Source organism: Oncorhynchus kisutch, linkage group LG26 (assembly GCF_002021735.2).
Source record: "Oncorhynchus kisutch isolate 150728-3 linkage group LG26, Okis_V2, whole genome shotgun sequence".
In the NCBI taxonomy this organism is placed as follows: domain Eukaryota; kingdom Metazoa; phylum Chordata; class Actinopteri; order Salmoniformes; family Salmonidae; genus Oncorhynchus; species Oncorhynchus kisutch.
In genome coordinates this window covers 33620800-33692888 of record NC_034199.2, presented here as the reverse complement: position 1 = coordinate 33692888, position 72089 = coordinate 33620800, and the positions used below count along the sequence as shown (strand labels likewise).

At 41.6% G+C, this 72089-nt stretch overlaps 1 protein-coding gene across 4 annotated transcripts; it reads left to right on the top strand.

Moving 5' to 3' along the window:
• The first annotated feature begins 24932 nt into the window (after positions 1-24932).
• Positions 24933-58652, top strand: LOC109875749 (zinc finger protein Helios). Of its 4 annotated transcripts, none has more exons than XM_020468170.2 (8): positions 24933-25111; positions 30342-30388; positions 39726-39833; positions 42302-42490; positions 44061-44228; positions 48591-48728; positions 51416-51547; positions 52829-58652. In XM_020468170.2, the coding sequence occupies exons 2-8, from the start codon at positions 30355-30357 to the stop codon at positions 53689-53691; spliced, it is 1632 nt and encodes a 543-aa protein (XP_020323759.1). In that variant the 5' UTR covers positions 24933-25111; positions 30342-30354; the 3' UTR covers positions 53692-58652. The 4 variants fall into 4 exon arrangements, with proteins under 4 accessions (XP_020323759.1, XP_020323758.1, XP_020323757.1 ...); XM_020468168.2 differs by lacking the exon at positions 24933-25111 and adding an exon at positions 25147-26270; XM_020468169.2 differs by lacking the exons at positions 24933-25111; positions 44061-44228 and adding an exon at positions 25144-26270.
• The last annotated feature ends 13437 nt before the right edge of the window (positions 58653-72089 follow it).

The following is a 72089-nucleotide window of genomic DNA, read 5'->3' as shown; positions in this document are numbered from 1 at the left end:
AGCTCACATTAAGCACTGGTTGGTTCCTCTTAGTACACCATCCACCAAGTGCTCAATTCATAGCATCTTCATTCAAAATAAGATCCAAGTCTAAAAAGATCCTTGCATTTCAGACTCTGACACAAATTCAAATGCAGAACAAAATATTTCTGCAACCATTGTGATGATATTTATCACATTTTTCTCAAACTAACTGCCAAAGCCAGCAGTTTCCTTCCAAAAGCTTCTGTTTTGCATATTTTGCTGATGTTGAAGTTTCACGTTGAATCAGAGCTTTTGGTTCTATGGAGGAAGACATAGGCAGGTAGGGTAGTTACAGTAAGAGGTGTGAGTACCACACGACACTGCTCAGCCTGGCTGAGATGGTCTGTGTGGAGCTGGTGCAAACTGCAGACCACATCAGAATGTACAGATGAGCGTGCCAACCTGACAATAAACATATCCGTTTCCTCTCTGCCTTTTCTACCTGTATGTATTGTGGCCTGTTACTGCATGGGTAATATCCTGCATTTCACATGAAACCTATTGTGTAGATTCAAGGAAAGTGAGAGACCTGAGTTGACCGATGCATCCTGCTTTTCTTAGCACTATAGTATTCCATTTGCTTATAGGAGCTACACCATACCTTCCTCTCTGGTGGTATCTGTGTCCTCCCTCACCTCAACAGTTTCCAGTGGAGAGATGGAGAGAGCCTCCCTCACACAGCTGATTGGAATCTGTTATACAGTAAGACGCTGTAAGACTTTGTTGTAGGAAGAAGTGTGGGCAGAAACCACTGCCCTGTACCTTTCCTAAAGGCTTTGCATGGTAACTTTCACACCTCGCTGCTGCTTACTGGCTCTAAAAGAAAATATGGATATAAGAAGAAAAAAACGTAAGCTGCAAATCATGACATTTACACTCCAAATCATCTCACAATGTAGCTCTTTGGAAAACAAAGACACGCACGTATAGAACATAAACATAACAAAGTCTGGCGTTAATAGAACACTGAGTGAAGGAAATAGAATATTCACATGCACGGCATAATTCTACAATAAGGCAAAATGTTTCCCATGTCTTTCTCAGTTAATAACTAATCACTGATGTGATCTAATGTAAGCTTCACTGGGGTCGGAAACAGGATATATAGGCCTGTGGTTAAACCAAACAATAGATACACAAATTCTGTGAAAATAGGGTCTTCAGACAGTAAACGCCCCCATGTGCTAACATTCACGAAATGCTATCTGTGGTTATCACATTGACAAGTGACAGTGTGGTTGGTGTTGAATTACTATGACGGTTTATCACGCTTTTTACATGATTTTGCATCAGGCAAGTGTGAGAAGTGCATTGATGACTCAAAGCAAGAAGATGATAGGTGTACACTGTACCTGGAAACCTCAAATAATACTTTCCATAAAACATTTTTTTTTATAACTGGTTTAAAAGATATTCCATTTAACTCCCTCTCAGACAATCATGACACTTTGAATTGTTTTATCTACCACAAATACATTGTGATTCTTAATGGACCCACTCAATCACACATTACTGGCTCTATTTGACAGATTATTGGTTATATACAGTTTCATTTTAATGCAATCCATGTTTATGTCAGTCTCAGCCATGTGCAGCTGTATGGATTGCAGGGAATGAAATTGAGCCAAACTCACTCAGAGATCATGTAGGAGGCAGATGACTCAATCCCAAACCACCAAGCAGTCTAAACCAAGCCCACAGCAGCCCTGTAGTCTACACGCTACTGTCGGTTTAGACCACCGGAGAGATGTTGTGGCTCACCCTTTAACAACCAAAGGTACCATCATTCTACTGGCTTCTCTGAAAGTACTCTCATTCATTGAACTTTGTCTGTCTTGGTTTGAGCGTTTCCAGTAAGCTGGCTACAAACTGTCCCTTCATATCCACCTCAACTTCACCCAGAGCTCAGTAAGGAAATAGTAAGTACAACACATTTTGTCATTTTATTTATTCATTTATTTTATTTTATACAGAAGAGTGACAAAGAATAACACAGAGTTACACATAGGATAAACAAACATACAGTCAATAACACAATAGCAAAAAAGTCTATATACAGTGTTTGCAAATGGCGTGAGGAGGTAAGGCAATAAATAGGCCATAGTATCGAAGTAATTACAATTTAGCAAATTAACACTGGAGTGATATATGTGCAGATGATGTGCAAGTAGAAATACTGGTGTGCAAAAGAGCAAAAAGTAAATAAGAACAATATTGGGATGAGGTAGGTAGATTGGGTGGGCTATTTACAGATGGGCTGTGCATAGCTGCAGCGATTTGGTTAGCTGCTCAGATAGCTGATGTTAAAAGTTGGTGAGGGAGATATACTGTAAGTCTCCAACTTCAGCAATTTTTGCAATTCGTTCCAGTCATTGACAGCAGAGAACTGGAAGGAAAGGCGGCCAAAGGAGATGTTGGCTTTGGGGATGACCAGTGAGATATACCTGCTGGAGCGTGTGCAACGGGTGGGTGTTGTTATCGTGACCAGTGAGCTGAAATAAGGCCGGAGCTTTACCTAGCAAAGACTTATAGATGACCTGGAGCCAGTGGGTCTGGCGATGAATATGTATGATGAGAGCATACAGAGCATACAGGTCGCAGTGGTGGAATCTACAGAAGTGCAAGTTTCACCATTGCACGTACATCGGCGAAACTTTGGCACAAGAGAACTATTAGAATATGGCAAATGTTAGTCAATTATTGCATTCTAACCCTGCTGGCTTTCGTGGGCTTCCTGAGACATAAAACAGCTCGGTGGGAGGGAATACAGGCTGTCTGCAATTTATTAATGCATTATTTGCCAAAATGGGTAATGGAAACAATTCAACTACTTATTTTTTTAAAGTATAACGTCAATAAGTCCAACTGTTTTGATCGACACAAGATAGTTCAATGGAAACTCACCCTAGCAGGAAATTGTCGCATTTTCTAAGCAAACTTTCATATGGACTCTGTATTATTACTTGAAACACTTGAAAGTCGGATCAACATAAAAAACAGAATATATAACACCTAGAAAGGCTGAGATCATTGTCATGATAGCATAATACCCCTTTGATAAAAACCTTCCTAGCATGTCCAATAGAGTGTTGCCAGCTAGTCTCTCTAAGGCCATAGAGGAGAATGGGATTGATTTCATAGTACCAGTAGAATCATGTAGAGAATGTTGAGGTTGCTTGGCAACACACAACCTGTGACCAATTTGGTTTGCCATTTTTTTAACCTTTATTTAACTAGGCAAGTCAGTTAAGAACACATTTTTATTTTCAATGGAAGCCTACTTGTAAAGCACCCCAGGACAAACCCTCCCCTGGATGACACTGGGCCAATTGTGCACCGCCCTATAGGACTCCTGATCACAGCTGGTTGTGATACCTCCTGAGATCAAACCCAGGTCTGTAGTGACACCTCAAGCACTGTGATGCAGTGCCTTAGACAGCTGCACCACTCGGGAGGCTTGCTGTTATTGTCAGCTTGGTGTGGCGAATGGGATTTAATTCAAAACTCAGGAAATGCAGTTTAGCTTTGTATTAAGCTAAATCTGATAATAGGCCAACATTGTAAAAGCAGAACTAAATCAAGACATGCTATCAGTAGCTATGTTTCCATTAACTTGTACCGTGATTTTTTTTTCGACATTTAGCTTGCTTAGAAAATGCGACAATTTCCTGCTAGGGTGAGTTTCCATTTGACTATCTTGTGTCGATCAAAACAGTTGGACTTAATGACATTATACATTTTTTTAAAGGAGTTGAAGTGTTTCCATTACCAATTTTGTCAAATAATGCATTAATAAATTGCCGACAGCCTGTATACCCTCCCACCAAGCTGTTTTATGTCTCAGGAAGCCCACGAAAGCCAGCAGGATTAGAATGCAATAATTGACTAACATTTGCCATATTCTAATAGATCTCATGTGCCAAAGTTTCGCCAATGAACGTAGATCTGAAATAATTGGTTGGTGAAACCTGCCAGCCAACCAGAAAAGCAAGGTGGAGCAATTCAGGCATTCTTCAAAGTCAGGAAAATACTTGTCCTGCAAATATAAGTTTTGTTCTATGTTTGGAGCAGTAAGCATTTAGAGTTGAAATCCAATGCCACTTCCATTACACATTACACAAAAAAATGTATATTTGTGCCTACCATCAGTCAGAATGTTGTACCAGTTTAAGTAGTTTTAGTGTTGAACAATGTTGAAACTATCTTTTGACTCTATCAGTTCTGCAAAGATCTTGTGATACACAAGAGCTGCACTGTGAAGAGGTCAATTTGCATTCTCCAGTAGCTTAATGATTAATTTTCAATAACTTACTGTCAACTAGCTACTGTACAGAGTGGGTTATTGTAACATTCACAGGACCTTACTGTAGCTAAATACATCACACTGACAGACATGAAGATCTGGTAAGGAATTGTTTTTAACAGTGACATATAGGCCAGATATACAGAGCGAGTCAAAAGTTTGGACACACCTACACATTCAAGGGTTTTTCTTTATTTGTACTACTTCTTGTAAAATAATAGCAAAAACCTCAACACTATGAAATAACACATATGGAATCAGGAAGTAACCAAAAAGGTGTTAAACCAATTCAATTTCAGGTATATATTTTATATTTGAGATTCTTCAAAGTAGCCACCCTTGATGAGAGCTTTGCACAGTCCTTATCTCAACCAGCTTCACTTGGAATGTTTTTCCAACAGTCTTGAAGGAGTTTATGTTGGGCACATGCTGCTTTTCCTTAACTCTGTGGTTCAACTCATCCCAAACCATCTCAATTGGGTTGAGGTTGGGTGATTGTGGAGGCCAGGTCATCTGATGCAGCACTCCATCCCTCTCAGTCATATAGCCCTTACACAGGCTGGAGGTGTGTTGGGTCATTGTCCTGTTGAAAAACAAATGATAGTCCTACTAAGTTCAAAACCAGATAGGATGGCATATTGCTGCAGAATGCTGTGGTATCCATGCTGGTTAAGTGTGCCTTGAATTCCAAATAAATCACAGACAGTGTCACCAGCAAAGCACCCCCACACCATCACACCTCCTCCTCCATGCTTCATGGTGGGTACCCACACATGTGGATATCATCCGTTCACCTACTCTGCAACTCACAAAGACATGGCGGTTGGAACCAAAAATCAGAAATTTGAAAGGACAAATTTCCACTGGTCTAATGTCCATTGCTCGTGTTTCTTGGCCCAAGCAAGTCTCTTCTTCTTATTGGTGTCCTTTAGTAGTGGTTTCTTTGTAGCAATTCGACCATGACGACCTGAATCATGCAGTCTCCTCTAAACAGTTGATGTTGAGATGTGTCTGTTACTTAAACTCTCTGAAGCCTTTATTTGGGCTGCAATCTGAGGTGCAGTTAATGCTAATGAACGTATCCTCCGCAGCAGAGGTAACTCTGGGTCTTCGTTTTCTGTGGCGGTCCTCATGCCAGTTTCTTCATAGAGATTGATGGATTTTGAGACTACACTTGAAGAAACTTTCAAAGGTCTTGACATTTTCCGGATTTACTGACCCTTATGTGTTAAAGTAATGATGTTCGGTCGTTTCTCTTTGCTTATTTGAGCTGTTCTTGCCATAATATGGTATTTTACCAAATAGGGCTATCTTCTGTTTGCCCCCCCCTACCTTATCACAAAACAACTGATTGGCTAAAACACATTAAGACTGAAAGAAATTCCACAACGTAACTTTTAACAAGGCACACCTGTTAATTTAAATACATTCCATGAAGCTGGTTGAGAGAATGCCAAGCGTGTGCAAAGCTGTCATCAAGGCAAAGGGTGGCTACTTCGAAGAATCACAAATATAAAATATAATATAATATAAAAGAGTACAAATAAAGAAAAACCCCTTGAATAAGTAGGTGTCCATACTTTTGAATGGTACTGTAAATTAAATATGCCTCCAATAAGCTACACCTGCAATAGGCTGCTGCTGCTACAGTATAGCTGCCAATCATCAAGTGATGTGCATGTTGTCAACAGAAATGTCAGTGACCAGTAGGTTACTGGCAATGATTGCTAGTTTCAGCAACTGTCCTCTAGGTTACTGGGAATATTTTGCCAGTAAGTTACTGTACATTTTACTATAGCTTACTAACTAGTAGTTTCCAGGTAAGAAATGACAAGTTCACAGCAACTTCTGGCAACAAGTTGCCATTAATTTACTGGAAAATGCACAATAACCTCTTTACAAGTGCAGCTCATTACTGACACATTTTCTTACAACGTTTTCAGAACAGACAGTGTCAAAAGAGGTACTTAAACTTGCATCAGCAGACCTTTAAACTGCTATAAAAAAAATCATGTACCCCACCAGTGCATTGCCCCCACCTATATTTCAAAGTGCTGTGATGATCATACCTTATATTCAAAATATTGTGTAGAACAATGTCCCGAACTGTACCCTGTAAGTTCATATGTGTACCTGTGATGAGTACCTTTGACCTTTTTGTACCCCAGGGAACAACACGGTAGTGTACCCTAACAATACCATTATTTTTAAGAGTGTTATTATATGTTCCAAGCAAGGAGTAGGAACCTGGTGGCACTGCAGAAAAATGTATGCACTCACACCCAAGTGGTTGCTAATACAAAGAATGAATGTATACTCTACGATGTCATGTGTCCTTGAGCACTGCTAGTTTAAATCAAATCAAATCAAAGTTTATTTGTCACATGCGCCGAATACAACCTTACAGTGCAATGCTTACTTACAGGCTCTAACCAATAGTGAGAAAAAAAGTGTGTGTGTGTGTGTGTGTGTGTGTGTGTGTGTGTGTAAGTAAAGGTAAAAAGACATTTGAAAATAAGATAAGTTTAAGTTATGGTGGTGGTGATAATTGCACAATTATTTATTGTAGTTGATTCCAGGCAGCTTTTAGCAAAGTGCAGACATGCATCCTTGCCAATTAGTCTGTGGCCCATATCTCTTTCGTTCTCTCAAATCTGGTGGTGTAGCTGCACTGTGGTGGGACATTTCAGGTTACCAAGGACTGAGATTTTATAATGTTCAAATCTCATAAAAGGATAACTCCCAATTGTGCTCACAGTACAGCTTTTTACAGTAATTGAAATCAGATATGTCAGCATACTCTCAATCTATAGAAATAACAATACGCTTTTCAATGTATTTTTACTGCAACTTTTGGCAAAGTGCAGCAGTGTATTCTTGGCAATACATATAGCCATTCTTCATTATTTTCATACATTCTTCATTATTTTGAACAGAAACTTCAGGTAGCTAGCAACCAAGATGTTGTGAGTCCAAATCCCAAGTGAGGTTGAGTCACAAGTATTCATCATCTTGTCCTTTCAAATGAACACCTGTATTTAGCTGTAAAGAAATGTGCCTCTCCATGATGTCACATTTATTTCACATGAGATTGTTTTCACATGTCACGTGTACTTTTATTTTATCATGTTCAGATTTTGCATCCCAATGTTGTCACATTTATTTCAAATTAATATCACGTGAAATCATTTTCTCACACGTGCTAACATGTTGTCATGTGTAGTTTTATGTTATCATATGTTGCTTCACATGTTGTCACATGTTGCTTCACATGTTATCACATTAACTTCACATTAAACCACGTGATTACATGAGGTTATATAAGATCACAAGTTTAATTGTCACATGCGCCGAATACAACAGGTGTACGCCATACAGTGAAATGATTACTTACAAGCCCTTAACCAAAAATGCAGTTTAAGAAAATCCCCCAAAAAGTAAGAGATAAGAATAACAAGTAATTAAAGAGCAACCATAAATAACAATAGCGGGCTATATACAGGGTGAACCAGGACAGAGTCTATGTGTGAATGTGTGGGGGGCACCGGTGTCGAGGTAATTATGTACATGTAATTATGTACATGTAGGTAGAGTCATTAAAGTGACTATGCATAGATAATAATAGAGAGTAGCAGCAGCGTGGGGGGGGGGGGTAGCCAGTCTGCAAGTAGCCATTTGATTAGCTGTTCAGGACTCTTATGGCTTAGGGTAGAAGCAAGACTTGGTGCTCCGGTACCACTTGCCATGTGGTAGCAGAGAGAACAGTCTATGATTAGGCTGGCTGGATTCTTTGACAATTTTTAGGGCCTTCCTCTGACACCGCCTGGTATAGAGGTCCTGGATGGCAGGAAGCTTGGCCCCGGTGATGTACTGAGCAGTTGCTATACCAGGCAGTGATGCAACCGCTGCAATGCAGCTGCAATGCAGCTGTAGAACCTTTTGAGGATCTTAGGACCCATGCCAAGTCTTTTCAGTCTTCTGAGAGGGAATAGGTTTAGTCATGCACACTTCCAGACTGTCTTGTGCTTGGACCATGTTAGTTTGTTGGTCATGTGGACGCCAAGGAACTTGAAGCTCTCAACCTGCTCTACTACAGCCCCGTCGATGAGAATGGGGGCGTGCTCGGTCGTCCTTTTCCTGTAGTCTACAATCATCTCCTTTGTCTTGATTACATTGAGAGACAGGTTGTTATCCTTGCACCACACAGTTAGGTCTCTGACCTCCTCCCTACATGCTGTCTCATCGTTGTCGGTGATCAGGCCTACCACTGTTGTGTCATCGGCAAACTTAATGATGGTGTTGGAGTCGTGCCTGGCCGTGCAGTCATGAGTGAACAGGGAATACAGGAGTGGTCTGAGCACACACCCCTGAAGGGTCTGAGCGCGCACCCCTGAGGGGCCCCCGTGTTGAGGATCAGCATTGCGATTGTGTTGCTATCTACCCTTACCACCTGACTTCCTGATGGTCCGTCAGTAAGTCAAGGATCCAGTTGCAGAGGGAGGTATTTAGTCTCAGGTCCAAAGCTGAGCTTTGGTGTTGAACACTGAGCTGTAGTCAATGAATAGCATTCTCACATAGGTGTTCCTTTTGTCCAAAAGGGCAATGTGGAGTGCAATAGAGATTGCATTGTTTGTGGATCTGTTGGTGTGATATGCAAATTGGAGTGTGTCTAGGGTTTCTGGGATAATGGTGTTGATGTGAGCCATGACCAGTCTTTCAAAGCATTTCATGGCTACAGACATGAGTGCTACGGGTCGTTAGTCATTTAGGCAGGTTTCCGTAGTGTTGTTGGGCACAGGGACTATGGTGGTCTGCTTGAAACATGTTGGTATTACAGACTCAGATAGGGAGAGGTTGAAAATGTCAGTGAAGACACTTGCCAGTTGGTCAGCACATGCTCAGAGTAAACATCCTGGTAATCCATCTGGCCCAGCTTCCTTGTGAATATTGACCTGTTTAAAGGTCTTACTCACAATTGCTGTGGAGAGTTTGATCACACAGTTGTCCAGAACAGCTGATGCTCTCATGCATGTTTCAGTGTAACTTACCTCGAAGCGAGCATAGATGTAATTCAGCTCGTCTGGTAGGCTTGTGTCACTGGGCATTTCTCGGCTGTGCTTCCCTTTGTAGTCTGTAATAGTTTGCCAGCCCTGCTACATACGACGAGCGTCGGAGCCGGTGTAGATTGATTCGATCTTAGTCCTGTATTGATGCTTTGCCAGTTTGATTCGTCGGAGGGCATAGCGGGATTTCTTATAAGCTTCCGGGTTAATGTCCTGCTCCTTGAAAGCGGAAGCTCTACCCTTTAGCTCAGTGCGAATGTTGCCTGTAATCCATGGCTTCTGGTTTTGGTATGTATGTACAGTAACTGTGGGTACGACGTCCTTGATGCACTTACTGATAAAGCCAGTGACTGATGTGTTGTACTTCTCAATGCCTTCGGAAGAATCCCAGAACATATTCCAGTCTGTGCTAGCGAAACAGTCCTGTAGATTAGCATCTGCTTTCATTTCTGATAGAAATTACGCAAAACTGATTTAAGTTTCCCTGCATTAAAGTCCCCGGCCACTAGGAGTGCTGCCTCTGGATGAGCATTTTCCTGTTTGCTTATGGCGGAATACAGCTCATTGAGTGCGGTTTTAGTTCCAGCTTTGGTCTGTGGTGGTATTTAGACGAATAATACAGATGAAAACTCTCTATGTAGATAGTGTGGTCTACAGCTTATCATGAGCTACTCTACCTCAGGTGAGAAAAACTCTGAGACATCCTTAGATATCGTGCACCAGCTATTTTTTACAAATATGCATAGGCCCCCTCCTGTGTCATGCCGATAACCCACCAGCTGTATGTTTTTAATGTCGTCGTACAGCCACAACTCAGTGAAACATAAGATATTACATTTTTTTATGTCCGTTGGTCGGATATATTGTACGTGCTTTCAGATCGTCCCATTTATTTTCCAGCGATTGAATGTTAGCTAGCAGAATGGAAGGTAAGGGCAGATTAGACACTCGTCGCCTGATCCTCACACGGCTTCCTGATCTCTTTCCGCAAAGCCTACATTTCCTTTTCCAGCGTATCACGGGGATCTGGGCCTGGGCGGGTGTTCGTAGTATATCCCTCGCATCCGACATATTGAAGAAGAACTCCTCATCCAATTTGAGGTGAGTAATCTCAGTTCTGATGTCCAGAAGCTCTTTTCGGTCATAACAGACGAAAGCAGCATCGTTATGTACAAAAGAATTTACGAGCAAAGCGAAAAAACACACAACATTTCATAGTTGGTTTAGAGCCGATTAGACCCTCCGGCGCCAAGTGAAGTCATGTTAGACATTATACCTAATCATGTTCCCAGAAACTTCCGCCAAAATGTGTGGAAGGACTGATGGACCAACGCATCAAACTCGGCCTTCTAGGTTAGGGTTAGGTTTAAAATCACATTTTAACTAGATCAATTGTGTAAATTGGCAGGGTTTAGCTATAATTATGACTTTGTGGGTGTGTGAACTAGTGACGACCATGTTTTTGCTAGCAAAGGACATAGCCTGATGACAAAATGTTTACTTAGAATAATATGGGAGTGACCATACTATGGTCACTCCCACTAAGGCCAACTTTGAATGGTTGATATTCCAGGCTTATATGTGCTATGTGTGCAATAGCCTGGGGACGACGTTACACCAAGAAATACTTACCTTGTTGAAAGCCCCCAACATAAAGAAATAGAAAGTGCCTTTCTTCTAGAACCAAGTTACATGTTCCTCAGTACACAAACACACACACAACAATATAACAAGCCATAATGTGTGGTGCTGGGCCCAGTCACGTCTTTGACACTTTCACCCAACAGCTGTTGAAAGATCAGCCACAAAATTGTACCAGGTAGTAATAAAGCCTCAGGTTGGACTACTCCAATTCATCTTGGTGCACACACACACACACACACACACACACACACACACACACACACACACACACACTGAGAAATTGAGATTATGTGTGCTACTGATCGAACTCAGCCAGCAGCTCCTGAAGAGGAAGATCACCATGGTTGGCAAAGTTAGAAAGAACAAGCCTGAGCCCCCCCCCCCCCCCCTGCACACCTCACAACAAGGGGAGAGAGGCCTTCACCCCCATCACTCTAGTTTCTTACCTCCAAAGAGGAACAAGAATATGGTCCTCCTGATCACACAGCACAAAACGTCTGAGATCAGTGATCGTGAGGACAGGAAGCCAGCTATCATCCTGGACTACAACCACAACAAAGGAGGCATGGAAAACCTGGACAAGGGGATTGTAGCTTCCAGCTGCAGGAGGATAACTGCCCAGTCGCCCCTGGCCATCTTCCATAACATACCTGATTTGTCCTCATACAATTCCTTTGTGATATGGAACAAGATCAACCCTACCTGGATGCCTGATAAGTGAAACAAGAGGAGGGTGTTCCTGGAGAAGCTGGGAAAGGCACTTGTAACCCCACACATTCAAAGAAGGGAGCGCCTCCCCTGCACAGGAGCCTCTGCAGCGCTTGTGAAAGCTATTCAGGGGGCTGAATCTTGAATCAACTTGAGGCTGCAGCTGTGGCAGGCAAGATTAGGAGATCCCAATTCTGCCCACTAAAGAAGGACTGTAAAACAAATACTATGTGCTGCACATGTGAGAAATACATCTGCAAAGTCCATGCACACACACTTGCATACTCTCCTACATGTGCTAATTAGGGTTGATTGATTTATGTTCTTCATGTTTTTGCTTTGTAAATATGATCTTATTCTTATTTATTGTTGTTGTTTATACCCCTTGTGGGTCGGGGAAGTGGTTAAAAAAATGGGAGAAGAATAGTATTCTGTAGTTGAATTCGTCATTTTACAGTATATAAGAATATATCACTGTTGCCTAAAAAATAAAAACTGTTATTGTTTCCCTTCAATAAAATGGATTCAAAACTACTTTCTGCATATTTCTGCTCTTTTCTTAGGCTATACAAGTGCTATATCTTGCTTAAAAAATCATGTTTACACCTATGCAGTTCCTTTAGCAATACTAATAATTAACCTCTACTTTAGTAAATAAAAAAAAATACTCTAAATTGGGAGATGGGAAGCTCCTTTCGATTCATATTATCATATTCCTCTTTCATTTGTAAAAATTATGACATGACAATGAGACGTGACTGTATCTAGGGGGATTGTTATTTAGCTGACCCTGCAAGCTAGCTAAATTGAATTATCTTGCTAGCTAACTAGCGATTGCTGTAAAGTCACAGAAATTATTTGAAAAAGCAAGGTAGCTTTGTAATCTAACTCAACAATTAACTACTACAAATGAATATAAATTACAATAAATTCATTATTAACTTACTTATTTTTTGCTATCCAATGGCACCACAAGTGGACATTTGATTTCGGAACTCATCACATGTTCTCTTACTGCATTAGAGAAACGTTGCAAACCAAACTTAGTGCAGGGCATGCACACTGAATTACAGGGCAACTACACCCAAAACTGAACGTTTTGTAGATTTTCCCCAGAACTCAAAAGTCATCCGCTGATGTGGGTTAATTAAGCATTGTTGCATACATAGAAAATCCAATTTCTTCTATTAAAAAAGTGAGAAAAAATAGTGGGAAAAGCGTTTTTGGGAAATCCAAAACCTGGAAAAACAAATACAATTTAGCAGACAATTTTACCCAAAGGAACTTACAGTCATGCGTGCATACATTTCTATGTATACTGTAGATGGTCCCAGCAATCGAACCCACTACCCTGGTGTTTGCAATGCTCTTCCATGACAAGGTTATAAACGCTTTGTGAAGCCTCCATTGAATATGATTTACAAAGCCTTTATTAAGTGTTGCTTGTGCAACCATTAATAACGCACAGGTTTATGTCATGTTTGACATAGTGGGTTACATCTCATTCAACATTGGTGGTTATGGCACACAGTTATGCCAAATTTATGAATCCTTTACTTGCATGTGCGCACGCACACACACACACACACACACACACACACAATAGGGAGGTTGTTGTTAGGAAGAGACACAGACGTTTTCTTTGCTCTGTGTGGGTAGAGAGATGTAAATCTGATTGTTTTTAATGTCTTTATTTTCTCATGTTGTGGTTCTGCAATTTCACGGCCCAGTGTCTTCAAGCATACTGACAAGCAATTTAAAAAATGTATTGGTCTCTCTTTGTCGACATTTATAACTTAGAAAATGTCTTGATCTCAATTATAAATCAACCAAATGTTACCAACTTCTTTACCAGTGGCCATTTGGGAGTAGCATTGCAAATACAACTAAATTCCCTGGTTTCCCCAAATCCCGTTTGGAGGACTTCCAGAATCAGCAGAGAATAAGCAGGATTTCTGGACAACCAGGCAATTTATTGAAAGTTCCCGTAATTTTGCAACCCTTTTTGGGATGAAGCCATGGTGTGTTACTACACTGTTGGACTTTCAATTGACATCTTGTTTCATCTCGTTTCTCAGAAAACAAATCGATAAGAGACCCAGTCAGGCTTTCAGCGCCATACTGTGATCCTCTGTGGCTCCAAAATGTGTCTTCGACAGGCCTGAGTAGATCAGCGTTGGTATCAGAGTATCTCTGTGTCTGTGTGTATTGGGATTCAGGAAAATTGGACAACTCATTCAGCCAAGCCATAAATAGACACTTAAAAGATAGATAAAGCCCACACATGCTCAATGTAGCAGGCCTATTAACGCATGTAACTGAGTTTAGTGGCGGTCAGTGACATTTAAGATGAGCATTATTTCGATTAGAGCATATTGGAAGACTGTAATTCATATTTCATTCACCCAGCTCAATGTAACATTGATTGGTGTAGGCTACTACATGATACTCAAATTTTCCCAATACCTATCATGAGGTTACTACAACCTAGCCTATGAATTGAAGTTTACAACATAGGTGCACAGGTCGAGAGAACATTTTGAGTAGTCAAGATGATAGTCAGTAACACTTGCACACTCTTGCCTGCATCTGGCTGATCTAGGGTGTAATCATTAGCCAAAAGTTGCAAGCGATAGTTTCAATTGGACAAATGCAGGTATGTTCATCCCTGTTTCATTCCATTTGATTCCTTTTAAGATTTTTTTTTCAACAGAATGGGCGGAATGAATACACCTCTGATCACACACAAACACAGTACACTTTCATAGCAGCCACATACAAACAGCATGATAATTTTGCTAGTTGTAAAATTACTTCTCGCATCTACACACTCTCCTCCTCTCACCTTTTCCCTTCGCTTGTGGACTCCAGTGCACAACACACCACTGTCTGTGACCAGGCGAAAGAACCTTCATATCATAACCGCTAACCTCTACACACAGGCTACATTGTTTTCCCCATATTAGCTAATGTCATAGATAGTCAACTTATCTAATAAAATGAAGAGTTCCAGTATTGGATAGCCATAGCCGCTGAGCTAACATAGCATCCCTCTCTGTTTGAGCGGGGTGTTTGAGTAGGCTAAACTAGCTACAATACCTGCATTCGCTAGCTAAGTGAAAGTGAAAAATAATACAACTAAATATAGCTATCTCTCTCTATCTTTCTCTTGCTTCTCTTGAATTTTAAAGAAATGAGCTTGTTCAAAACTGTTAAACTATTGTCTTTCTCTATATTTGAGTCTACTCACCATATGAGTAGTTATGCACTGCAGTGCTAGCTAGCTGTAGCTTATGGTTTCAGTACTAAATTATCTGTTCCTTTGATTGGGTGGAAAAAATGTCAGTTCATGCTGCCAAAATTCTGATAGGTTGGACGACGTCCTCTGGAAGTTGTCATAATTACTGTGCAAGTATATGGAAGGGTGTGAGAACCAGGATCATCCTAGATTTGTATTGAAGTCAATGTACTCAGGGAAGGACAGAAATGAGCTATCCTCCGGCTACACGATGGTGACACCCTACAGAGTGCTGTTGAGGCTACAGTACAAAACAGTGTGTTTTAATCTATTATTTGGTGACGTGATTATATTTAGAATAGCTTTATCCAAAAAGGATACCTTTTTCAATGTTTCACTATTTACATTTTTATGAGGATGGTCCTCTTCTGAAGAGCCTCCACTGGTGAGTTTGACGTGTCATCACGTCCATCTTATAAATAGCAAAGTGGATCACGGAAGTGTTTCTGTGACACTTCAGAGATTACATTGTTTGAAATGTTGTAAAGTATAACCATTGTCAAAGCTGGTGCTGGTCACAATCTCTTCCTTTTCGTTTATTAGGCGTACAGTATGTGTGTTTTCCAGAAAGGTTCAGCACTATCTTCTGCCTAGACAGTTGGGTAAAAAACTGTTTTGGGGAGTAGTGAAATACATAGTAATTGCTGGTAATTGAGCTAAATTGAAATCTAGGTAGTGTTTGTAGTAGGCTAAATTACATTTTCTGTAGGCTAAATGACATATTCTGTTAACATATGAGCCCAAAATGATCTCTTCTTGAAATTTTTAGTCTATGACATTTCAGATTGACATATGATTTTTTTAACGAAATAGATTGGATGTAGTGAACTACCTTTTAGTTAAGCTACACTAAATCTACTCTTAAGAAAACCATAGTTCACTTAATTTCTTCCAGTCTGGAGTAATGGGTAGCTTGGTAAACTGTATCATACGTGTATATGGACTGTTGAGAGAGACTTGTGTTTTGATCTGAGATGTAAGCTGTATGTGTCAGGACGACTCAAATGATACGAGAGAACAACTACAGTTTTAAAAAAATGAATTTGCAGCCAGCTTTGAAAGCATGTCACAATGATGGTTCAGACAAGACGGCAAGACACGTTACATTTGACAAACTCATGTTAGGTCTATGGTATGCTGCTGCTCACCCTCGATTGCATTCTGGGTGTGAAATACAATGCAATCCCCTCCGCTGTCTGTGTGAGATATGCAGCCGCAGCGCCAAGACTTAAAACCGGGCCTGCTCCTGTAACTCTCAGTCATCCCCTCTCTGTGTCTCTCTTTCTCCATGTGTGTCTGTATCTCCCTCTCTGTGTGTGTCTCCCTCTCTGTGTATGTCTGTCTGTCTCTCTCTCTCTCTCTCTCTCTCTCTCTCTGTATGTGTGTGTGTCTTTCTCCCTCTGTGTGTGTGTCTTATGCATGAAGAGACATTCTGTCCAACCTCAGTGGAGATGATGACATTTAGTCATTGGCACCTTTTTTCATAGTGCACTATATAGGGAATAGGATACCATTTGGGACAGACACTATATCTACAGATCTGTCAGAAAGTTTGTAATTGTGGGCACTGAGAGAAAATATTAATTTCATTAATGTATGGGTGTTATGGTTATTTTTCATGGCATCATACAATAACTGTTCCCTTTGACATACAAACTGTGATGAACTGTGGTATACAGTAGATCACTGGCAAAAAGGGTTCATAAATATACTTCCTTTCTTCACCTTGGATGTTCCAGACATTTCTTCATGAAATGGTTACAAGATGTGTAATCACCACATTGTGTGCCACTGGATATTGACAACTAATCCAATGACAATATTGTGTTACATTAATCAACGGCATGATCAAACAGATGTGGTCCCCCAGTAGACAGTAACTGTTTTAAACAGTGTGTGACAGCATTGAGGTAAATTGCTAATTGTAACGTCCGGGGTGTAGTGGGTGAGAAGTCAGGTGCAGGAAGCAGAGAGTTCAGGGTAGTGCTAATACCTTTTAATGCACAACAACGGTGAACATACGCCAACCACACGAAACACGGGGCGCCCAACAAAACAAAAGCCCCAAACACGGGGGACTTAAACAATCCCGCACAACCAGCAGGCGGGCCTGTACTATTTTCTACATATGGAATTTTCTACATATGGAATCATGTAGTAACCAAAAAAAGTATTAAACAAATCAAAATATATTTCAGATTCATCAAAGTAGCCACCCATTTACTTTTTATTAATTTATATTATTTAACTATGCAAGTCAGTTAACTCGTGGAACTCCCTCTCCCGGATCCAGGAGAACTGTCATCAACTGACAGTAATTAGCATAACGCAACGGACAAAAATTATTACTTGAAAATATTAATATTCATGAAATCACAAGTGAAATATATTGAAACACAGCTTAGCCTGTTGTTAATCACCCTGTCATCTCAGATTTTGAAATTATGCTTTACAGCCAAAGCAAGACAAGCATTTGTGTAAGTTTATCGATAGCATCAGGCAACCTGGTCACGAAAATCAGAAAAGCAATCAAATTAAATCGTTTATCTTTGATGAGCTTCGGATGTTTTCACTCACGAGAATCCCAGTTAGATAGCAAATGTATTTTTTTTTCAAAAATATTATTTTTGTAGCCGAAATAACTCCGTTAGTTCTTCACGTTTGGCTGAGAATTCGGACGGAAATTGCGGTCACGACAACGCCGAAAAATATTCCAAATTAGCTCCATAATATCGACAGAAACATGGCAAATGTTGTTTATAATCAATCCTCAAGGTGTTTTTCAAATATCTATTCGATAATATATCAACCGGGACAGCTGTATTTTCAGTAAGACCGGGAGGAAAAATAGCTACCTCTGTCTATTACGCAAGAATTACTCTGAGAGCCCTCAGCCGGACACTTATGCAATGTAGTCGTTTATGGTCATTCTTCAACATAAAGGCATGAAACTACGTCAAAATGCTGTAGACACCTTGGGAAATACGTAGAAAAAGGAATCTGGTTGATAGCCCATTAACTGCTCAATAGGGACGCATCAGAACGCAGAGCTTTCAAAACATGAGTCACTTCCTGATTGGATTTTTCTCAAGCTTTCGCCTGCAATATCAGTTCTGTTATACTCACAGACAATATTTTTACAGTTTTGGAAACTTTAGAGTGTTTTCTATCCTAAGCTGTCAATTATATGCATATTCTAGCATCTTGTCCTGACAAAATAGCCCGTTTACTTTGGCAACGTTATTTTTCCAAAAATGAAAATAGTGCCCCCTAGTTTCAAGAGGTTAGAACAAACTCTTTTTTACAACTACGGCCTACCAAAGAATAGTGGATTAACTGCCTTGTTCGGTTCAGGGATTTGAACCAGCAACCTTTTGGTTACTGGCCCACCGCTCTAACCACTAGGCTACCTGCCTTGATGACAGCTTTGAAGACTCTTGGCATTCTCTCAACCAGCTTCATGATGTAGTCACCTGGAATGATTTTCCAACAGTCTTGAAGGGTCATTGTGGAGGCCAGGTCATCTGATGCAGCACTCCATCACTCTCCTTCTTGGTCACATAACCCTTACACAGCCTGGAGGTGTGATTAGGGTCAGTGTCCTTTGAAAAAACAAATGATAGTCCCAGTAAGCGCAAACAAGATGGGATGGTGTATCGCTGCAGAATAGTGTTGTAGCCATGCTGGTTAAGTATGCCTTCCCACACCTCCTCCTCCATGCTTCACCGTGGGAAACACAAATGTGGAGATAATACTTTAACCTACTCTCACAAAGACAGGGTGGTTGGAAAGAAAGGACAGATTTCCACCAGTCTGATGTCCATTGCTCGTGTTTCTTGGCCCAAGCAAGTCTGTTCTTTTTGGTGTCTTTTAGTAGTGGTTTCCATGCCACAGTTCACCCATGAAGGCCTGATTCACACAGTCACCTCTAAACAGTTGATGTTGACATGTGTCTCTTACTTGAATTCTTTGAAGCACTTATTTCTGCTGCAATCGGAGGCTGGTAACTCTAATGAACTGTAGCACTTGATGGTTTTTGCAACTGCACTTGAAAAACTTTCAAAGTTCTTGAAATGTTCCGCATTGACTGACCTTCATATCTTGAAGTATTTATGGACTGTCATTTCTCTTTGTTTATTTGAGCTCTTTTACCAAATCTTCTGTATACCACCCTTACCTTGTCACAACGCAACTGATTGGCTCAAACACATTACGAAGTGTCACGTAGAGTAGGCCAGAAGGCTATACTGGAAAATCTAACCTCTATCAAAATAAAAAGATGGCGGAGCCGCAAAAGTTATTCTGTGCAAGGGTGTTAATTTACAAAGTGATTCTGGAACATAAACAACAGTACTGCCATCAAACATATACCTTATGGGTCAGCTAAAAACAATGCTACCCCATCCACAGCTCAATCTAAAATGCCTCTCCATGAACTGAAAGAGAGGCTCCTTTTGTAGGGCTAGCCCCTCCCCTCAGAACAATTAACACTAATTAATTAAGCAATTACCTAGTCAAACCTATATTTTCCATTTAACTAAACATATTAAAGTATATACATTGCAACATGTTTATGAAACAACATCACAACATAATATTTACAAAATTACATCACAACTGACAGTGTCTTTCAATATGCCCATTCACATGAATGAACCATTCGGGACAGGCACTACAAATTCAGCCCAATTCCCTTAGCTCGGGTCCTTATCCAGCATACCCGGAAGCTACAGAGATAGAGAGAGAGAGGAACAGAATAAACAAACAACACGCTCATCCACAACATAGATAAGTATAATAAATATTGCTTATATTAAATATGAACACTGACAAGTGTGAAATGTATGTACTAAGACAGAGGAGTTAACTTGTGTGTCGAGCCACATTGTTACCTTAGCTGATATTGGAGCAGGGAAGAGTGATGAATGTGTCCGTGCGTTAAAGAACCAAATGCTGCCCGCGGCCAGTGACGGCCTTCTAGGTCACAAAGGAAAGAAATTCCACAAATTAACTTTTAATAAGGCACACCTGTTAATTGAAATGGATTCCAGGTGACTACCTCATGAGGCTGGTTGAGAGGATGCCAAGAGTGTGCCAAGAGTGTGCAAACCTGTGTTTGTGGGCATAGAGTGGCAACTCAAATATAAAATGTATTTTAAAATGTATTTTGATTCATTTAACACTTTTTTGGGAGTAAAATTATTACATTTGTGCTATATAGTAAAAAGAAAGAAAAACCCTACAATGAGAAGGTCTGTCAAAAATAATAATAAATAGTAATTATCCAACAATTGTTTACAGACAGATTATTTGACTTATAATTCACTGTATCACAATTCCAGTTGGTCAGAAGTTTACGTACACTAAATTGACTGTGCCTTTAAACAGCTTGAAAAATTCCAGAAAATGATGTCATGGCTTTAGAAGCTTTTGATAGGATAATTGACATAATTTGAGTTAATTGGAGGTGTACCTGTGGATGTATTTCAAGGTCGACCTTCAAACTCAGTGTCTCTTTGCTTGACATCATGGGAAAATCAAAAGAAATCAGCCAAAAAATTGTAGACCTCCACAAGTCTGGTTCATCCTTGGGAGCAAATTCCAAACGCCTGAAGGTACCACGTTCATCTGTACAAACAATAGTATGCAAGTATGAACACCATGGGACCACACAGCCGTCATACCCCTCAGGAAGGAGACTTGTTCTGTCTCCTAGAGATTAACATACTTTGGTGTGAAAAGTGCAAATCAATCCCAGAACAGCAGCAAAGGACCTTGTGAAGATGCTGGAGGAAACAGGTACAAAAGTATCTATATTCACAGTAAAACGAGTCCTATATCGACATAACCTGAAAGGCCGCTCAGCAAGGAAGAAGCCACAACTCCAAAACCGTCATAAAAGCGCCAGACTACGGTTTGCAACTGCACATGGGGACAAAGATCGTACTTTTTGGGGAAATGTGCTCTGGTCTGATGAAACAAAAAGAGAACTGTTTGGCCATAATGACCATCGTTATGTTTGGAGGGTGGTAGCATCATTTTGTGGGGGTGCTTTGCTGCAGGAGAGACTGGGGCACTTCACAAAATAGATGGCATCATGAGGCGGGAAATTATGTGGATATATTGAAGCAACATCTCAAGACATCAGTCAGGCAATTTAAGCTTGGTCGCAAATGGGACTTGCAAATGGACAATGACCCCAAAGCATACTTCCAAAGTTGTGGCAAAATGATTTAAGGAGAACAAAGTCAAGGTATTGGAGTGGCCATCACAAAGCCCTGACCTCAAACTTATAGAACATTTGTGGGCAGTACTGATAAATCGTGTTAGAGCAAGGAGGCCTACAAACTTGACTCAGTTACACCAGCTCTGTCAGGTGGAACGGGCCAAAATTCACCCAACTTATTGTGGGAAGCTTGTGGAAGGCTACCCGAAACATTTGACCCAAGTTAAACAATTTAAAGGCAATGCTACCAAATACAAATCGAGTGTATGTAAACTTCTGACCCACTGGGAATGTGATGAAAGAAATAAAAGCTGAAAAAAATCCTTCTCTCTACTATTATTCTGACATTTCACATTCTTAAAATAAGTGGTTATGCTAACTGACCTAAGACAAGGAATTTTTACTAGTATTAAAAGTCAGGAATTGTGAAAAACAGTGTTTAAATGTATTTGGCTATGGTGTATTGACGTCAAATGTACAGTGCTTTCGGAAAGTATTCAGACCACTTGAAATGTTCCACATTTTGTTACATTACAGCGTATTCTAAAAATGATTAAATAAAATAAAAATCCTCATCAATCTACATACAATACCCTATACGTTTAGCTAAAAATGTAAATAAAGACTGAAATACCTAAAGACTCTCAGACAATGAGAAACAAGATTCTCTGGTCTGATGAAACCAAGATTGAGCTCTTTGGCCTGAATGCCAAGCGTCACATCTGCAGGAAACCTGGCACCATCCCTGCGGTGAAGCATGGTGGTGGCAGCATCATGCTGTGGGGGTGTTTTTCAGTTGCAGGGACTGGGAGACTAGTCAGGATCGTGGCAAAGATGAACGGAGCAAAGTACAGAGAGATCCTTGATGAAAACCTGCTCCAGGGTACTCAGGACCTCAGACTGGGGCAAAGGTTCACCTTCCAAAAGGACAATGACCTTGAGTGGCCCAGCTAGAGCCCGGACTTGAACCCGATCGAACATCTCTGGAGAGACCTGAAAATAATACAATACAATTTGATTTGATTTGAAAATAGCTGTGCAGCAATGCTCCTCATTCAACCTGACAGCGCTTGAGAAGATCTGCAGAGAAGAATGGGAGGAACTCCCCAAATACAGGTGTGCAAAGCTTGTAGCGTCATACCCAAGAAGACTCGAGGCTGTTATTGCTGCCAAAGGTGCTCCAGGAAGGTACTGAGTAAAAGGTCTGAATACTTATGTAAAATGTATTTATTTATGTTTTATAAATTAGCAACCATTTCTAAAAAACGTTTTGTTCTTTGTCATAATGGGTTATTATGTGTAGATTGATGAGGGGGAAAAAACTATGTAATTAATTTTAGAATAAAGCTGTAACGTAACAAAATCTGGAAAAAAGTAAGGGCTCTGAATACTTTCCGAAGGCACTGTATAACTACAGTAGCTAACTGTACATTTCCAGCAGTTTGTTACGTTGTGAGTTTACGCCCACTGAAAAAATCTACTGTGGCTATATTGTGTATACCGGCGTATAGCCCCCACTACACCACTGTGCACAAGTAATTTCACATCTTGGCTTTCCTTCTATCCCCTATAGAATATCAAGCCACAACATCATCAGTGACCTTAACGTAGGTGTGAAGAGGCACTCACGTAAACCTGAGGTCATGCATTCTCTCTTTTCTCTCTTCTGAAAGAGTCCATCTGAGGTTAATGATAACCGTTTGTGTGGCAAAATTATTTACCTTGATGGTGTGGGAAAAAGTGAAAAAATGAGTTGGAGACTAGATGCTGAATACTAGGAAGAGAGATGGCCTTGTAGTTTGGAGCAGTTTTTCTAATGAGTGGTTTTGTGATACAATTCTCCATGTTTTAATTCTTACATGGTTTTCAGGGACAGTAGTTGCTATATATCAGCAATAATCCTAGTTTCTTTAAACTTTTACTGTGAGTGAAGTTATCTTCTCCCAGACTATTTTGAGCGAGAGAGAGAGAGAGAGCGAGAGAGAGAGAGAGAGCGAGAGAGAGAGAGAGAGAGAGAGAGAGAGAGAGAGAGAGAGAGAGAGAGAGAGAGAGAGAGAGAGAGAGAGAGAGAGAGAGGTGAGGGTGGTTTAGGGGCTTGTAACGGTTTCCCCTCCACTTCAAACACCACCATGAACAGTGGAAACTTCCCCTATACTAACATCACTCTCAGGGTGGGTGTCTACTGACTGTCAGACTCCTTCAAATCAAAATCCAGGAGCTACTGTGAAAAATAAACACGGAGGTTAACACTTTCCAGCAGGGCAAATGTTATCTTGCAGCAAAAAAAAGAAAATCAACCAAAAAAGGGTGAAATCTTCCATTTTGGAATCATAGGCTCCTCTCATCTGAATCATTTTTTCTTCTAATTCTATATATTACATTTTATATATGTTTCTGACAGTTTAATATCCTACGTTCCTACTAAACATTTCTGAAATAATAATCCAAAACGTATTTTAATTAATTCAAATGTTCAGGACACAATCGATATATCACACTGCATTACAAATGATATATGCACAGACGATTCATTCATGTTATGTATTATATTAATCCATATAGTGAATAAACATTGAGAAACATATATAAGTATTTATAATGGCTTAAATATGTATATTTATTAGGGGATTCATTATGCTCATTTCTTCATATCAAAAGTTCTGTTTAATATAAATGAAATGTTGAAAATGTATTTTATTGGGTTACGTATATATTTGCTGTGACAAAAGTGTGTCGTTATGGCTAAAGGTACTTCACATGACCTTATTTTCATTACCAGTAAGTAAGGTGTCATCAAATCTAAAGAGTGAAACATCTAACCACTTATTGGAAGTGACTAAGATGACCTAAAGTTTTCATCTGTGACACAAGAACAACACAAAACATGAAAACATATTTTGAATGTCACATCTCTCTCACGTTTCTTTTTTAGTTTATTTTCATTGTGATTGTACAGCAGCTTTTAGAGCTGAATACTGTGCTGTACTTCAGGAGATCGTTTCATTCAAGTCTGGTCTTTGCCACAGGAGGGAGCAGAGGAGGAGAATAATGAATCTACAGTACAATGCAGAGCTTCTTGCTTATACCACTTCTGACAAGAAATTATTAGAATAGATAACCAATAAGATATATAATGCATTTGTGTTTGTTTCCATGTTTTTAATGAATTAGAACTCTTAGGCAATGACCTAAATGCAGGCAAATGTGGCATCAAAAATATGTGCAAACAATTGGACTCCCATAATAATAATAATTATTAGTATTAATAGTAATAGTAATTTGTTTATAATATGTGTTCATGTATGTATTTTTTACATTTTTATTCATACTTAATTGTCCATTGCTTAGTAATACAATAAATATTTTTATGAGTGCTGTATCAACCGTAGCCTAATTAATAAGCACTATTAGCTTTATTATTACTATGATCCTTTTATCATTTATTTATTATCATCCTAATTTGTCATATTCAATCATTGTTTTCACCATTTACTCAAAATGAAACTGCCTTACTGTTATTTTAAGCTTTTTGTCAATGTGTTAAATACAAAAGCAACAGGCTGTGAAGTACTGTAATCGATTGCCGAGCAGCTACAGCACAGACAGCCAGAGAGAGAGCGATCCGTTTCTCTGTGTTAGACCATGTTCCCAGAACAGACACTCAGCGGCTCGTCTGCTCTGCTTTCGAAGATGGAGGAAGTATCGGGGGATTAACTGTTGTTGCCTGCGGAACTTCTCTATTACGTTACATTGTATTCCAAGCAAGACATTCCAATGGGTGAACATGTGTAGTTTTTACCTCACAGCATAGGTGATGGGATTATTTAATCTCCTGCGATTATAAGGTAACGAAATAAAGAAAATAGATAGCGATGATTATATATTTATTTAGCCTACAAGGATGACAGTTTGTCTGCTATGATGATGATCTAAAATATGTCCGTGGATAAACGCTCAACATCCGACCATTGATCCAGATTCCAGACAATGCAGATCGTGCTGCAATCTACACAGACACGGAATTCAGCGAGACAGGTGCATTTCACTAATAAACATCAGACGGCTCTGGACTGCACAATGATCGGATACCTGTTGATGCAGCAGTGGGGGCTTCTGCAACGTCTTTCTATGACATGATTCGAAATGCTTTGAACCCAAATTGCAGTGTCAAGGGAGATAATCTCGTATTTTATTGAATTAGGCTATAGAGACAGAATGGGCACAATAGTTGAGGAGACGTTCTGTCTGTTGAAATATCTTTCTACCTGCACCTGCATGTGAATGACAGGTTACTACGAGACAGCATGGACTATCAGCCTGTCATATCTCTCTTGGACTGCCCACTGACACACTCACTCTTAGACCTCATCCAATACCTTTTGAATAACGATGCTTATCCGATTCCTTAGAATCCCTCGGCCAAAAGTAGGCTGCTCCCTACTCCTTTTATTTGGCTAATTCCATAGGAACCGGTGGATCCAGTTATATTCTACGCTTTCTTTCTTTCTTTCTTTCTTCCTTCCTTTGTTTCTTTCATTTAGTCTAAAAGCAAGTTATATCTTCCCCGACCTCATTGTTGCTGTAATAAATACAAAATCCAGTAATACACAGTCTATAACTGTTGAAGTGCCCATATTTTGGCTAATCAAGGTGTACTTCATAGAATATTATAGGATACATACTGTACATAAAGGGAAGGTGCGTGCGGGCTGAGGTGAAAAAGTTGACGGGCTAGTTCAGCACAGAGGAAGTAACTACCAAAGCTACTTATTGAGGAGTGTGCTGCCATGTTCCTAAACTTTATTCAGTTTGTATGCAGGACAGGACCGTGGTATATTCAACTGAAGTTTTTATTTTAGGTGTCCTACTTTTTAAAAAGAGGATAGTAGACCCTACATTATTAATTGTCTATCAAATACATATTAGACAACTGGGGGTTTTAATTTGTATTTTAGAACGAGGTGCGACTTCCATTGACGAAGATCACAGGGGAGACACTGAAAGGTAATATTCAGTTGAACATTTTGTCAATTGATCAAGTCTTGGTTATCAGAATCATACAAATTATTATGCATTTAAAATTATTAGGCTACCATTCCTACACGAATACTTTGCGTACTAACTTTGTAACACATTTATAATAACTTAACAGCATTGTTTTTACCTAGTCGCAACAGATGAAATTTTAACTTCAAAGGTCCTCATTCTGCTTACTCTTTCTGAGCGATTGATCGATAAATTGACAGGGCTACCCATTCGATTGCTCAAATCATACAATAACAGGTGGCGGCTGATTCTGTCAACATATGGCTTGATTTCGATCGTGTAATTAAAATAATCAACCCATATGTTGTTTTAAACTAAAGGGAGATCTTGGGCTGTCAGATAAGCCAACACACGTGCCACGACTGAGCGTCTAGGGACAGGTGTCCACAGCGGAGGCGCGGATTGTTGGTGCAAATTCTTAAGGGCTTTCCGTTTATTGCTGACGAAGCATTTATAATCTCGATTGTCAAAAGTATAAAATAAAATATATTGACTGAATGTAATAACTTGTATACTTAGGCTGCTAAGCGCTCTAAAGTTTAGAGTATTAACAACTATTTAGTATTTATTTATGTATTTGAATAGCCTAGTCAACCACATATGACTTTTAATTCAGCATATAGTTTGGACTATTTTTTCCATAGAACATACTCTTAAAAAACAGACATATTATCTCTCCTAGTCTTAGGTAAAACAAATATTTACATTGTAATGGGTTTCCCAATTATTCAAGTGTTCATTATGAAGGAAAATGTAGCCAAAGTGCATGCCATTTTTTATTGACTTGTTAGAAATATGTCTTGTGTGATTATTATTGTATGTAGAGAAAAGTGGCCATCATACACAAGACGTTTGCCAAAATGTTGACATCTGTATGCTAGTTCACAGTAGAACATGTTTTGCTTGGTCTGTCCTCAAGATTGGGCCTTAATGCGGTTTTATTTTTACACCTGAAATATGACTTTATTGTCCTCTTGTGAGTCATACAGTGCCCTACAAAGTATTCATACCCCTTGACTTATTCAGCATTTTGTTGTGTTACAGCCATAATTCAAAATGGATTACCTAGACTTTTTTGTTCTCACCCATCTACAAACAATACTCCACAATAACAATCTGAAAACATGTTTTTAGGAATTTTTGCACATTTATTGAAAATTAAATACAAAAATATTTCATTTATATAACTATTCACATCCCTCAGTCAATACATGTTAGAATCACCTTTGGAAGCGATTACAGCTGTGAGTATTTCAGGGTAAGTCTCTAAGAGCTTTGCATACCTGGATTGTACAGTATTTGCTCATTGCTAGAAAGCCATTTTCAAGTATTGCCATACATTTTCAATCAGATTTAACTCAAAACTAGCTAGGCCACTCAGAAACATTCAACGTTGTCTTGGTAAGCAACTCCAGTGTATATTTGGCCTTGTGTTTTAGGTTATTGTCCTGCTGAAAGGGGAATTTGTCTTCCAGTGTCTATTGGAAAGCTGACAGAAACAGGTTTTCCTCTAGGATTGGCTGTGCTTAGCTCTATTCCGTTTATTTTTTAACCACCCCAAAACAACTCCCTATAACATGATATAGCCACCACCATGCTTGAAAATATGAAGAGTGGTAATCAGTGATGTGTTGAGTTGGATTCGACCCAAACATAAGACTTTGTATTCAGGACAGTTCATCTTTTTGCCACATTTTTTTTCTCCAGTTTAACTTTCGTGCCTTATTGAAAATATGTTTTGGAATATTTTTCATTCTGTACAGGCTTCCTTCTTTTCACTCTGTCATTTAGGTTAGTATTGTGGAGTAACTACAATGTTGTTGATCCATCCTCAGTTTTCTTCTATCACAGCCATTAAACTTTGCAACCGTTTTAAAGTCACCATTGGCCTCATTGTGAAATCCCTGAGCAGATTCCATCCTCTCTGGCAACTGAGTTCGGAAAGACGGCAGTATCTTTGTAGTGACTGGGTCTATTCATACACCATCCAAAGTGGAATTAATAACTTCACCATGCTCAAATGGATATTCAATGTCTGGTTTTTATGTCCTTCTTCGCAAGGCATTGAAAACCTCCCTGTTTTTTGTGGTTGAATCTGTGTTTGAAATTCACTGCTCGACTGTGGGACCTTACAGATAATTGTATGTGTTAGATGATGTAGTCATTAAAAAAGTATGTTAAGCACTATTATTGCTCACAGAGTGAGGCAATGCAACTTATTATGTGACTTGATAAGCGCGGTTTTACTCCTGAACTTATTTAAGATTGCCATCACAGTTGGATTGAACACATATTGACTCAAGACATTTCAGCTTTTCATTTTTCATACATTTGTAAAAATGTTGAAGAACATTATTTCACTTTAAAATATGGGGTATTGTATGTAGGCCAGTGACAAAAATGTTGAATTAAATACATTTTATCTTCAGGCTGTAACACAACAAAATGTCGGAAAAGTCAAGGGGTGTGAATACTTTCTTAAGGTACAACTCTTATTTAATCTCAGGTGACCTGACCAGACATAACAAAAACATCTAGGAAAGCAGAGAGAGTAAACCTGGAACTGATAGGTTTATTACCCTGACTTTCCAAATTAGCAGTGACATTTGACTGCAGAAAAGGACATATTCAGTATTTCAGAAGTTCAGGATAATTACAAACACACACACACACGCACGCGCGCGCACACACATGCACACGCACAATGAACATATACTTACACTTACAAAACATTAGGAATACCTTCCTAATAATGAATTGCACCCTATTTTGCACTTAGAACAGTCTCAATTCATCGGGTCTACAAGGTGACGAAAGCATTCCACAGGGATGCTGGCCCATGTTGACTCCAATGCTTCCCACAGTTGTGTCAAGTTGGCTGGACGTCCTTTCGGTGGTGGACCATTCTTGATACACACGGAAACTATTGAGTGTGAAAAAACCAGCAGCGTTGCAGTTCTTGACACACTCAAACTGGTGCAACTGGCACCTACAACCATACCCCGTTCAAAGGCACTTAAATATTTTGTCTTTCACCCCCTGAATGGCAAACATACACAATCCAAGTCTCAATTGTATCCAGGCTTAAAAGTCTCCTCCCCTTCATCTACACGGATTGCAATGGATTTAACAAGTGACACCAATAAAGGATCATAGCTTTCACCTGGATTCACCTGGTCAGTTTATGTCATGGAAACAGCAGGTGTTCCTAATGTTTTGTGCACTGAGTGTACTTATCTTGTGTATTAAACATCAATAGTATACAATCTCACCTGAACCTCCAACAGATAATACATGTATACAAAATGTCACCCTGATCGCAGACATGAAATTGGCCAGTGGTGGTATGCACCGTATATTCTCAGACATATTTCATTTGAGTTTAAGGCCTTTTGTTCAGAGGGTCTGAAACTACTAGAACTGGGAACATTTGTCTTCTGACTTCTGACATTTATAACCCATAATATAGTTTTAGCTTGATATATTTGTTACTTCTCTAATCACGCAACTTTCTATGAACCACTGTATTCTATTCAGAGGCTAAAACTTTACAATCCACAAGCACTTCAGCAGCATTTTGGGAAGTTGAACCATAGAGTTTTATGTTGCAGGGATGCTAGATTAAAGTATTTCGGAACCTCAAAAGCCAAAACTAAAACATGTGCATCTTTGTCTTCATATTGAACTCTGTATCATGTTTGTACATTCTCAAATGTTATCAGTAATAAATTTTATTGATTCATTTTCACTCAACTTTCATTGGAATATATTTGCTAAATATTAATCATGCCTGTTTCAAAATCAATGTATCCTCTAATTCGGCATTTCTAAATATTTATAATCATTCATAATGGCTCATTCATTAAATCTATTACAAACTGTTACCTAAAGTAATGTGCAAATAAATCACTCCAACCAAATAGTATACACTGTTTTATTCCATTAGGATTTAGAAGAGGTTAGAAGGAGAGTAAGCACTGTGGTACAGCTGGAGTGCTCTAACTTGCTGTTTCTTTTTGATACCTACAGCTCTCCCCCAACTATGGAAACAGAGGCAACTGATGTATACTCTGCAAGTAGGTCAACTCTTCAATCATGCTCTAACCAAAATAATATTGACATATAACTCTTAAAAGTCTTTAAAAGGTTTGTGACATCGTGTTTTAAGTTGTGGATGCTGGATGTGTCTATTATTCATCATTTTATGTCGTTTTTTAAAATGTTGTTTTATGGTCTTTCTAATCAATTTTCCAAATTTTGAGGCCGTTTTGTCATCATTTTGGTTATAATCCAACTGGAATTAGTATTTAGTCCAGTCTCCTCTTTCATTTCTGGTTGTTTCTGAGAGTTATTGATTCCTAAAGTGGTTTTATGCTTTGAGAATGTCATGATGTTGTGATGTTTTGCACAGCTGAGTTATGGTCAAAGGTATGGGGCAAGGCTGAGGCCACACTATTTTTTAACAAATACAGTTGACTCTCATACAGATATGGAAGTGTACGCAAGGATAGGTGAACGTGTTCCACACAGCTGAGATGAGGAAGTCATTCTGCTTTACTAATCCGATAAGAGGAGAGAGACACGAGCTGCATGTGTTCTGATCCTGTAAAAGGGCCAACTACTTCTTGGCTCCCCTAGAGATGTCTTATCAGTAGGGTGGTGCTGTACCAGGCACAGTGATACTTCCCTCCTCTTTCTCCCCTCCACAGATTCCCTCTGATAGAACACACTGATCATCTGGAGTTTGACAACTCCTTGTTGCAGGTGTTGAAAATAGTTTTGGGATGACTGGAGCAAAATATGGTATAGTGAGGTTATAGTGTGAAGGAAGAAGTAGGATGGAGTAGGATATAGCCATTATAGTGCCCTCTGTTCCAATCCATGTTTGATGCATACTGCCATATCTCCTCTAAATTGTTAAAGGCAAGCTGATGAATGAGATCTCTGTCTCTTACAGTGTGGAGGAATGGTCTGGAGGTTGATGGTTTGACTGGAAAAACCAGATCTTTGCTCCTGCCTGTGCTGCCTGTGTGGAAATAGGGAAATAGTCCTGCACAGTTCCAAACCTCTTGTTCAAAGTTCATGTCATTCCAGTATCTGTGGCTTATTGAAGTGCTCCCCACTTGTAAAGTACGGTATATATTTAACCAGCCAACCAGATGTTGATGATCATTTGATGAAACACGTTCTCAACTCACTTCATAAAACGGCCTACAGAAGCCATCATGTTTATCCGGTCTTGTTCTCGCTTTGCCATTTTCATAAATTGTATTTTCCTTTTGGCCACGCCGCCTACACATGGAACCATCTATATCTGATGCGTTACACACATCATCTTTCTCTGGTTACCTTCCCTGTCTATACAAGTCATCTGGGTCTTGGCCCTGATGCACAGAAATGTTGTGGCGGTTCATACAGTATTGAGTCAACTAATGTATGGTGCCAGTCAAAGCTCTGATTTTGACACAGCAAACTGTGTGTGTGTGTGTGTGTGTTTTGTATGTGTTGTCTGCCCCAGTTACTCCTCAATCTGGCCCACGGGTTCACTTTGGGAGCAATGAGCTGCAATTTTAAGGATTGTATGAGGAATAGCAGATGACGAACACGTTTGAGCTAAATGCCATTAAGGTTTTCAATAATAATTACAAGAACATGAAACATAGGACCATCAACATTCCGATGCTACTAGTACATATCATCTTTGAGCCACTGTACTGTGCCTTTACCTAACCTGATTGACCACACAGAGTCGTCAAGGCATCAACACTTAGCACAGTCATAGAGCGACTCCTGTCTCTACGACAGACAGCACTGCCAAGGGATAGCCGCCCGTCGGTCACCTGAGATTTCCTTCAACTTCAGCGTGGCTTGCAACCTGAGACCAGACCCAGGGATTGTGTCATCATGGTCATGGACCGCGACTCCCAGAGTGCCTCACTCAGCAGCAGCCAATCACAACAATGGAACACTAGTCTACCACATATAATACTAGCATTTTGTTTTAGTCTCCATGGGGGAAGCATGAAGATTGAAGATTAACTGTTGGACTGAAGTGGCCATTGTCTCTATGACATCTCCGGTACTTTCCTGTATAATGTGCTAGCTGGTAAAGTGTTGTCTTTGCTCTGGTGTGGCTCATGTGGGATTTGACACCTGGGTCAGTGGAGGTGCTGTGGTGTTGCTTCTGTTTTGGCTGAGAGGCTCCCCTAGGGTCAGGCTGTAGAAGGGATTGGACAGCTCTACCTTTGAGTGGACAGGACAGCTATCTTATAGCCTTGCCTGTGTGTCAGGGTGGGTGCTAAGAGGATGCAATCTGATCTGATCTGTATGGATAGGACATGAGGCTGACAGATGCAGTAGCCACTAGCAATACATGTTCCATCCTGCACTCCTGTGGTGGCCTGGTTAGCTCCTAAGCCTGAGTGATGGGCCTGGTTGGGACTTGGATGGTGGACCACCCAGGGAAAATATCTTTGCTACTGGAAGTGTTGTTGGGGAACTAGCAACGGATTGCAAAGATCGGTGTGGCACTGTGTTAGATTAGGGACTTACACAGAAAATGGGCCAGAGTTACCTAGTGTTGATTTTTCAGTGTGACATTTATACTGTTTATTCAGGTGTTACATTAACTCTGTTGGTGTTAAATTATTACTTAGTGGTCTAAAATAATCCCAGTGTTGGTGTTAATAACCAGAGTTGAGTGTGAGAGTGTGATTGTGTCAGTATTACTCTGTGGAAAGTACAACATTCTCATCAAAATCCTGCAGAGGTGGCACCACAGGTCCCAGAGCGGTATGGCAAAAAAAATCTGTTGTAAAAAGGTTTATTATGGGCTACAATGGGACCAGGGTTTTTCTAAGCAGATCACATGGTTTAAAAAACTGCTGGAAAAGCTCCTGTCCTTGGGGAGGATGAAAAGCCAGTCAAACTACAGCAATCTTGTACTTGTTCATATTAACTATATTTTAAAGAATGTGAGAATATAAACCAAATTTGATTGCATTGACATTTTCTCACAAACAAATGGTCTATAAATTCACAATGTTACCGGTTCGTTTAACCTGGCAAGTGGCACAGGGCGCATAGTAGGCTAGACTATGCAGATTGAAACGGATTCGTCTTCCTCTGATGAGAAGTAAAAGAGGTCGGACCAATTTGCAGCGCGGTATGTGTCCATTTTAATAATACAAACTGAACACTATACAAATACAAAATAACAAAGTGAAAGGCAGAAACGAGAACCGAAGTTCCGTGTGGAACACACAGACACAGAAAACACTCACCCACGAAACACTGATAGGAAAAGGCTACCTAAGTATGATTCTCAATCAGAGACTAACGACACCTGCCTCAATCAGAGACTAACGAAACCATACCAGGCCAAACGCAAAATGAAAAACATAGAAAAACAAACAGACTGCCCACACTAACTCACGCCCTGACCATACTAAAAACAAAGACAAAACAAAGGAACTAAGGTCAGAACGTGACAGTACCCCCCCCCCCCCCCCAAAGGTGCGGACTCCGGCCGCAAAACCTGAACCTATAGGGGAGGGTCTGGGTGGGCGTTTGTCCGCGGTGGCGGATCTGGCGCGGGAAGTGGACCCCACTTCACCATAGTTTTTCTCCACCTCTTTATCCGCCTCCGTGGTCTCTTAAAACGGCGACCCTCGCCGCCGACCTCGGACTGGGGACCCTAGCCCCGGGTCCCGAATGGACGGGAGATTCCGGCAGCACTGAATGGACGGGAGACTCCGGCAGCTCCGGAGTGAAGGGCGATTCTGGCAGCGCCTGGCTGACGGCTCTGGCAGCTCCTGGCTGGCGGGAGACTCTGGCAGCTCCTGGCTGGCGGGAGACTCTGGCAGCTCAGGACAGACGGGAGACTCTGGAAGCTCAGGACAGACGGGAGACTCTGGCAGCTCAGGACAGACGGGAGACTCTGGCAACTCAGGACAGACGGGAGACCCTGGCAGCTCAGGACAGACGGGAGACCCTGGCAGCGCTGGGCAGGAGGAAGACTGGCAGCACTGGACAGGCGGGAGCACCTGTAGGAAGGAGATGGAGAGACAGCCTGGTGCGGGGGGCTGCCACCGGAGTGCTGGTGCGTGGAGGTGGCACCGGATGGATAGACCGGACCGTGAAGGTGCACTGGAGGTCTCGAGCACCGAGCCTGCTCAACCCTACCTGGCTGAATGCTCCCCTTAGCCAGGCCTCTGCAGTGAGGTGGAATAGTCCGCACTGGGCTGTGCTGGCGAACCGGGGACACCATGCGTAGGGCTGGTGCCATGTACCCCGGCCCGAGGAGACGTACTGGAGATCAGATGCGCTGAGCCGGCTTCATGGCATCTGGCTCGATGCCCACTCACCGTGTGCCTCATGGCATTACACGGTGCCTGCCCGGTACATCTCTCTCCACGGTAAGCACGGGGAGTTGGGGCAGGTCTCCTAACTGACTTCGCCACACTCCCCATGTGCTTCCCCCAAATACATTTTGAAAAGTTCTGTGGCAAATGCCGCCTCGCCACAAGTTTAAAACCACGCCCATCATTGAAATATTTCCCAGCATGCTTTCCTGCAGGTAGATTTTTTTTAGGATAGGTTTTTTTTTCAGCTGTGTTTTGGCATGTTCTTTGATTGATTGATATATTAATCTCATGCTACACAAAGTTAAATACACATTTTCTAAACTAATCCAATCAGTTAGTTAGATTTATAGCACCCGTTGATGAAATGGTTATTCCAGTTTAAATGGTTTAGGTAGTCTAATTTCAGATGAATAAACATTTTGGTTGTTGCCATCCTAACTCTAGCTGCTGTCAAATAGAAACTACATATCACTTTGCAAACCAGCATAATTTTGTCTGTTGAAAGTGAGTTTCAGGCCACTCTATTAGGCAAAAAAAAGTTATCTTAAATAAGGTCTTAAGAGGTACAGGTGAAGTCGGAAGTTTACATACATCTTAGCCAAATACATTTAAATTCAGTTTTTCACAATTCCTGACATTTAATCCGAGTAAAAATTCCAGTTGGGATCACCACTTACTTTAAGAATGTGAAATGTCAGAATAATAATAGAGAGAATGATTTATTTCAGTGTCACGCCTTGGTCTTAGTGTCTTGTGTTTTCGTTATATATTTGGTCAGGCCAGGGTGTGACAGGGGTTTACGTGTTGTATTTCGTATTGGGGGTTGTAGTATTTGGGATCGCGGCTGATTAGGGGTGTTGTATAGGCTTGGCTGCCTGAGGCGGTTCTCAATCAGCTGTCAGGTGATTCTCGTTGCCTCTGATTGGGAACCGTATTTAGGTAGCTTGAGTTTCGCTTTGTCTTTCGTGGGTGATTGTTCCTGTCTCTGTGTAGTGTTCACCAGATAGGCTGTATTAGGTTTCACATTCCGTTTGTTGTTTTTGTATTTATTTAGTTATTTCATGTATCGCCGTTTTCTTTATTAAAGATCATGATTAACCACCACGCTGCATTTCGGTCCGACTCTCTTTCGACAAACGAAGAACGCCGTTACATTCAGGTTCTTTCTTTCATCACATTCCCACTGGGTCAGATGTTTACATACACTCAATTAAGTATTTGGTAGCATTGCCTTTAAATTGTTTAACTTGGGTCAAATGTTTTGGGTAGCCTTCCACATGCTTCCCACAATAAGTTGTGTGAATTTTGGCCCATTCCTCCTGACAGAGCTGGTGTAACTGAGTCAGGTGTGTAGGCCTTGAGGTCAAAGATTTGATGGTTACTCCAATACCTTGACTTTGTTGTCCTTAAGCCATTTTTCCACAACTTTGGAAGTATGCTTGGGGTCATTGTCCATTTGGAAGACCCGTTTGCAACCAAGGTTTAACTTCCTGACTGATGTCTTGTAATGTTGCTACAATACATCCACATAATTTCCCCCCTCATGATGACATCTATTTTGTGAAGTGTACCAGTCCCTCCTGCAGCAAAGCACCCCCACGACAGGATGCTGCCACCCTCGTTCTTCACGGTTGGGATGGTGTTCTTTGGCATGCAAGCCTCCCTCTTTTTCCTCCAAACATAACAGTGGTCAATATGGCCAAACAATTATATTTTTGTTTCATCAGACCAGAGGAAATGTTTCCAAAAAGTACGATCTTTGTCCCCATGTGCAGTTGCAAACTGTAGTCTGACTTTTTTATGGCGGTTTTGGAGCAGTGGCTTCTTCCTAGCTGAGCGGCCTTTCAGGTTGTGACAAAATATGGCTCGTTTTACTCTGGACATATAGACACTTTTGTACATGTTTCTTCCAGCAGCTTCACAAGGTCCTTTGCTGTTGTTCTGGGATTGATCTGCACTTTTCACACTAAAGTACGTTCATCTCTAGGAGACAGAACGCGTCTCCTTCCTGAGCGGTATGACTGCTGCGTGGTCCCATGGTGTTTATACTTGCGTACTATTGTTTGTACAGATGAATGTGGTACCTTCAGGCATTTGGAAATTGCTCCCAAGGATGAACACGACTTTTGGAGGTCTACAAAAAAAAATTCTGAGGTCTTGGCTGATTTCTTATGATTTTCCCATGCAGTCAAGCAAAGAGGCACTGGGTTTGAAGGTCGGCCTTGATATACATCCACAAGGACACCTCCAATTGACTCAAATTATGTCAATTAGCCTATCAGAAGCTTCTAAAGCCATTACATAATTTTCTGGAATTTTCCAAGCTGTTTAAAGGCACAGTCAACTTAGTGTATGTAAACTTCTGACCCACTGGAATTGTGATACAGTCAATTATAAGTGAGGTAATGACTTGTGTCATGCACAAAGTAGATGTCCTAACCGACTTGCCAAAACTATAGTTTGTTAACAAGAAGTTAGTGGAGTGGTTGAAAAACGAGTTTCAATGACTCCAACCTAAGTGTGTGTAAACCTCCGACTTCAACTGTATGTAATGTATTGTTGCAAGAAGTTTAATAATTACGTTTGAGCAGGAACCCACTCGGAAATTATGTTAGAGTGGGGTCGTGGAGTACAGTTAGTTCATTTTGGCCACCTGTGAGATTAAGTTTTGTATCAGTTTAGGTGGTCTATGGTTACGTTAATTAAAGTAAGAGAATGTCTGCTGGCAATTCTGAAGTTTTTATAAATGCTTACATTAGAGCATGTAACATTAAGGAGTTGTAAAAAAAATACTGTAATGTCCTTAACCCAACACTGAGTGACCTTATCAAGGGCTATGGACCTCTTGGTGTAATGTTTAATGTAATGTTGTTGCATAAAACCGTTGGTGCAAACTACCAAAATATAAAAATATAAATGCAATACGCACCGATTTCAACGATTTTACTGAGTTAAAGTTTATATAAGGAAATCAGTCAATTCAAATAAATGCGTTAAGCCCTAATTTATAGATTTCACATGACTGGGCAGGGGCACAGCCATGGGTGGGCCTGGGAGGGAATAGGCCCACTCACTGGGGAGCCAGGACCAGCCAATGAAAATTAACTTTGTCCCACCAAAGGACTTTATTACAGACAGAAATATTCCATTTCATCAGCTGTCCGGGGGGCTGGTCTAAGAAGATCCCGCAGGTGAATCTGGATGTAGAGGTCCTGGGCTGGCGTGACGTGGTCTACGGTTGTGAGGCCGGTTGGACGTACTGCCAAATTCTATAGAATGACGTTAGAGGTGGCTTATGGTAGAACAATGTACATTCAATTCTCTGGCAGCAGCTCTGGTGGACGTTCATGCAGTCAGCATGCTAATTGCACGCTTCTTCAAAACTTGAGACTTCTGTGGCATTACGTTTTGCGACAAAACTGCACATTTTAGAGTAGGCCTTTTATTGCCCCCAGCACAAGGTGTACCTGTGTAATGATCATGCTGTTTAATCAGCTTCTTGATATGAATACCTTTCAGGTGAATTGGCAAATGAGAAATGCTAACTAACAGGGATGTAAACCAATTTGTGCACAAATATAAGCTTTTAGTGCAAATTGAACATTTCTGGATCTTTTATTTCAGCTCATGAAACATGATGCTAACACTCTACATGTTGTGTTTGTATTTTTGTTTATTATATATACACTTCCTAGTGTTAAAAATTATATATGAGGTGTTATTGCATAGCACTGAATGTGATAATTCCCTAAAACTGACCAAGTGTAACAGCATCAGCACTAAGTACAGGGTTATTTTTTTATTATTTATAATTTTACCCCATTTTCATGATATCCAATTGGTAGTTACGACCTTGTTTCATCGCTGCAACTCCCAACGGGCTCAGGAGATGCGAATGTCGTGACATGCATCCTCCGAAACATGACCTGCCAAGCCCCACTACTTCTTAAAGGTCCCAAACTGTTCTGATTCCCATGTAAAATTGCGTAAAACTATAAAACAGAGTTTTAGACAGCTTTAATTTAAATGTATTTTTTATCCTTATTGGGTGATCTGTTTATAAATACAGCACTTTTTGTACAAAGTCTCCCCATTTTAGGGGACCAAATGTATTGGGACAAATTTTCTTACTGTATATGTGTATTAAAGTTGTACAAAGTTACATTTTTTTTTTCCAGTATTTGGATAATCCTGAATGGAACATTAAAAATGATAAGTGAAAAGGTTTATGATCAAACTTTATCAATGTCGAAGCAAAAGTAATTTTTTATACTTTGGTCATCATACTTTGATCTGGTTTCATCCAAATATCATCACATTTTAGTAAAAACATGATTATGGCTATTCATTTAACACAATGCTCACTTAACCCAGAAGTCAACCTTGCCAATATGTCGGAGGAAACATTGTTCAATTGACGAGCACTATCAGCTTGCAAGTACCCGGCCCGCCACACGGAGTCGCTAGATGAGCCAAGGAAAACCCACTGACCAAACCCGGAAGGTGCATGGCCAGTTGTGTGCTGCTTTATGGTGCTCCTGGTCATAGATCGAACCCCAGGCTGTAGTGGCTCCTCGGCACTTTGATGCAGTGCCTTAGACCACTGCGCCACCTGGGAGGCCCAACACAGTGTTAACAATGAAAGTGGACCCATATACACACTGGCCCAGTCTTAAGTTTAAAATTGTCAGAGTTGATTCAACATTGGAACATTTGCTGTTTAGGATCCGGAACAGGGTATCATACAAATAGCCATATTGACACTGGCCTCCTGGCCTAGTTTGCTAAATGATTTCCTCTTAACATAAGTGAAACAAAGCTTAAGATTATCCCCAGGTAATCAGGTGTTTTGTCACTATTTTGGCAAGGTGTGATTGCTTCAACTGACACCTATCAAAAGCAATGTGTGTGTGTGTGAGCGACAGCGTGTGTGTGTGTGTGTGTTATGCTGTTTGTACAGATGGAGTTGTATGCTTATGTGTGCTATGCAGTGCAATGCAATGCAGAGCAATGTTCCCAGCTCTCTTGTTGTCTGTCTGTCTCCCAGGTAATGGAGACTGCCCTCCCAGGAAGACAGAGAACTCTAGAATGTTGGTGGACCTGTCGGCAAACACACCCAATGGACAGCAGCTCCAGCATCCTAATTCACCCACTGGTGAGTGGTTGCTGAACATATACGTGCACACAAACACACACACGTATGTATGGATGCAGAGAGGAACATACACACGCGCACACACCCACACTCAAGAGGATTTTTTTGTGTGTTAAGAGAAACAGTTTATCTTATCAACGCATGTCTTATCTGAAGGGTCTTGCATAGTTCCCTTCCCCTAAATGAACAGAAACAGGAAGAGCTGAGGGTGCTATTCACCATGTGGTAGCTGAAGCAGAAAAGGGAAGCTGTTTCCTGCAGCATCCCCCACTATTAGTACCCTGGTCCCAGATCTGTTTATGCTGGCTTGCCAACTCCTATGGTCATTAATAGTTAATAGGAGTCTGCAAGACCCCACAAACAGATTTGGGGTTCAGGCTAAAGTGTTAAAGAGGGAGATAGCTCTCACAGACTACAGTGTTAAAGAGGTGGATCGTTCCCACTGACACAGCCTGTGTCATCCTGACCCGGAAGTTGCCTAACACCACTCGGCTTCGACACCATTGTTGTAACATAACACTGACTGACGCTGAATTTCTCTTGAAATTGACCAGTTGTGTCACTGTACAAAACTACAGAACATGTTTGCTATATGTTTACAATCAAACTATTAGTAAGGTAGAGCATTTTAAATGCTTTTCTCGTTGACTTCAGCTAAATGCCTCGACAGCGCCACTAGCAAAACTATGAGGGTAATGTCAATTACAGTATGAGGGGAACGTAAACTATGTGGGTGATGTAAACTATGAGGTGTTCAAGACACAGACAGCTATGGGTTGGGCAGGCACCCAAGCTCAGATTTGCCTATGATGGCACTTTTCTATTAGCTTGGATACCTAGCTGCTCCTCCTTGGTAACATGACCCATGCTTTGGGAGTTTCTTTCTTTATATTCATCTGAGTTCTATGATACACTGTTGTCACAGCAACCATCTCAAGTACAGCCAGCTGCGACAGCAAAGTGCAGGGCTCGTCATTTTATATATCCCATCTCCCGTACCCCTCGTCTGGGAGGAAAATATGAAAACCAATAGAGCTCGTCTCGATCCGCTAGTTCTGTGTTGCCAGGATACAGTTCTGGATGATAACCTCAATGTCATGCTGTTAGTAGAACAGGGGCTCCTTCAGGTCAGACAGGGATATAGATAGAAGGGGTAATATTGCTAAAGAAAAGACTGCCATGTTGTTTCAGAGATTGTCATGTCATTGCTGACAATAGCAGGAGTCCTGAATTCTATGTGTCCTATGTTGTGAGAAAGATGGATGACATCAACCCTATAGCAATCACCACAGTGGACATTGTTGTCATCCCTAAAGCAAACACCACAGTGGACATTGTTGTCATCCCTAAAGCAATCACCCCGCACACTCCCTTGTGTTTATGGAGTCTATGAGCCTAAGGGGACAAGGGTATGAGATGGATATAGGTGTGAGAGGTTTGGGGCTATTGCTTTGTCTCCTTGCGTACACACCCTGTGATTATGGTCAGTCACAAATCACAAACAGCCGTGTCTAAAGGATTGCAAGGAGTCACCTTCTGCTCATGTTCAATCTTAAAGGTCCCTGTAGCCTATGTTCAATCTTAAAGGTCCCTGTAGCCTATGTTCAATCTTATAGGTCCCTGTAGCCTATGTTCAATCTTATAGGTCCCTGTAGCCTATGTTCAATCTTAAAGGTTTGTGTGTGTGTGTGTGTGTGTGTGTGTGTGTGTGTGTGTGTGTGTGTGTGTGTGTGTGTGTGTGTGTGTGTGTTGTCAGTCACAGATACTAGGAGTCTTGTGGCAGTAGAAAACCAGCAGAGGCCTTCCTGCCTTTAGTCAGTCAGTCAGTCAGTCAGCACCCCCCCCCTCCCCCCACATCCCATCCAGACAGTCTCTAACCCAGCATCAGTCAAGTGGAAAACCTCAGGGGCTCAGCAGCAGCACCTGTTTAGGCTAGGCTAGGACATTCCCCTCCCCCTCGTCCTTCCTCTTTCATCTTCTTCCTCCCTCCCTCTTCTCCCCAGGGACTGACTGGAACTAGACAAGCCTGTTTCTCATCTCTTCCCCAATAATGTTCAGAGCATGTCACATCACCACACACAGTCCATTTCTGGGAGTAACCAAGTGTATCTTTACATAACATGTTAACTATGTGCATTCCAGGAATTTCAGGTTTAAAAATAGCACTTATAGTTGCTTACAATTAAAATAGTGTAATTGTTAGTCAGATGTGGAGAGTCTCTGTCTCATAGGGTTTAGCATAAACTTTCCTAATACTGTGAGTATCATTATATCACTTGTTTCGCCAGGGGAAATGATACGCAGATTGTATGAACTTATTCCTATCAATGGAGTTTTACAAGATGTACAATCCCAACCTTCAGTTCCCACACCTATTGAGAAACAAGGATCACCCACAAAAATAATCTAATGTAATTAGCCAAAAACCATCAAACAATAACTTGATTGGTCATACTGGTCTCTTCTAGAAAACACAATCAAACAGGAAGATGAGACAGAAGATGAAGGGGACAGGAGGACCACAGCAGAGGACATGGGCCAAAGCGGGGAAGAGGGATCGGGTTTGGAGGAGCCCATGATTGACAGCCCAAACAACCTACACGATGGGGTCCCCGGGTCAGAAGGGTCATGTGACCCAGGAACTCGGCTGCCAAATGGTAAATGTTTCTCTAAAGTTGTTTCCCCTTATGTCCCTTCTATAGTATATAGCCCAAACCGTATGTACGCTATATTGAACAACAATGACCCAATACTCTCTGATGTATCTGAGGATTGTCAATGTTTTACCATTAACATCTAGCAAATTGCAAAAACCTGTTAGTTATATATAATACAAAATGGCAGATAATGGATACTTCACGTTGTAGCTCAGTATGAGATATTTTACAGACTAAAGACACGTCACTTATCCTATGTTTGAAGAAAATTATAATGCTTGAGTCAGAAATGGCTTATTTTTGTGTCATTGGGTGTGGAGGTGAAAAGCTTTGCTGTGTTCTCTAGAAGACAATAGTTGAGCCTTTGAATCATTCTCAGGGAAAACATCCCAGGAATCTTCCTCAACCTGTTCCCTAGCCCTTAACTGACGCTATTACTGTGCCTCGGTCGTCACAGATTTAGGATCAGATTTTCAATTGTTGGCCTGCAGATCAAGAGCGGATCATCATTATGATAATGATGATGATGATGATGATGATGATGATGAGAGTGCTGTAGTCTAGTTGTGAACCAGGAAAACTATGTACATAGAGACATACAAACACACACTCACCGATGGTAAAACTGGGCACTAAACGTATACAGCACGTTTAGCAATGCAAGACTATGAGACTCAATGTAAGACTCTCTAAACCGTCTTCCATCTGAAGACACTTTGACAGCAACGCTTAACATAATACTTTTAACTTATACATATGGTGTGTGCATGTGTGTATGTTTGTCCCTCCTATAACCATACATTGGGTCTGGTTAGGGACGGAAACATTGTAAATATGTACCTACTGTACTGTGTGGTGATAGAAAGAGAGAAAGCTGTAGTAGAGACCCAGAGCGAATAGGAACAGAGCTAACACCTCATCTCACCACACTCTATTTCTGGAGATATAAATGTCTCTGTCGTTACTACAGTAAGATCTAGTTCAAATGTATCAATAGTACACCGTGCACATCAGAAACCACACAGCAGTTTGTTTTTCTCGGCACTGAAAATCCTCCTTGAAGTAATATTGGCAACGTTTGTTAGTCTCAGCTAGGGTTTGTTTAATTGAGGCTGAGGACGAGGTTAGCAATTGATGAGTTTAGGGTTTGTTCACCTCCACAGTCCAGCCATGTATAGGTCCTGTGTAGCTGGTAGAGCATGGCACTTGCAACGCCAGGGTTGTGGGTTTGATTCTCGTGGGGGGACTGGTACGAAAAAATTATATTTATTCTACTATAAGTTTCTCTGGATAAGAGTGTCTGCTAAATGACGTACATGTTTTACCATTGAAATGTGTTGATTGTTGTTGGGTCGCTGTGAACCTCAATTTCTGTACTTAAGTTCGTTCGGTCCAAAATCCCAGTGAAAAGTGTGGCAACTCAAGACTAGGTTGCTGAGTTTCTGTGGTTATTGTGTGTTGCTGATCTGGCACTATGTTAAAGTGGGACTGTGAGTGAAGTGAGCTTGCACTTTGCACCCATTTCAGCTGATAGGCCATTCCAGTGTAACACTTCCTGTGGCCCTCTCAGGTGATAGGCCATTCCAGTGTAACCAGTGTGGTGTGTCGTTCACTCAGAAGGGCAACCTGTTGAGACACATTAAGCTGCACACGGGGGAGAAGCCCTTCAAATGCCCCTTCTGCAGCTACGCCTGCCGCCGTCGTGATGCACTCACAGGCCACCTACGCACACACTCAGGTCAGCCTCCCTGCCGCCTCTGTTCTTCCTTCTTCTTCCTCCTCATCCTCCTCTTCCTCCTCATCTCTGTGACTCCTTTATTCACCTATTCCCTCTATATTGAGTCATGCTTGTTTTAACTTTTTTTATTCCTGTGGTTACTACTGAGTATCATATCCTGGTTTCAATAAATTCTCAACTTGTCAAATAGTTGATGCTATAGAACAGGCTATAGAACAGGTCTGTCTCGAAGTAACCAAAAGCATGATCTCGTCTGACTTGTGTCTAAGTTTGTGTGAGACAGATTAGCAACAGTCCCCACAAATATCATTGTTTCTCATTGTTGGATGGATGCATCTCTCTGAAGCTTTGTTTGCAGACAGACAAGGGCTGTGGTTAGGCACCCAGGACATGATGTTCCTTTCATTCCTATAACCTGCTCACGTCTAGTCTCCTCAGAAAGGAACTCTCGGTTCTCTGTAGATATATGGGGAGACTAAAGAAACGCTGTGCTGTGTTGCTCTAACTGTAACTCACTGTCCTAGCTCTGCATCAAAGACCCCTCTCTCTCTGTGGTCTCCACTGCCGTGTCTTTGAGACACAGGACAGACAACAGTACGCCGCCATCTCTAGTGTTGTCCTCCTAGAAGTACTCATATGCAGCTACCCATAACCAGAGGGTATTTCTCTCTGTCTCTTGTCTGTCTTTCTCTCTGTCTCTTTCATTCTCTTTTGACCTTTTTCTAATTTTCACATCCTGTTTTTTAGGCTAAATTCATTCTTCACTCTCCTCCAGTCAGTGTAGGCAGCAAATGAAGGTGTAGTAAGTAGTAGTGCTGTATAAATCCCCCCTGCCCCTCAGCCTACCTACTATATGAATCCCCTTTCACCCCTCAGCCTATCTACTATATGAATCCCCTTTCACCCCTCAGCCTACCTACTATATGAATCCCCTTTCACCCCTTAGCCTACCTACTATATGAATCCCCTTTCTCCCCTCAGCCTACCTACTATATGAATCCCCTCTGCCCCTCAGCCTACCTACTATATGAATCCCCTTTCACCCCTTAGCCTACCTACTATATGAATCCCCTTTCTCCCCTCAGCCTACCTACTATATGAATCCCCTCTGCCCCTCAGCCTACCTACTATATGAATCCCCTTTCACCCCTTAGCCTACCTACTATATGAATCCCCTTTCGCCCCTCAGCCTACCTACTATATGAATCCCCTTTCACCCCTCAGCCTACCTACTATATGAATCCCCTTTCACCCCTCAGCCTACCTACTATATGAATCCCCTTTCACCCCTCAGCCTACCTACTATATGAATCCCCTTTCGCCCCTCAGCCTACCTACTATATGAATCCCCTTTCACCCCTCAGCCTACCTACTATATGAATCCCCTTTCACCCCTTAGCCTACCTACTATATGAATCCCCTTTCTCCCCTCAGCCTACCTACTATATGAATCCCCTCTGCCCCTCAGCCTACCTACTATATGAATCCCCTTTCACCCCTCAGCCTACCTACTATATGAATCCCCTTTCACCCCTCAGCCTACCTACTATATGAATCCCCTTTCACCCCTCAACCTACCTACTATATGAATCCCCTTTCACCCCTCAGCCTACCTACTATATGAATCCCCTTTCACCCCTCAGCCTACCTACTATATGAATCCCCTTTCACCCCTCAGCCTACCTACTATATGAATCCCCTTTCACCCCTCAGCCTACCTACTATATGAATCCCCTTTCACCCCTCAGCCTACCTACTATATGAATCCCCTTTCACCCCTCAGCCTACCTACTATATGAATCCCCTTTCACCCCTCAGCCGACCTACTATATGAATCCCCTTTCGCCCCTCAGCCTACCTACTATATGAATCCCCTTTCACCCCTCAGCCTACCTACTATATGAATCCCCTTTCACCCCTTAGCCTACCTACTATATGAATCCCCTTTCACCCCTCAGCCTACCTACTATATGAATCCCCTTTCACCCCTCAGCCTACCTACTATATGAATCCCCTTTCACCCCTTAGCCTACCTACTATATGAATCCCCTTTCACCCCTCAGCCTACCTACTATATGAATCCCCTTTCACCCCTCAGCCTACCTACTATATGAATCCCCTTTCACCCCTCAGCCTACCTACTATATGAATCCCCTCTGCCCCTCAGCCTACCTACTGTTTGAATCCCCTCCGCCCCTCAACCTACCTACTATATGAATCCCTTCTGCCCCTCAGCCTACATACTATATGAATCCCCTCCGCCCCTCAACCTACCTACTATATGAATCCCTTCTGCCCCTCAGCCTACATACTATATGAATCCCCTCCGCCCCTCAACCTACCTACTATATGAATCCCCTCCGCCCCTCAACCTACATACTATATGAATCCCCTCCGCCCCTCAACCTACCTACTATATGAATCCCCTACACCCCTCAACCTACCTACTATATGAATCCCTTCTGCCCCTCAGCCTACATACTATATGAATCCCCTCCGCCCCTCAACCTACCTACTGTCTGAATCCCCTCCGCCCCTCAACCTACCTACTACACAACCTGAGCGTTGAATGGAATGTTAGGCACTCTTCTGTGGCATACGGAGTAGGTTTGCATGCCGTTCTCTTACGTACAAGGCTGTAGTTGAAAGGGCTCTTCTCCCTTCTTCTCTCTCTCTCTCTGTCCCTCCCTGCCCCCTGGGAGATACATGACACAGTGCCAGGAAACAGGTGAAGAGATTGAGAGGGGAAAGAGACAGAGACAGAGAAACAGCGAGAGAGACAGTGACAATGTATTGTACAATCAAAATCAAATCAAATTAAATTGTATTAGTCACATACACATACACATACATGGTTAGCAGATGTTAATACGAGTGTAGGGAAATGTTTGTGCTTTTAGTACAGACAATGCAGTAATATCTGTTGTCCTTGATGATCTTTTTGGCCTTCCTGTGACTTTGGGTGCTGTAGGTGTCACAGATTGGCACTGCATGGATTGTGTTGTACAGTATCTGAACCCATCACAAGCACATTGTTGAATGGCAATATGAAATCATTCCTAGAATTGCTGTGCAAATGTGTAGTGTGCACGTGATTGGTTGTTCTTGGAGGTGTTTTAGATGCTACATGGAGAGCTATGTGGTCACTCATTTTTGACATTACATGAGACAATAAAAGGTTTCTGAGACAAGAAACAATAAGTTCCTGTTTGTCACCCAAATAGATGCAGCCGACTGAGTCTAAAGGCTGAGAGGGTTGAGGCTATTTGCATGTTCAAGAATAGCTGCTGAAAGCGGGATTTTGGTGATACATCCAACATCTGCAAAAGGCCACGTGGGGGAGGTTGTGTAAATGAGGTGTGTGTGTGTGTGTGTTGCCTATTCCAACATGAAAGTGTAACTGCCCATTGCGGCTGGCAGCTGGCGACAGTTCGCAGGTGCTTTGGCCTAGATCATTGGAGCAGACAGACAGTTCAGGGTGTTTTTCCATTACCGTGACATTATATTACTTAAGTTGGTAGAACATTGTATTCTTATAATGCCAGGGTAGTGGGTTTGATTCCCAAGACCGCCCATACATTAAATCTATGCGCGCGTGACTGTAAGTCCCTTTAGATAAAAGTATCTTAGTTATCAGACTGAAACATGTTATTCCCACAGTAACAGGTCAGGTAGTTTCTAGTGACGTAGTCACCTCTGCTATACATTTTATCACGTGAACTGCTCCTATTTTGGGCCAGAGTCTGGGTCACTGGTGGGTGTTGTCTGGACCGCCAACTCATTGTGAATTTATTCATTTATTCATTCATTAATGAGTAATTCATTCATGAGTGAACGAATGAAGTAGAATTCATAAATTAATGAGGAAAGATTGGAAGGAAGGATTGAAGGAAGGAAGGAAGGATCAACGGATGGATCTTCTCTGTGGGAAAGCTAGGTGAGGTTTTGGCCTGTCTCACCAGCATAAACCCCATCTGAATGGAACTGGCAGCATGAATCACTTCCCACCACTTCCCAGCACACATTTTTGTTTTAGCCCCGGACCAACTCACCTGATTGAACTCATTGAGGACTTGATGATTAGTTGACAAGTTGAATCATATGTGCTTGTCTCGGGCTACAACCAAAAGGTGTACTATTGGGCGTACTCGAGGACTGGAGTTGGGAACACTGTCCTAGAAAGTTCACATAGACTGTTCTCCACAGGTTCTATGCGTTTACTACAACCTCCTAGAGAGTTCACATACTGTAGATTTGCGTCACCACAAAAATGCTTTGGACCATGCCCACTCTCTGTCTCTGTCCATCCATCTGTCTATTAAAATAATATTTTGTTATTTTGATGTAATTTCTCTCGTTTAGTGGGCAAACCACACAAGTGCAACTACTGTGGGCGGAGCTACAAACAGAGGATTTCATTGGAGGAGCATAAAGAGCGTTGCCATAACTACCTTCAGAGTGTTGCCATGGATCCCACCTCCATCACCGGACCTTATCCAGGTGAGTGTCAATGTCCTGCTCTGGTACAGAGACGTGCTATATGGTACAGCACTGTTGATGGTATAGATGTGGAAACGTCTGCTTTGTTTGTCACTTTTCTGCACCTTGCACTTTCTCTTTTTATAAATGATCATTCAAGCATGAAGTTCAATTGAAGACCAATTGTATTTCTCTGCCTCCTTATTGTAGAGTAAGTGCGAGTACCCTGTAAACTCTACTTAGTTATTTGACATTCATACACCAGCCACCTACTACCTACAGGCCTTGGTGCAGACTTTCATTCTGCTTTTCCACACACACACACACACACACACACACACACACACACACACACACACACACACACACACACACACACACACACACACACACACACACACACACACACACACACACACACACACACACACACACACACACACACACACACACACACACACACTCATAGACGTCATCCTGACCAACTGGCCCTCCAAATACACCTCCGCTGTCTTCAACCAGGATCTCAGCGATCACTGCCTCATTGCCTGTATCCGCTACGGAGCCGCAGTCAAACGACCACCGCTCATCACTGTCAAACGCTCCCTAAAACACTTCTGTGAGCAGGCCTTTCTAATCGACCTGGCCCGGGTATCCTGGAAGGACATTGACCTCATCCCGTCAGTTGAGGATGCCTGGTCATTCTTTAAAAGTAACTTCCTCACTATTTTAGATAAGCATGCTCCGTTCAAAAAATGCAGAACTAAGAACAGATACAGCCCTTGGTTCACCCCAGACCTGACTGCCCTCGACCAGCACAAAAACATCCTGTGGCGGACTGCAATAGCATCGAATAGTCCCCGTGATATGCAACTGTTCAGGGAAGTCCGGAACCAATACACGCAGTCAGTCAGGAAAGCTAAGGCCAGCTTCTTCAGGCAGAAGTTTGCATCCTGTAGCTCCAACTCCAAAAAGTTCTGGGACACTGTGAAGTCCATGGAGAACAAGAGCACCTCCTCCCAGCTGCCCACTGCACTGAGGCTAGGTAACACGGTCACCACTGATAAATCCATGATTATCGAAAACTTCAATAAGCATTTCTCAACAGCTGGCCATGCCTTCCGCCTGGCTACTTCAACCTCGGCCAACAGCTCCGCCCCCCCTCAGCTCCTCGCCCAAGCCTCTCCAGGTTCTCCTTTACCCAAATCCAGATAGCAGATGTTCTGAAAGAGCTGCTAAACCTGGACCCGTACAAATCAGCTGGGCTTGACAATCTGGACCCTCTATTTCTGAAACTATCTGCCACCATTGTCGCAACCCCTATTACCAGCCTGTTCAACCTCTCTTTCATATCGTCTGAGATCCCCAAGGATTGGAAAGCTGCCGCAGTCATCCCCCTCTTCAAAGGGGGAGATAACCTGGACCCAAACTGTTACAGACCTATATCCATCCTGCCCTGCCTATCTAAGGTCTTCGAAAGCCAAGTCAACAAACAGGTCACTGACCATCTCGAATCCCACCGTACCTTCTCCGCTGTGCAATCTGGTTTCCGAGCTGGTCATGGGTGCACCTCAGCCACACTCAAGGTACAAAACGATATCATAACCGCCATCGATAAAAGACAGTACTGTGCAGCCGTCTTCATCGACCTCCAACTGCTCTTAAACGTTAGTAAAACCAAATGCATGCTTTTCAACCGGTCGCTGCCTGCACCCGCATGCCCGACTAGCATCACCACCCTGGATGGTTCCGACCTAGAATATGTGGACGTCTATAAGTACCTAGGTGTCTGGCTAGACTGCAAACTCTCCTTCCAGACTCATATCAAACATCTCCAATCGAAAATCAAATCAAGAGTCGGCTTTCTATTCCGCAACAAAGCCTCCTTCACTCACGCCGCCAAGCTTACCCTAGTAAAACTGACTATCCTACCGATCCTCGACTTCGGCGATGTCATCTACAAAATGGCTTCCAACACTCTACTCAGCAAATGTATGCTCTAGTCGGCTGGCCCTCGCTACATATTCGTCGCCAGACCCACTGGCTCCAGGTCATCTACAAGTCCATGCTAGGTAAAGCTCCGCCTTATCTCAGCTCACTGGTCACGATGGCAACACCCATCCGTAGCACGCGCTCCAGCAGGTGTATCTCACTGATCATCCCTAAAGCCAACACCTCATTTGGCCGCCTTTCGTTCCAGTACTCTGCTGCCTGTGACTGGAACGAATTGCAAAAATCGCTGAAGTTGGAGACTCTTATCTCCCTCACCAACTTCAAACATCAGCTATCTGAGCAGCTAACCGATCGCTGCAGCTGTACATAGTCTATTGGTAAATAGCCCACCCTTTTTCACCTACCTCATCCCCATACTGTTTTTATTTATTTACTTTTCTGCTCTTTTGCACACCAATATCTCTACCTGTACATGACCATCTGATCATTCATCACTCCAGTGTTAATCTGCAAAATTGTAATTATTTGCCTTCCTCCTCATGCCTTTTGCACACATTTTATATAGACTCCCCCTTTGTTTTCTACTGTGTTATTGACTTGTTAATTGTTTACTCCATGTGTAACTCTTTGTTGTCTGCTCACACTGCTATGCTTTATCTTGGCCAGGTCGCAGTTGCAAATGAGAACTTGTTCTCAACTAGCCTACCTGGTTAAATAAAGGTGAAATAAAAAATAAAAACACCTCTGACCCCTAGGTGAGGTCCCTAAAGAGCAGAGGCCCCTGGCCGAGGCTGTTGCCAGGGCAACCTTCGACCGCCCACCAGTCATCGAGAGACTGCAGAGTAACATGGGGAAGAGGAAGAGCACCACCCCACAAAAGTTTGTGGGTAAGAATCATCACATCACTTCCTGTGATGGGGAGCACAATGATGTGTTGACCCCAAGGATCACTAACTCACAATAACTCATATAAGCTTATATAACTATTGTATTTAAAAGACAATACATCATTTCATTTTTCTTTACAATAACTATTTGAAATATTTCAGTGTTTGATAATTATTCATGTGTTATTAAAGGTAGACTCAGCAAAATTACTTTACCACGAGCAGCACCGGAGATATTGAGATGAGTGAGATGCAACACTTTGCTCTCACACAGTCACACACAGTGTCTGTGCATGCGCATGGGTGCTTCATGCTGTTCACAGCGTGGTGGCCAGGGCACCAAAACAGCTGAGAAGTTCAGCCTCTCACGTCAACACTCTTAGTTGTTACAGAAATTGACCCACCATATTGTTTACGTTTTGCATCTACCTCATATCACTGCGTATTTTGTGGGGTATTTAGTTCATTCCATTTTTTGATTGAATTTTACCTGTTAGGTTAAATTCAGTTTACAGTTTAGATTTTTTATGTTCAGTTTGACCGAACTGTTACAGGATGAGTTTATGCATGCAAAAAAGGGAATTGCGTGCCTGGGCAGAGGTTTAGCAACAAAAATATTACCTTGATTTAATGGTAGAAATGAACACACTAATCACAGATTTCAGCCTTTTGTTCGATTGTTTTAGATTTAGATTTCAGATCCATTGGTCTTATTCACTGTATTTCTACATTCAATTACAATAAATACTTATCATCAAAAACATTCTTTTTCTTTGTATTACGAAACAGTTGTAAACATTTACTGGGCATATTAGCGTTGAACACAATTATTTTGTTTGTGAGGTATAATTCACTGCACTATTAGATAGAGCGAGACACAGAGAGCGGATGAGAGAGACTAGGGCATGTTTTTCACTCTGTGGTTTGTTACACCTGTATCTCTGCCATAGCTCTTATCGAGAGAGGGGCAAAACAGCTCACCGCATCCCTGTTCTGGAGGGGTTAAACAGTGCATTCAGATAGATGGGGATTTCCACTATTAAACACAAAACCTCTGAGATAATGCAATACGAAAAACAAGAACATAATAGCTTCTCAAAAGGGAAAAGGTTCAACTTTGACAGGCACTCATATTCATATACGACAGTATATATTTACACTTGTATGTATAGTATACTAGTTGTCGCTAAACATGGTTTCAAGAGGTGTCATTCAACCAGACACTTTCTCCATACATATGTGAGTTTCATTGTGGTAATATGTATTCTGTGCTCTGTGCAGGTGAGAAGATGATGCGTTACAGTTACCCAGAGCTGAGCTATGACATGAGTCTGAAGTATGAGAAGGAGGCAGAGCTGATGCAGGCTCACATGATGGACCAGGCTATCAACAACGCCATCTCTTACCTGGGCTCTGACTCCCTGAGACCCCTGGTCCACCACCCCCATCCGCACGGTCCACACGGTCCACACCCATCCCTCTCAATGGCTGAGGTGGTAAACATGGGCAACCCCCTCTTCCACCACGTCTACCCCCGGGAACCAGGGCCAGGGCACCGTATGGACCGACCAAGCAGCCGGGACGCCCCACCTCATCCTTCACCTCTGCACCCTCCTCTTCCTGACTTTACTCCCTCCTCCAACGGGCCCATCGCCCTCACCAGACCCAAGCAGCACCAGCTCCAGGGTACCAGAGAGGAGAGAGAGTGTCCTAGCAACAGTGGGCTGGACTCGGCCGAATCTGCACGGAGCAGCCCACAGGAGAGGCTGGGTTACCACAGGAACCACCGAAACAACCCCCACCCCCGACCCAGGTCCAGGCCCAGCCCAGCCAATGGTGGGAGAGAGGAGGGGCAAGGTGGGGCTGAGGTGGCTGGGGTGGGGTTGACAGCGGAGATGGCCCGGGGAGAGACAGCAGAGACGAGTCGGGACGGGGTGCGTGTGTTTGGGCGAGAAGGCCGGGAGGTGAGGGTGTTCCAGTGTGAGCACTGCTGTGTTCTCTTCCTGGACCACGTTATGTACACCATCCACATGGGCTGTCATGGTTACAGGGACCCACTGGAGTGCAACATCTGTGGCCATCACAGTAAGGACCGCTACGAGTTCTCATCTCACATCGTCCGCGGGGAACACACCTTCCAGTAGAGGGCTGGACAAGACAGGAGCCGTCCCTCCCCATCCCCACCCCAGGACTGTGATGTTGAACTAACTGTGTGTGATCAATGCAGCGAACCAAGGCAGAGAAAACTAACTAACATTTGCTGCAGCATAATGATACTGACTATATAATTCCAAACAAATATATGAAGGTCTGGGCCAAATACACATTTTAATTTTTTAAGGTGTTTTGAAGATTTTAAAATTGAGATATGCATCTGAAGTGAGGGATTTCTTCGTGTGGGAAAAAGAGGACAAAGAACAAGTACACCTATTCAGTTTTGTTGTGGTCTGTCTCTGAGATTGTCAAAGAGCAACTAATACTGTGAGTAGTTATATTATAGTTTTATAAGTCATTTCACTGTCCTTGTCTTGCATACTGTATTGTTGCACTTGTTTGCTGCAACACAGACTGCCATGGAAGAGCTTAACTTGTCAAGGGGGCTTTCCCTGACTCCACCACCCAAACCATTTCATGCAATACACATCTTCTCTGTCTTATGTCAAAAGCCTTGCTAACTGCAAACTGCTCAGACGTGTTGTCACACCAGCCACATTAGAGAGGGAGAGAGAGAAGAGCGAGTGAGAGAGAGAGAGAGAGAGAGAGAGAGAGAGAGAGAGAGAACAAGAAAGAGAGAAAGAAAGAAAATAGAAGAGAAAGAGAGAGAGACTTACTCAGACATTGATTTACTTTTCCAGACATTGTATACAAATGTATTATTAAAGTTTTGTTCATTACTCTAGCTAACTATCTGCTTTCCTTAGAACAGTTCCTTTAACCTTATCAGTTCCACAACACTTCACAAAGGAAAGGAAAAGCACTGCACTGCAACCTGCCTCCCTAAACCTGTTCTTGCACTAGCAGCCTGATGCCTTGAGGGATGTGGAGGAATGGATGAGGCACTCCCTGGTTCAATAGCAACTTCACATATCTTTCTCCCAACTTGCCTTTACTCTACTCATGTGTCTTTAGTGAACAGGGTGCTTTCTGCAGATTACATGTCAGTGCATGTACTCCATTGTACTCCAGGGTTGGGATCAATACCATTTCAATTCAGTCAATGAAAAAAAGCAATGAGGAAAATTGGCATTGGAATTTGGAATGTACTTTTTTTGTTGATAGAATTAAAATAGAATCGATCCGAACTTTGCTGTACAGTGGATATGAATGATGTGGAAAGCATTTAGCCCAATGCACTTTAAACTGATACACTGCTACTGTAAAGTAGACAGAAAGCAGTGTGGTTTAGAGTTTACTAAGAGCCTTTTTAGAAGGATAATGCCAATGAAGGAAGATGGCACTGATTTAGATCAAATATGATAATCTAGGTGCACTTGGACAAATGTACATACTGCTCTTTAGATAACTCATATTTTGCTGGCAAAATATGTAATGTCGCTGTTGTTCTGTTTATTTTGCAGCGTATACCATATTTTGAATTGACACTGTCTTTTGTCTTGATAGTCTTTGGCCATTGGAATGGCCCTATGTATATGGCCAGGAACAGTTCACTGTTCAATTCAAACTTCTCCTCTCCTGCCTGGTCTATGTAACCTTCCTGGTCAAAGTAGCAGCTTATTTCTGTTTAGATGACAGCGACGTGGACAAATGATATATCTACTCATAGTGCAACAGACATACGGTACTTCTATTGCAACAGCTTATTGTTACTGTAAAGTATTGGCAATAGTATCTGTTTACACTTTTTAGTTGTTGTAGTATCTCATATACTATTGTACATTGTACATTCCCACACTGCATTATTCTTATTAAATGAGCACCCCTATTTTTGTATTTAATCACTCCTTTATCTTTGATAACATATATTTCTATAGGTGTTCTAATGCAACGGTATAGGCCTATTCTATGTTATAATTGTCTTAAATCTATTGTATGTCTGCCTATTTTCTTTGTCTAAACAAATCCACAAACATAACAGCACGCTATGAAGCAAGCATGATGCAAAGAAATCATTTTTAGAGATGTTTTTTAGAATATACAGAACCAGCCAAGGTTTTGACACACCTACACAATTAAGGGTTTTTCTTTATTTGTACTATTTTCTACATTGTAGAATAATAGTGAAGACATCAAAACTATGAAATAACACGTATGGAATCATTTAGTTAAAAAAAGTGTTAAAGAAATCAAAATATATTTTATATTTGTGATTCTTCAAAGTAGCCACCCTTTGCCTTGATGACAGCTTTGCACACTCTTGACATTCTCTCAACCAACTTCAACTGGAATGCTTTTCCAACAGTCTTGAAGGAGTTCCCACATATGCTGAGCACTTGGATACTTTTCCTTCACTGCGGTCCAACTCATCCCAAACCATCTCAATTGGGTTGAGATCGGGTGATTGTGGAGGCCGGGTCATCTGATGCAGCACTCCATCACTCTCCTTCTTGGTCAAATATCCCTTAAACAGCGTGGAGGTGTGTTGGGTCAAAAACAAATGATAGTCCCACTAAGCACAAACCAGATGTGATGGCATATCGCTGCAGAATGCAGAGTGTGCCTTGAATTCTAAATAAATCACCAACATTGTCACCAGCAAAGCACCCACACACCATCACACCTCTTCTTCCATGGGAACCACACATGTGGAGATCATCTGTTCAGATACTCTGAGTCGGTTGGAACCAAAAATCTCAAATTAGGACTCATCAGACCAAAGGACAGATTTCCACCGGTCTAATGTCCATTGCTCATGTTTCTTGGCCCTAGCAAGTATCTTCTTATTATTGGTGTCCTTTAGTAGTGGTTTCTTTGGAGCAATTTGACCATGAAGGCGTGATTCACGCAGTCTCCTCTGAACAGTTGATGTTGAGATGTGTCTGTTACTTGAACTCTGTGAAGTATTTATTTGGGCTGCAATTTCTGAGGCTGGTAACTCTAATGAATGTATCCTCTGCAACAGAGGTAACTCTGGGTCTTCCTTTCCTGTGGTGGTCCTCATGAGAGCCTGTTTCATCATAGCGCTTGATGGTTTTTAAGACTGCACTTTAAGAAACTTTCAAAGTTCTTGACATTTTCTGGATTGACTGACCTACATGTCCTAAAGTAATGATGTTTTTCTTTGCTCATTGGAGCTGTTTTTGCCATACTATGGACTTGGTCTTTTACCAAATAGGGCTATCTTCTGTATACCACCCTTACCTTGTCACAACAAAACTGATTGGTTATCTTCTGTATTACCACCCCTACCTTGTCACAACACAACTGATTGGTTATCTTCTGTATACCACCCCTACCTTGTCACAACACAACTGATTGGCCTTTAACACATTAAGAAGGAAAGACATTAAAAAAATATATGTTTAACAAGGCAGACCTCTTATCCTCATGAAGCTGGCTGAGATAATGCCAAGAGTTTGCAAAGCTGTCATCTATGCAAAAGGTGGCTATTTGGAAGAATCTCAAATATCAAATATATGTAGATTGTTTAACAATTTCTTGGTTACTACATGATTCCATACGTGTTATTTCATAGTTTTGATGTCTTCACTACTATTCTACAATGTAGAAAATAGTTTTTAAAAATAAAGAAAATCCTTCAATGAGTAGGAGTGTCCAAATTTCTGACTGGTACTGTATGAAAAACATATGTCATACCACCTGTAGTAAACAGCACACAATTGCTTTACTATCTCTTACAAAAACATTTATGCAGAGTATAAATATAACATACATTATATGTTATATTTGTCCCTGTAGATAATCTGTTTGTATTCTGTTTTATTCTCTCCTTCCAAAAGCATCGTTGTGTGCAGAAATTGCTTTGGCAACTCCCCCACTGAGGAAGACAGTGTCAGCACCAAGATTAGACTTTTGAAGAAGTATCTATTTAACAAAAAGTCACTGGGAAGAAAAAAATACAGATGATTGTTTGTGAATGTGAACGCGATAGTGTATAGTTCAATGTATTTTTATTCTTAAAATGTTCACCTGCAGCTTTTACTGTGTGTATATGTAGAGGCCTTAGCTCAAAGTGCTTGTTTTTGGACCTACCGCTGTTGTACGAGACATTTGACCTCTGTTTGTACAACCTTGTTAAAGAGTGATAAATATAAAGTTGAAGCATCATGTGTAAATATATCTGTAGGCTATAGCCTATATATGAACTTATATGAGCCTATATGAACACAAAGAAGAAGTGATATTATTGACAGACTCCACACTCCTTGATGAAGAGCATACTTGAAGTGGAATTAGTGACGCTCCTGATTGTGCTACATTTTTATACTTACTAAAAACTGAGCTAGATTTATATTTTCTTGGTAAATGTAAAATATGAATAGTTTTGTGAAAATGACATGCTTTTTTATTATTCTTAAGCGCAAACCAACAAAACTGGTAAAAGAGGGTTACTGTGTATTGTTGTATACATATTATATATGGTGTTTATTTTGGCACTATGAAAATGGGTTAGGAATGTGCACCTATATATTTGTTGTAATGATTATCATGTGGGGTACTCAGGTATTTGTCTTCTATGTACTTCTACTTTTGTATTTCTTAAAATACATATTGAAATACATATTTTTTTTATAAACTACATTTTTAAAATAATCATTTGGGATATTGCTTTCCTTGATAGGTTCATCTCTGAAATTGGTGAATTTTGTGATGTTACAAATGCTACAAATTAAAATACCTGAAGAGAATATTGAGGTATTACCAAAACCAATGTTGCTACTGAAGTTTGCTTCTGATATCATTGAAATGAAATGAAGATACTGTGCTGTAAATAGCTAAATATTTGTTTATGACATGAGCTTTCCACTATTAAATTATAGATTGTTTTGTATGGATGTCAAGTGGGATGAAACAAGTTATTACCAGTTTGTATGGTGAAAGATAACCGCACACAATCTATGTATCCTAACACCTTAACCCATAAGAGCCTAAGACCCATGAAGCATTAAAAAAATACAAAAACACATTTTTTGATGAAAAAAGTGTTTTGGCCTTACTGCTATTAGCCCTTACAAATGCACTGATTAACAGATTTACAACGTGAACATATATCTTAGAGGTATAAGAAAGATCAGGAAACATTTATATATATATATATATATATATATATATATATAGATATTACATGTATTTAACCCCTTATTTTTGGCACTAAACAGTCTCCTTATATACTTACATCCATTTTTTCAACTGATACCATGGTACGTTCAGATGAGCCTTGTGAGGCCTGTGAGGCGTCTTGTGAGGCATCCTAGAGCAAAGCAACCAAGGTGTACGTGTCAGTGAGAGTCTCACCTTTGCAGATAGGAGTCGGATTAGTATATAGCCCAAACTTTTAGGAAAGGGAAAGACAGAAGTTGGCAGATAAGCTGTACTGACTTCAGACGAGTCCCAAGACGCTGGGGGTTGCAGAGAAAAACGGAGAACACCAGCGTGTTAATGAGAGTCTCATGTAAACATTATTAAAGTGATTCGTGTTCCATTATTAAATTGACCAGTGAGTACAAGTCTATGTTCATAGGGCAGCAGCCTCTAAGGTGTAGGGTTGAGTAACTGGGTGGTAGCTGGCTAGTGATGGCTATTTAACAGTCTGATGGCCTTGAGACAGAAGCTGATTTTTAGTCTCTCGGACCCAGCTTTGATGTACCTGTACTGACCTCGCCTTCTGGATGATGATGGGGTGAACAGGCCTTGGCTCAGGTGGTTGATGTCCTTGATGATCTGTTTGACCTTCCTGTGACATCGGGGGCTGTAGTTGCCCTGGAAGGCAGGCAGTGTGTCCCCAGTGATGCTCTGGGCTGACCACACCACCCTCTGGGGAGCCCTGCGGTTGCGGACGGTGCAGTTGCCTTACCAGGAGGTGATATAGCCCGACAGGATTCTCTCAATTGCGCATCTGTAAAGGTTTGTGAGGGTTTGTGAGGGCCAAGACAAATTTCTTCAGCCTCCTGATGTTGAAGAGCCACTGTTGTGCCTTCTTTACCACACTGTCTGTGTGGGTGCACCATTTCATATTGTCAGTGAGGTGTACGCCGCGGAAATAGAACCTTTTCACCTACCTACTTTTCATATACAGTTTGGACACACCTACTCATTCAAGGGTTTTTTGTTATTTTTACTATTTTCTACATTGGAGGATAATAGTGAAGACATCAGAACTATGAAATAACACATATGGAATCATGTAGTAACCCAAAAAAGTGTTCAACAAATCAAAATATATGTTAGATTTTAGATTCTTCAAAGTAGCCACCCTTTGCCTCGATTACAGCTTTGCACACTCTTGACTCTTGACACCAACTTCACCTGGAATGCTTTTCCAATAGTCTTGAAGGAGTTTCCACATATGCAATGCACTTGTTGGCTGATTTTCCTTCACACTGCGGTCCAACTCATCCCAAACCATCTCAATTGGGTTGAGGTTGGGTGATTGTGGAGGCCGAGTCATCTGATGCAACTCTCCATGACTCTCCTTCTTGGTCAAATAGCCCTTACACAGGCTGGAGGTGTGCTGGGTGATTGTCCTGTTAAAATAAAAAGGATAGACCCACTGAACGCAAACCAGATGGGGTGGCATATTGCTGAAGAATGTTGTGGTAGCCATGCTGGTTAAGTGTGCCTTGAATTCTAAATAAATCACAGACAGTGTCACCAGTAAAGCACAACCACACCATCACACCTCGTCCTCCAAGCTTCACGTGGGAAATACACATGCAAAGATCACCTGACCACCTACTCTGCACTTCACAAAGACACAGTGGTTGGAACCAAAAATCTCACATTTGGATTCATCAGACCAAAGGACAGATTTCCACCTGTCTAATGTACAATGCCCTTTTTCTTGGCCCAAGCAGAGACTTCTTATTATTTGTGTTAGTAGTGGTTTCTTTGCAACAATTCAACTATGAAGACCTGATTCACGCGGTCTCCTCTGAACAGTTGATGTTGATATGTGTCTGTTACTTGGACCCTGTGAAGCATTTATTTGGGCTGCAATTCCTGAGGTAACTTTGGGTCTTCCTTACCTGTGGCGGTCCTTATGAGGGCCAGTTTCATCATGGTGCTTGATGGTTTTCTGGATTGACTGACCTTAAAGTGATTATGGACTGTCGTTACTCTTTGCTTATTTAAGCTGTTCTTGCCATAATATAGACTTGGTCTTTTACCAAATAGGGCTATCTTCTGTATACCACCCTTACCTTGTCACAACACAACTGATTTACTCAAACACATTAAGAAGGAAAGAAATTCCACACGTTTACTTTTAACAAGGCACACCTGTTAATTGAAAAGTATTCCAGGTGACTACCTCATGAAGCTGGATGAGAGAATGCCAAGAGTGTCATCTAGGCAAAAGGTGGCTACTTTGAAGAATCTAAAATCTAAAATCTATCACTGTTTTGATTACTACATGATTCCATATGTGCTATTTCATCATTTTGATGTCTTCACTATTATTCTACAATTGTGAAAATAGTAAAACATTAAGAACAACCCTTGAATGGGTAGGTGTGTCCATGCGTTTGACTGGTACTGTACATTACTATTACAGAATTTCCACGTTGGTGAGGACATTGGAAATGTAATCTAATTCAATTTAATCGAAGGGTGATAACTTTTTTTAAACTAGGACAGAATAATTTATTTCTGACTTTCTCCGACATAACCTGGGTACAGCAGATGCCCTTATTGTATAGGACACTTTTAAATGTGCCATTAGAGGCCATGCAATTCAATATGCATCTTAAAACAAAAGCAATTTAGGTCAAAAGAGTTCATATTAACAAATGAAATAGAAGGACTAACAGTACAGATAAATAGCAACAAAAAACTGTACAATTGTACAATAGAGATTCAGAATAAATAATTGGAGAAACTTATTCAAGAAAGATCAACTGTAATATGTAATAAAAAAATAAAGCGAACTGGATGGAATATGGGGAAAGATGAACCAAATTTTTGTTTTATTTTCAACGTAAAAAGGCTACCAAAAATAATTGACTTGTTACAAATGACAAATGCAAATGTTATCACCCATCTAGACACAATACCCCATAATGACACATTGTAAATTGTACATTTCTGCAAATGTATTGAAAATGAAATTAAGACATTTCTAATATACATAATTATTCACACCCCTGAGTCAAGACTTTGTAGAAGCGTCTTTGGCATTGATTGCAGCTGTGAGTCTTTCTGGGTAGATCTCTAAGAGCATTGCCAACCTGTATTGTACAATATCTGCACATTATTCTTTTTTTAATTCTTCAAATTCTGTCAAGTTGGTTGTTGACCATTTCTAGGCAGCCATTTTCAAGTCTTGCATAGATTTTAAGCCAATTTAAATCAAAATTGTAACTAGGCCTGTCAGGGACATTCAGTGTTGTTTTGTTGAGCAACTCCAGGCTAAATTTGGCCTTGTGTTTTAGGTTATTGTCCTCCTGAAAGGTGAATTGGTCTCCCAGTGTGTGTTGGAAAGCAGACTGAACCAAGTTTTCCTCTAGGATTTTGCCTCTGCTTAGCTGTATTCCATGTATTTTTATCGTCCAAAAATCCCTAGTCCTTTTCAATGACATGCATTCCAATAACATTATGTAGCCACCACCATGCTTGAAAATGTGAAGGGTGGTACTCGGTGATGTGTTGTGTTGGATTCGCCCCAAACATAACGCTTTGTATATAGGACTTTAAGTTCATTTCAATTTTTTGGGCAGTTTTACTTGAGTGCCTTATTGAAAACAGGATGCATGTTTTGGAATATTTTATGCTGTACAATATTCCTTCTTTTCACTCTGTTATTTAGGTTAGTATTGTGGAGTAACTACAAAGATGTTGATCTCAGTTTTCTCCTACCACAGCCATTAAACTCTGTAACTGTTTTAAAGTCACAATTGGCCTCATTGTGAAATCTCTGAGCAGTTGCCTTCCTGTCCGGCAACTGAGTTAGGAAGTTAAATTGCTGTTTGAAATTCAATGCTCGACTGAGTGACCTTACAGATTATTGTATGCTTGGGGTACATAGATTAGGTCGTCATTCAAAAATCATGTTAAACACGATTATTGCACACAGCGTGAATCCGTACAACTTATTTTTACTCCTGAACTCATTTAGGCTTGCCATAACAAAGGGGTTGAATACTTATTGACTCAAGACGTTTGAGCTTTTCATTTTGAATATTTTTTCAAAAATGTCTAAAAACGTAATTCCGGAGAAGAGATATTCGGAGTGGACTTCTAGTCCGACTCAGGAGGCGTGCACACCATCCACCGCTTCTGAGTATTTTACTTGCTAATGTTCTGTTTTTTTTCTTCAGGAGAAAAGACTGAGTGGCCCCTGGCCTCCCTGCGCTAAGCTGAGCCTTCGTTGTGAGAGACTTCCTCTTTGAAGTTTCTCTGGTATCCTGTAAAAATAAACTGATCAGGTCTGTTCTAAGATGTGACCCAGTTGTAAAAGAGTACTTGACTACCTGATAAAAAAAAACAGTTTATTAATATCACCTCAGCAAGGATTACTGTAGTCTGTATATGATTCAATTCCATTTTTCCGTTTCTGGCAGTTTGTATGGTTTCAAGGAATTATGTCTCTCTCCGGATATACTGTCCCCATCCATACAGTCAGTTGATTTGGTTTGATTTGATTCATTTTAGAGATATTCAGGACCAGTTTATTACTGGCCACCCATTCCAAAACAGACTGCAACTCTTTGTGGGTTTCAGTGAATTCATTAGCTGTGGTTGCTGATGTGTATATGGTTGAATCATCAGTAGACATGGACACACAAGCATTGTTTAAAGCCAGTGGCAGGTCATTGGTAAAGATAGAAAAGAGTAGAGGGGCTTGAGAGCTACCCTGTGGAACTCCACACTTTACATATTTGACATTAAAGAAGCTTCCATTAAAGAAAAGCCTCTGAGTTTTATTAGATAGATAGCTCTGAATCCACAATATGGCAGAGGTTGAAAAGCCATAACACATATGTTTTCTCAACAAAAGGTCAATAATGTCAAAGGCTACACTGAAATCTAACAGTACAGCCCCCACAATCCTATTATTATAAAAAATGTTCAACCAATCATCAGACATTTGTGTCAGTGCAATACATGTTGAGTGCCCTTCTCTATAATTCCAATGAACGTCTGTTGTTAATTTGTTTACAGAGAAACAGCATTGTATTTGACCAAACACCATTTTTTTTACCAGTTTGCTAAGAGCTGGCAGCAAGCTGGTAGGTCAGCTGTTAGAACCAGTAAAAGTTGCTTGGCCTTGGTCAGCAGGATCACTGGACAGATAGTACTGTAGCGTGCCAGCAACTGATTCCAAACACCTCGCTGGATCCTAACTCAAATGGTAGCTAGCTACTAAAACTACTCAAAAAATGTTCAAAACTTTCCAAAACAACAAACCGAGCTCTCGTTCGTTCCGTGTTCAACAAGAAGTGACGTGTACAGTGATATGTATTGAGAGTAAGAATACACCAGGTGCAATTTCTAAATTTGGTTGTGCATCAGCAGTTTTTCTCTTGTTATGTCAGTCACTCAATTAGCCATGTCAGCTCACAATTGTTTGATTGGTATTTAATCTAACCAGCTATCTACACTTGTAGTAATCATGGTTGAAAACTGACCGGGCACTTGCCCAGGGGCCCTGCCCTCCAGTGGGCCCCCATTGATTTAGTTAGTCATTCTCACTCAGGTCTCTTATTTTTATTTATTTATTCTACCTTTAGTTAACTAGATATCTTATTAACATGGCATAAGTCATTATAAAATGTGTAGAAGTACAGGATAAGTGCTTTAAATCAACAAACTGTAATGGCTGTTTGAAGAAGAGGACCAAGATGCAGCATGGTACATGTTCATGATTTGTAATAAAACTGAAAACTAGAACAAACAATAACAACGCAGAACAAACGAAACAGTTCTGTCTTGTGCAGACACACAAAACAGAAAATAACTACCCACAAAACACAGGTGGGAAAAGGCTACCTAAGTATGGTTCTCAATCAGAGACAACGATAGACAGCTGCCTCTGATTGAGAACCACACCTGGCCAAACACACAGAAATAGAAAACATAGAACACAAAACATAGAATGCCCACCTCAACTCACGCCCTGACCAAACCAAAATAGAGACATAAAAAGGATCTCTAAGGTCAGGGCGTGACACAAACATTTCTCTCCACCCCATGGCAAAATAGGTAGAATTGCAGGATGAACTGCAAACATTCGACATTTCGTTTGCACTATGGCAAAATGAGTAGAATTGCATGATTTTTTCAAATAAAATTGCAGTTCTTTCCATACTATGGCAAAATTATTAGAATTGCATGCTCTAAAAAAAAAAAAATTGCAGTTCTTTCCATCCTATGGTGAAATGTGAATAATGGCAGAAAACTTGCTTTAACGCTGCAACATTTAATCTTTTCCCAGTGTTAAAACATGTAGAATTGCAGGGGGCCACTAAAATGTTTTACTGCAAGATGGGGGTGCCCCCCAACCAAATCTCACTTAGGGACCCCATACTGTCTCTCTCTCTCACCCTGTTCACACTCACGCTGTACAACACATTTCACACAATGGTTGTGATAAAACGGATATTTTTGTGATAAAACAAAGTCTTCACAACAAACAAAAAATTATCACTGTGTGGTTCTTTCACAACACTTATGTATTCATGTTTGTGCAGAAAAACCCTCAGTTGCATCACAACCTTAGTTCCAAATGTGTTGTACATCAGGGGTACAACTCAAGTGTGTAGGAGGCCATACAGCCAGAGTACTATAGTTTTTTTTCTTCAGGAGAAAAGACTGAGTGGCCCCTGGCCTCCCTGCGCTAAGCTGAGCCATCGTTGTGAGCGACTTCCTCTTTGAAGTTTCTCTGGTATCCTGTAAAAATAAACTGATCAGGCCTGTTCTAAGATGTGACCCAGTTGTAAAAGAGTACTTGACTACCTGATAAAAAAAACAGTTTATTAATATCACCTCAGCAAGGATTACTGTAGTCTGTATATGATTCAATTCCATTTTTCAGTTTCTGGCTTTGTCTAAGCTTGGAAAATAACCAGACGTTTGTATGGCTGTATGGCAGGGCATTGTCTTGTGAGTTAGACGTTACAGTAGGAGGAGGTTCCTGATATCTTAAGCCCAGATATATCCACTGTGTAGTTGTGCAATCACTGCCTGGTGACTATTATTCCTGTTTTTCCTGCCTGACCATGGGGATTTTAGGGCTGGTTTGCTACACACACCATTTCTCTCTCTCTCTCTCTCTCTCTCTCTCTCTCTCTCTCTCTCTCTCTCTCTCTCTCTCTCTCTCTCTCTCTCTCCCACTCTCTCTACCTCTCTCACTCTCTCACTCTCTCTCGCTTTCTCGCTCTCTCTCTCTCTCTCATTCCAATAAACACCCAGCACACATCCATAAGACAATGCAGGTCCAGGCCATAGACTGCTAGAGAAATGGCGCGAGAACCAAAAAGGGTTCTATGTTAACCCAGGTTACTGTACCACTCAGCCCCGTCTTAGGACCTAGAAATGTAGATAAAGAGACTGTGATATTTGTGTGTGTGTGTGTGTGCGTGTGCATGCGTGTGTGCGAGCGTGTTCCTGTGAGTGTAGACGCTCGCAGTGCAGAGATTGACTAATGTGATGTCAGTTCAGTTCAGTTCAGCACAGTGTCAGAACCATGTCAGTAAGGTTAGGGAGTGGAATGGGAGGGGCCTCCAGACAGGAGCTGTAAGGACTGGGGAGTGTTGTTAGGGGAATCCAGCTCAACTGATGTCGGCAGTAGTCTAGCCCTAAAATCTATTACACTGGAAACAGTTCTCCTGGCGCTGTCATTGTTTAACAAAGAACCCATCACACAGAGGTACACTGGAATATGTACATTTAAGCTGGATAATGTACTAATCATAGGGTCCAAGCACCATCTCCTCCAGGGGTCGCTACACTAATCTATGGCTCACGCTGTGCTTTAACCTCTCGGTTGTCTAGGGGTTACATTTAGGCACAACAATCTAATGTGTATTTCCTGTGACAGTAGAGAGCAATGTAATGTTCTGTAAGGAATGATTATTAGGATGTCTTCTGAAACCAAACCAACCTGGTGTCAGTGCAAAGGCCTATGGGTAATGTGGGCTGGTTTGTGGTCAGGCAGCTCAAAGAGCAGGTTGAGATGTACATGTGAGGAGGATGTTGGACTATGGGGAAACTTCCACCTTCCTTCGTCTCTCTCCCACTCTCTCTTTCTTTCTCTCTCTCCCAAGTTATATAGCAAGTCTTCTCACGAGCGGCACATTGGTGCAAACGGCATGCAGAGAGAGAGAGAGAGAAAGAGAGAGGGAGAGCGAAAGAGAAGACAGACAGACAGACAGACAGACGGACAGACGGCCAGGCGGGCAGGCAGGCAGGCAGGCAGGCAGACAGTGTGCACCTGATAGGAGAGAAAGTGAGAAAAGGAGAGGTTTTGTGGATCAGCGTACACCTGCATGGTTGCTTGGTTTGTGAGTTAGTATTGAGAAGAGAGAGAGAGAGAGAGAGAGAGAGAGAGAGAGAGAGAGGGAGAGAGAGAGAGGTTGTGATGTTGGAGAAGCTGTTGGTTTTAGCTGGGGATACAAGGATACAGACAGCTGTGGTAGGACATAACTGGGTTCACAGCTGCCTTAAACTGAAGTGAAAACAGGAAATATATGTAAATAAAGATAGACTTTCCACAATAGATAGACTGTGTTTAGTCAGATGGGTTTTCAGCACTTCATTGTACCTTGCTACCTATCTCTATTTGAGGCTGCTAGAGGGAGACACTCCCCTGGGTAAAAAAGGAGAGAAAAGAAACATGTTGTCTCTGCAACTCTTGGCACGGTTATCTCCCCTTTTAAATGTCAGCTCTTTTGTTAGCTTTGCGGTTGCTGGGCCTTGGTCAAGACAGGAGTAAACGACTTAGATACAGAACAACACTCAGAGAGAGATGAAAAAACTCTGTGCCATAGGACCCCTTAAACTTTCTATAAGGATACCAATTCAATGCATGCACACAGACCAGATCTGCTGCAACATACAGGGCAGAGATGCATGGATAGGGATTAACTTCAAAGTTAACTATCTGGGGAAATATCTCTAGAAAGCCACTCACTGCCTCTCTCTGGTGTAGTGTAATGTCCTGTTGTGCAGTCGGGTTGCGCTACTAGTATGAGTTCTGTAATCCTTTTAAAACATGCTTGTATTGGTGGGTTACAAACTCAAAGATAATCTGGCTTATATGGCCTCTAGATAATGTGTTCAATGAACATCTTCAAACTGTCATTATTCATAACATTCGAAGCCCGTGGTTTGCCTGAAATGATCTCTTATCATTCAAGTTTCCTTCAGTCACATAACGTAACAGATACTACTGATCAGTCAATGTGACCAATGTGATATGATTTAACCCTACGCTGTGAGAGTCTACTCAAGTCCCAGCCCACGCATTGACATCAAGGGCAGAGTGGTATGATGCTGTACTCTCAGTGTTGCTCAGATTAAACCAGTCATTCAGTCTTGTTTCCACACTCATGGTTAACTGCGAGGGCGGACATCAACACAAACTGTAAAGTCCTGCCAAGGTGTGTGTTGACGCGGGCGCGCACACACACACAACCGTGTAGTTAGTGAGTAATCTACTGCTACTATAAAAACGGAACTCATTCTCACTCTTGTGCTGCCCTCCAGTGGTACTACACTTAGATAAAATGCTTCACATAAAAGAGACAAGATATGGATAAAGACGTGATAAATTAACATCTGGTTAATTCATTCAATTACCATAAAGCAGTATGATGATCAGACCCCTTAAGCACTTTTCAAACACCCTGGGATGATCATGGGATCTTTTGCCATGTTTACTATAGTTGAAGTTTCTACCTATGCCCAGTAGTTGCCAGTATATTTCAAAAAGTAACAAACCAGAGACAATAATTTATTTTATCCAGTGGATGGCAGCAGTGTACAGTGTACAAATGTTTCCTCCAATATTCCTAATCATCATTAAACCACAACTCAGAGAGACAGAGAGAGAGAGAGAGAGAGAGAGAGAAAAACTAAACACCCCATTAATAACTTGAGAAAAGTCCTCTCAGCCTCATCCAGGAGTTTCACTTCTGACCCTGACACATCTGACCCTGTCTGAGCTTCCGACCGGCAAACAATTTGCAATGTAAGCTATCTACCTTAACAGCCCTTAGAGAGATCAATGCAGGCAGCCCTCAGAGAGATCAATGCAGGCAGCCCTCAGAGAGATCAATGCAGGCAGCCCTCAGAGAGGTCAATGCAGGCAGCACTCAGAGAGATCGATGCAGGCAGCCCTCAGAGAGATTGATGCAGGCAGCCCTCAGAGAGATCGATGCAGGCAGCCCTCAGAGAGATCAATGCAGTCAGCTCTCAGAGAGATCAATGCAGGCAGCCCTCAGAGAGGTCAATGCAGTCAGCCCTCAGAGAGATCAATGCAGGCAGCCCTAAGAGAGATCAATGCAGGGAGCCCTCAGAGAGATCAATGCAGGCAGCCCTCAGAGAGATCAATGCAGGCAGCTCTCAGAGAGATCAACGTAGGCAGACCTCAGAGAGATCAATGCAGGCAGCTCTCAGAGAGATCAACGTAGGCAGCCCTCAGAGAGATCAATACAGGCAACCCACAGAGAGATCAATGCAGGCAGCCCTCAGAGAGATCAATGCAGGCAGCCCTCAGAGAGATTGATGCAGGCAGCCCTCAGAGAGATCAATGCAGGCAACCCTCAGAGAGATCAATGCAGGCAACCCTCAGAGAGATCAATGCAGGCAGCCCTCAGAGAGATCAACCTAGGCACTGCCACTTATTCAGAATTAATCAACAACCCTTACTGGCCCTCGATATACAGACTGAATCAACAATCCCACTGCCATTTATTCAGGCTGGATCAACAACCCCAACTGGCCCTCGATATACAGACTGAATCAACAACCCTTACTGGCCCTCGATATACAGACTGAATCAACAACCCTTACTGGCCACTCGATATACAGACTGAATCAACAACCTTTACTGGCCCTCGATATACAGACTGAATCAACAACCCCAACTGGCCCTCGATATACAGACTGAATCAACAACCCCAACTGGCCCCCGATATACAGACTGAATCAACAATCCCACTTCCCCTTATTCAGACTGGATCAACAACCCCACTTCCCCTTATTCAGACTGGATCAACAACCCCAACTGGCCCTCAATATACAGACTGAATCAACAACCCCACTGCCCCTGGTTCAGAATGGATCAACAACCCTACTGGCCCTCAATATACAGACTGAATCAACAATCCCACTGGTCCCCGATATAAAGACTGAATCAACAATCCCATTTCCGCTTATTCAGATTGAATTAACAACCCCACTGGCCCTTATTGAGAATGAATCAACAACCCCAACTGGCCCCCTATATACAAACTGAATCAACAATCCCACTGCGAGTTATTGAGACTGGATCAACAACCCCACTGGCCCTCGATATACAGACTGAATCAACAACCCCACTGACACCCTCGAAATATGCAGACTGAATCAACAATCCCACTGCCCCTTTTTCAGACTGAATCAACAACCCCACTGAAACCCTCGATATACAGACTGAATCAACAATCCCACTGAGCCTTATTTAGACTCAATCAACAATCCCACTGAGCCTTATTTAGTCTCAATCAACAACCCCACTGCCCCTTGATCAGAATTAATTAACAACCCCTACTGGCCCTCGATATACAGATTTAATCAACAATCCCACTGGCCCCCTAAATACAGACTGAATCAACAATCCCACTGTGACTTATTCAGACTGGATCAACAACCCCGCTGGCCCTCGATATACAGACTGAATCAACAATCCCACTGCCCCTTATTCAGACATGGATCAACAACCCCACTGGCCCTTTTTGAGAATGAATCAACAACCTTTACTGGCCCTCGATTTACAGATTGAATCAACAATCCCACTGCCCCTTATTCAGCCTGGATTAACAACCCCACTGCCCCTTATTCAGACTGAATCATCAACCCCACTGCCCCTTATTCAGACTGAATCATCAACCCCACTGCCCCTTATTCAGACTGAATCAACAACCCCACTGCCCCTTATACAGACTGAATCAACAACCCCACTGCCCCTTATTCAGACTGAATCATCAACCCCACTGCCCCTTATTCAGACTGAATCATCAACCCCACTGCCCCTTATTCAGACTGAATCAACAACCCCACTGCCCCTTATACAGACTGAATCAACAACCCCACTGCCCCTTTTTCAGAATGAATCAACAACCCCACTGGCCCTCGATATTCAGACTGAATCAACAATCCCACTGCCCCTTATTCAGACTGAATCAACAACCCTACTGACACCATCGATATACAGACTGAATCAACAATCCCACTGCCCCTTATTCAGACTGAATCAACAACCCTACTGACACCATCGATATACAGACTGAATCAACAATCCCACTGCCCCTTATTCAGACTGAATCAACAACCCCACTGAAACCCTCGATATACAGACTGAATCAACAATCCCACTGCGTCTTATTCAGACTGAATCAACAACCCCACTGAAACCCTCGATATACAGACTGAATCAACAATCCCACTGCGTCTTATTCAGACTGAATCAACAACCCCACTGAAACCCTCGATATACAGACTGAATCAACAATCCCACTGCGTCTTATTCAGAATTAATCAACAACCCCACTGAAACCCTCGATATACAGACTGAATCAACAATCCCACTGCGTCTTATTCAGACTGAATCAACAACTCTTAATGGCCCTCGATATTCAGACTGAATCAACAATCCCACTGCGTCTTATTCAGAATGAATCAACAACTCTTAATGGCCCTCGATATTCAGACTGAATCAACAATCCCACTGCGTCTTATTCAGAATGAATCAACAACTCTTAATGGCCCTCGATATTCAGACTGAATCCAAAATCCCACTGCGCCTTATTTAGACTTAATCAACAACCCCACTGCCCCTTGTTCAGAATGAATCAACAACCCTAATGGTCCTCGATATACAGACTGAATCATCAACCCCACTGCCCATTCTTCAGAATTAATCAACAACCCCTACTGGCCCTCGATATACAGATTTAATCAACAATCCCACTGGCCCCCTATATACAGACTGAATCAACAATCCCACTGCCCCTTATTCAGACTGGATCAACAACCCCACTGGCCCTTTTTGAGAATGAATCAACAACCTTTACTGGCCCTCGATTTACAGATTGAATTAACAATCCCACTGCCCCTTATTCAGCCTGGATTAACAACCCCACTGCCCCTTATTCAGACTGAATCATCAACCCCACTGCCCCTTATTCAGACTGAATCATCAACC

Bases quoted from the DNA above. Each gene is read 5' to 3' on its own strand.
- LOC109875749 (XM_020468168.2), top strand. From the start codon at position 26,080: ATGCAGGACAGGACCGTGGTATATTCAACTGAAGTTTTTATTTTAGGT. The intron at 26,271-30,341 runs GTAATATTCAGT...TGATACCTACAG, and splicing joins CACAGGGGAGACACTGAAAG to CTCTCCCCCAACTATGGAAA. The intron at 42,491-44,060 runs GTAAATGTTTCT...TGGCCCTCTCAG, and splicing joins AGGAACTCGGCTGCCAAATG to GTGATAGGCCATTCCAGTGT.